Source organism: Hypanus sabinus, chromosome 28 (genome assembly GCF_030144855.1).
Source record: "Hypanus sabinus isolate sHypSab1 chromosome 28, sHypSab1.hap1, whole genome shotgun sequence".
Classification (NCBI taxonomy): Eukaryota; Metazoa; Chordata; class Chondrichthyes; order Myliobatiformes; family Dasyatidae; genus Hypanus; species Hypanus sabinus.
Window position 1 is genome coordinate 10,345,394 of NC_082733.1, and position 72,089 is coordinate 10,417,482.

General features: G+C 41.5%; 2 protein-coding genes across 2 annotated transcripts; one reads left to right on the forward strand and one right to left on the reverse strand.

Annotated features, from left to right (window-relative positions):
* The first annotated feature begins 402 nt into the window (after positions 1-402).
* On the forward strand, positions 403-55,861 carry mthfs (5,10-methenyltetrahydrofolate synthetase (5-formyltetrahydrofolate cyclo-ligase)). The gene is made up of 3 exons (XM_059952601.1): positions 403-570; positions 15,814-16,075; positions 54,488-55,861. Exons 1-3 carry the CDS (start codon positions 442-444, stop codon positions 54,709-54,711), a joined length of 615 nt encoding a protein of 204 aa, XP_059808584.1. The 5' UTR covers positions 403-441; the 3' UTR covers positions 54,712-55,861.
* LOC132382423 (cerebellin-4-like) lies at positions 39,964-51,023 on the reverse strand. Its single transcript, XM_059952602.1, has 4 exons — positions 49,713-51,023; positions 49,554-49,631; positions 42,817-42,949; positions 39,964-40,869 (listed from the first exon to the last, which is right to left on the reverse strand). Exons 1-4 carry the CDS (start codon positions 49,713-49,715, stop codon positions 40,472-40,474), a joined length of 612 nt encoding a protein of 203 aa, XP_059808585.1. The 5' UTR covers positions 49,716-51,023; the 3' UTR covers positions 39,964-40,471.
* Positions 55,862-72,089: the final 16,228 nt, after the last annotated feature.

The following is a 72,089-nucleotide window of genomic DNA, read 5'->3' on the forward strand; positions in this document are numbered from 1 at the left end:
AACATAAATATATCAACTAAAGTTGAAATCTCCTAGGTGACAAAAGGAAACTTAGACCCTTAACTGGTAACTAATTTGGCCACACCACACCATAACTGACAGGAGCATCTTAGTGGACAGGTAGTTTCGGACTGGAGTAAATCTGAGGAAGGACAGTGATACACAGATAAATGGGAGTCTTTGTAAAGAGGGAGATGAGTAAAGGTGTGTGAGACATGGCATTGAAACACTGGCTATCATAATCAACAGCAACAAGACCACAACGTTAAATTGAAACTGGACAATCTGGAAAACATTAAAAGATCCCGGCAAGAGGAAAAACGAGGCGCGCCCCCGAGCCCGTGGCGCGGCGTGGGTCGCGAGGAAGTTGCGCCCGTGCGCGTTCGCGGGGGCGCAAGGGGGCGTGCACACGGGCGCGCGTTGGGCGGGGCCTCGGTGCTGATGGACTGCCATGGGGACATGGCCGCGTTACGGGCCGCCAAGAAGGCCTTACGCCTGGAGATGAAGCGGAGGGTAGCGGCGCTGAGTGACGCCGAGAAGCACAGGCAGTCGGTGGCTGTGAGCCGGCGGGTGAGTATGGCGTCCGGCCAGCCCTTCTGGGCTGGTCTGCTTATTCAGTGGGCCACTCGTGTGTCTTATTTCCCTGTGTCGCCAACCTCAGCGACCTGGGGCTTGTGCACCGACGCTCAAGAGTATGCCTCGTCTTAACAGTCGTTCCTCATACGTTTAGGGATCTGTCACTCCTTGCCCCTTTCACCCACAAAATTATTCCTCACTGAAAATAATGCTCCTTAATGCTAGCGTTTATTAAATATGCAAAATCTAGAAGGACACGGCCCTAACTATGGGTAAATTGGATTAGTGTAGATGGAATGCTCGAGGGACTCCGCAGGTCAGGCATACTGCGAGGTGAATGCCAATGGAGGGAAAAGACCAATCGAGATTCTTCATCAGGACTGAAAGTTTGGCATGATTGTAGTGGGCCGAACAGCTGGCCACCTCTACAACAGCAGCACCAATTCTTGTGTCATTTGCAGTGTTGTCAATCCTACGTCCATCACTCATTCCCATTCTGATTGTTAGTACACATGACAAGCCTTGGCCCTATGCCACCAAATTGTGTGGATTCTGTGGGCTCATTTTTTTGCCTCTGTAAAATTCTTACTGTAGTCCACGTAGAATACATAAACCATGCTATCCTCACGGATGCAATTAATTTCTAAATAATTACAATTGTTTTGTGGCAGTAATAAAAATTGCTCATGTTTATTTCTTCTGTTCAAACTCAATACTGATGACATATTTTCTTTTAAGATCTTAAGATATAGGAGCAGAATTAGGCCGTTTGGTGCATCGAGTCTGCACCACCGTTTCATCACGGTTGTTCCATTGCCCACTCAGCCGCAGTCTCCTGGTTTCTCTTCATAACCTCTCATGCCTTGACTAATCTTTTTTCTTTCTAAATCTTTTTATTAATATTAGTAATATGGACAGAATACAAATGATATATTGATAAAGAAATTGCCAACATACAAATTCCATTACATATGAAAAAAACATACATAATAGTTACAATATAAATGAGTTTACCAAGACATAAGCCATAAAATATATGTATGAACATAGTAAGTCTAAATATTTCATAATGTATGATATAAAGAAAACAGAAAAAAGAAAGAAAAAAAAACAAAAAAAATTTATATAATGCAAAACTAGCTAATCTAATCTAATAACTATAACTAATAAGTAATATAGAAGAAAAAAGAAGCAAAAAAAAAGAGAAAAAAAAGGGGGCTGTTTATAATATCTCACAAAAATAAGTATTCATCAATGCCGTCACTTCCGGTCCTCTCAAAATACATAAGCTAAAAGCTGGGAAATCAAATGAACTTGGCACAGGGTCATATTACATCATATGAAAATGTTGAATAAATGGTCTCCATAACTTTTCAAATTTAATAGAAGTCTCAAAAGTACCACTTCTAATTTTTTCTAAATTTAAACATAACATAGTTTGAGAGAACCAATTAAATACAGTGGGAGGATTAATTTCTTTCCAATTCAACAATATAGATCTTCTAGCCATCAGAGTTAGAAATGCAATCATTCGACGGGCAGAAGAAGATAAATGCAGTGAGTCTAACATTGGTAAACCAAAAATTGCGTTAATAGGATGAGGTAAATCGATATTCAAAACCGCAGAAATAATTTCAAAAATATCTTTCCAATATTTCTCCAAAAATGAACACGACCAAAACATATGAGTTAAAGACGCAAATTCAGAATGACATCTATCACAAATAGGACTAATATGAGAGTAAAAATTAGCTAATTTATCCTTGGACATATGGGCCCTATGTACGACCTTAAATTGTATTAATGAATGTTTGGCACATAACGATGATGTATTAACTAATTGAAGAATTCTGTCCCAATTCTCACTAGAAATACTAAGACTAAGCTCTCTTTCCCAATCCTTTTTAGTCTTATAAAGAGGCTCTGAACGCATCTTCATAATTATATTATAAAGTTTTGAAATAAGCCCTTTTTGAAAAGGGTCTAATTCAAATAAACTCTCCAAAATATCTGAAGGCACAAAATTTGGAAACGTAGAGAGTACAGAACTTAAAAAATGTCTAATCTGTAAATATCTAAAAAAATGAAATCTAGGCAAGTTATATTTGTTGGATAATTGCTCAAAAGACATGAAACAATTGTCTAAAAATAAATCAGAAAATCTTAGTAATCCCTTAGTTTTCCAAGCCGAATAAGCTTGATCTATAATGGAAGGGTGAAAAAAACAATTAGATACAATAGGACTATTTAAAACGAATTGAGTCAACCCAAAAAATCTCCGAAATTGAAACCATATACGCAAAGTATGTTTAACTATCGGGTTGTCAATTCGTTTCAGCAATTTAGAAAGAGCAAAAGGGAGAGAAGTCCCTAAAATAGAACCCAGAGCATAAGCTGATACCGATTTAGTTTTTAAACTCACCCAACAAGGGCCAAAAGATCCACCCCCATCTTTCAACCAACATAACAAATATCTAATATTAACTGCCCAATAGTAAAATCTGAAATTAGGTAATGCTAACCCGCCTTCCTTTTTTGTCTTCTGTAAATATGTTTTACCTAACCTGGGATTTTTATTCTGCCATATATATGAAGAAATTTTAGAGTCAACATTAGTAAAAAAAGGATTTCGGAATAAAAATTGGTATCGCTTGAAAAATATATAAAAACTTAGGTAAAATAACCATCTTAATAGCATTAATCCTACCTATTAGGGATAAAGATAAAGGTGACCACTTAGTAAACAAACCTTTAATCTGATCAATTAAGGGTAAAAAATTAAATCTAAATAAATCTTTATGGTTTTTTGTGATTTTGATCCCTAAATAGAGTCATTAACTAATTTAAAAGGTAAATTTCCGTAAATTGGGACCCGTTTATTCAACGGAAACAATTCACTTTTATTAAGATTTAACTTATACCCAGAAAACTCACTAAATTGAGCCAATAATGATAAAACTGCTGGAATGGATTTCTCCGGGTTAGAAATGAATAGTAATAAATCATCTGCATACAAAGATAACTTATGAATATCTGTCCCACGATTAATACCCAAAATATCCTGTGATTGTCTGATGGCAATTGCCAAAGGTTCTAAGGCAGTGTTAAATAGTAATGGACTAAGAGGACATCCTTGTCTCGAAATAGGTGAAAAAAGGGAGATCTTTGATTATTGGTAAACACTGAGGCTACTGGAGTATGATAAATCAATTTGATCCATGATATAAATATTGGACTAAAATTAAACTTCTCCAACACATTAAATAAATAAGGCCATTCAACTCTATCAAATGCTTTCTCCGCATCTAATGAAATCACGCATTCTGAAGTGTCATGTGAGGGAGTATAAATAATATTCAACAATCTCCTAATGTTAAAAAAAGAATAACGATTTTTAATAAAACCAGTTTGATCATCTGAAATAATTTTGGGTAATACCTTCTCCAATCTAGATGCCAGTAACTTGGAAAAAATCTTGGAGTCTACATTCAATAAAGATATAGGTCTATAAGAAGCACAGTTAGTAGGGTCTTTATCTTTCTTCAATATTAGAGAAATGGAAGCTCTGTAAAAAGATTGTGGCAAATTCCCCAATCTAATGGCTTCCTCAAAAACCTTACCTAACTAAGGGGAAAGAGTAGCGGAAAAAAATTTAAAAAATTCAACTGTATAACCATCTGGACCCGGTGCTTTCCCAGAATTCATTGAGGAAATAGCCCCCTTAATTTCTACATCCGTAATAGGAGTATCCAATATCAAAAGATCATCAGATGATAACCTTGGAAAATTTAATTTCCCAAGAAAATCAGACATGGTATTATGATCTTGAGGAAATTCAGATTGATACAGGGAGGTATAGAAATCTTGAAATGCCTTATTTATCTCATCATGATTAACTGTCAGATTCCCATTCTGCTGACCAATCTTAGTGATTTGATGTTTAACCAAAGCATTCTTCAATTGACTAGCTAACAGTTTACCAGATTTATCACTATGTATATAAAAATCAGATTTAGTTTTCATTAATTGATTTTCAATCGAGGATGTAAGTAATAAACTATGTTCCATTTGAAGTTCAACCCTTTGTTTGTAAAGCTCCTTACTAGGAGCAATCGAATATTTCTTATCAATCTCTTTAATTTTATCAACCAATAAAAGAGTTTCCATCTTAGTACGTTTCCTCAAACCAACAGAATAAGAAATAATCTGCCCACGTATATACGCTTTAAAAGTGTCCCAAAGTGTTCCGCAGGAAATATCATCTGTAGAATTAGTTGAAAAGAAGAAGTCAATCTGCTCCTCCATAAATTTTATGAAGTCAGAGTCTTGCAACAAGGTAGAGTCAAATCGCCATTGTCTAGCATTAGAAGCTGTATCCGTAAATTTCATAGAAAGTAATAATGGAGCATGATCAGAGATAGCTATAATATCATAGTTACAACCGATTACCAATGGAATAAAACAAGAGTCTACAAAAAAATAATCAATTCTCGAATAAGATTGATAAACATGTGAGAAATAAGAAAACTCTTTGTCATTAGGATGCCGGAATCTCCAAATATCAAAAACTCCATTGTCAGTCAAAAAAGAGTTAATACAAGTGGCCGACTTATTAGGTAAGGTCTGAATAGATAAAGATTTATCCATCAGAGGATTTAAACAACAATTAAAGTCACCACCCATTATTAACTTATATTTGTTTAGATTGGGTAAAGAAGTAAATAAAGACTTAAAAAAGTCAGGACAATCCACATTTGGAGCATAAACATTAACCAAAGCAACCTTTTTATTACAAAGTAAACCCGTAATTAACAAAAATCTGCCATTCGATCCGAAAAAATATCATGTTGAATAAATGAAATAGAGGAGTCAATAAAAATTGAAACTCCTTTTACTTTAGCATTTGAATTTGCATGATACTGTTGACCCCGCCAAAATCTAAAAAAACGAAATTTGTCCTCCTTCCTCACATGAGTTTCTTGTACAAAAATGATATGAGCATTAAGTCTTTGGAATACTTTGAAAATCTTCTTTCGTTTAGTTTCGTTTAATTCTTTCGTTAAACCATTAGTATTCCAAGACACAAAATTAATGTTCTGAGCCATAATTCTATAATTAACCCTTTGGTATAGAAAGGGTTAACCAACTTATAAACTCATGCACCCAGAAGAGGAACAAAAGTAATGAGAAGACCCGGAAGTGATGACAACACAGACATATTTGAAGTTCAAAAACAGCCCAACTAAAAAAACTAACACAAACTGGTACAAAAAAAATAGAATTAGAAAACAGACCATCCCCCCACCCCCCAAGAAAAAGAGAAAAAGCCAAAATATGACTTAAAAAGAGAAGAAGTAAGACTAATCCTACCCCCATGTCAGCTGAAGAACACTCCATATATAAAGGATATATATAAAAGAATCACCCCAACTTTAAAAATTAAAATCGCTATAATAAAAACCATATTTCTAAGTATAGTTAGTTGTAAAAAGAATAAAAATATAATCACTAAAAAAAATTATAAATTGGGCTCTAGCCCAGACGAAACAAAAAATATTTAAGCTATGATAAGCAATGCATCGTAGGGAAGAGACGAAAAAAATAAAAACATAACGCCATCTTAAGCAAAACCAAAAATCTTTTTCAAAAAACCATTTTAATCAAAGGAAAATTCACCTTCAAAGAATTAAAAATATACCTTCGAAGGAACAAAGTTAATAGACAAGTATGTAGTTAAATGATTAAAGTGTGTAAGGCAAAACAATTAATATGATGCAAACACACTTTAACTTAAGTATAAAGTATAGGATGAACCTACACCAATAACCAGATTTTAATTCTGGTTTAAGAGATCGAGAACCATCTTACACGATCAGAATCGTTTATTTATTAGAGACTGATGTCTGTAGCAGTAGGGAAGTTCTCCTCCAGATATTTTCTCGCTTCTGAAGTTGAAATGAAAACCTGTTGTGGAGCATTCGACGGAGAAATTCGGAGCTTCGCAGGGTATAGAAGCGCAGGTTTCAGATTTTTCTCATAACATTCAAGCCATCAATGGTTTAAAAAGAAGCCTTCTTTTTAAAAGGTCAGGACTAAAGTCTTCGACCAGGCGGAAGCAGAATTCTTTGAATTTAATCATTCCTGCTCGACGAGCTGCTCTTATAAGTTGTTCTTTGTCATGTACATAATGGAACCGGACAATTACCACCAAAAGTTTGTCTGTAACACTCGGTGATCGACGCCGAATTCTATCTGCCCGATCCAATAAAGGAGGCTTATTCGGGAAAATCGTCGGAAACGCTTCTTTTAAAAGTTGAGCAAAATATTTCTAAGGGTGATCTTTTTCTATGCCGTCAGGAAGACCAAGTATACGTAAGTTCTGTCTTCTGGACCGATTCTCAAAATCGTCACTCTTGGCTTTAAGGGCTTCCATCAGCTTAATGGTCGAAATTAAATCCTGTTGCAGTTTTTCAATAGTCAAATCTCGCTTCCGAGCATCTTCTTGCAGAGACGCGATAAGAGCTTGTTGCTGTTTAATTACTGAATCCGTCTTAACCGTCTTAACCAAAGCCTTTATATCTTCTTTAAAAAATTGTTGTAGTTCAGCAAATTTTTTATCCAAAACCTCCATAAACAATTCAAAAGTTAATTGAGTTTGTTGTGGTGGAGCCTGCTTTTTTCCGTTACCGTTCGGATTGCGTCCGGGATCCCGTCCCTTAGACCTGAGAGACATTTCTGTTTGCATATCTTCAAAAGTTCACAACAAACTCTTGGCAGTAAATCCAAAAAAAAAATTAACAAAGAAACTTTCGGTATAGGTAAAAATAAGCTGAATAAGGGTGATCAAAAGTTAAAAAAAGTAAAGGTTATGGAGCGAATCCAAAACAGTACTCACTCCATGAGCATCTCCAGCTGACCGTGCCTTGACTAATCAATAATCTTTATCAACCTCTGCCTTAAAGCTACCCAATGACTTGGTCTCCACAGCTACCTGTGATAATGAATTCCACAGATTCATTCTCTGACTAAAGATGTTCCTTTCGTCTCTGTTCTAAATGGACATCCCTCTCTTCTGAGACTGTTCTTTCCAAGACACCCCACCATAGGAGACATCCTCTATGCATCCAATCTTATCAAGGCCTTTCAACATTCGATAGGTCTCAATGTGATTCTCCTCCTTCTTCTGAATTCAAGTGAGTACAAGCCCAGAGCCATCAAATGCTCTTCATGCGACAATCCCTGAATTATTTTTGTGAACTTCCTTTGACCATTCTCTAATGTCCAATCCTTTCTTTGATAATAGACTCATAACTGCTCATCAGTGCCTTAGAAAGCCTCAACAGGCCATCCTTAAAAACTAAGTGACCATGTAAGAAGGGGAATAATGAGGGAGGCCACCAAGAGACTTAAGACAACTCTGGAGGTGTTACAAGGTTCAGTGACTGAGTTGGGTGAGACTGCACACACAGTGATTGTTGTCGGAGTGCTTCACCAGTCACAGCTTTATGGGAGAGAGGAAAAGACAAAGCCCCTGTTGGAAAAAAAACTCACTTGAAATAATTTTGTTTACTAGGCAGTCTCAAATGCCATTGGCATGGCACAGTAGTTTTGTGCCACCAAGTCAATCCTATGGCCATTGCAAATGCAGTGTTCTGCCTCCGCTGATTTCTCTGGGTAACCTGCTGTGCTCCTGGATGTAGGTTTCCACTGAGCATTCCATCTGGCCGATTAGTCAGGGAATCCTGTAAATGCCTGCTGACCTTGAGTCCCAAGTCATCTTTGACCTGCATAAGCTGTGACTTGAGCTTCCTTACAGGTTTGTGGATAATATTAATCCAGTATTTCTTCAGGATCCTGGTGATCTTTCCAGAAACCGTGGGAAATATGGAGAAGACAGGCGGTAGACATGGGTTCCTCGTTGCTGGGTTTCCTGGTTTTTCCGTCAGCCCTCTTAAAGGCCCAATGGATTTCCTTCACCTAGTAGCCATTCTGTAGGAATGTTATGTGTAATTCTGTAGAAAATTGTGCGTTATTCTCTCTTTGAGACTCTCTGGGTCCAAAATAGTTTTTGCACATTTAATCAAAATAGAAAGAACTGCTCCACGTTGGGGAGGCATGATGGTGGCTGTTTTACAGAATGGCTACAAGGTGAAGGAAATCAAAACTACTGTGCCATGCCAGTGGCTTTTGTGATCTCCTAGTGAAGGAAGTCATTGAAATAAAAGTGGAAGGAAAGAATTTTAACAAAGATGAACAACTAGAATTCGATTGTAAACAAGGTGGGATGAGGACTAACCGATCAGGAGGGACAGAATACAGGGGTATAAATATCACCTGACAAGACATGCCCAGGCATTATCCTTGAAGATGATGGCAGTGTTTGTCATCAAAACATTGGTTATAATTGTTACCTGTACCTGGCTTGAGGCCTGAGAAGAGTTTGAGTCTTTTTCTGTTGATCAGTGACAAAAAAGCTGAATTAAATCCACTGTAATTCAATGTTGTAAAACATGAAAACTTACAAGGGGAATGAATCCTTTTATAGGCACTGTATAATCATCTTCCAGCTACAACTCAGTGGTGACCATATTGTCATACCTGCCGATCTGTAACTGTGCTACAAGTTCATCAACGTTATTCTGCATACTGTGTGCATTCAAATTTAACACCTTCAGTTCTGTATTCATTACTCTTCTCAATTTTGGCCATCTTTTACATTACAACTCATCCTGTTGACTGCAATTTTGCTCTAGCCTATCTTGCTAGCAGTCTCACTATACACTACCTCTCTGTGTAAACAAACTGCTCCATCCTCAGTCCTATCACTTCAGTTCCCATCCCCTGTCAAATTACCGTAAATTCCGGACTACAGAATGCACCTGATTAAAAGCCGCACGCTCTAATTTTAGAAAGGAAATCAATTTTGTACTTGTACAGGCTGCACCGGATTTTAAGCCGCAGGTGTCCCACGTTGTAATATGAGATACTTACACAGAAAGATATTACACGTGAGGATTTTTTAACTTTTAATTAAATCCATATGGTAACATAAACAAATACATATTGCAAATGCTTTTTTTCGGACAGTGCCTGTAACACAGCTACTTTTAAATATACATACGTATCGGTAACACACAAATTACGTTGCGTATACTTTTTTACTGAACAGTGCACGAACAACATTCCAATATCTCCTAACAACTGGTAAAAAAAATATATATACTGCAGCCTACCAGGAAAAGTTATTGATCGCCTTCTTCATCTTCCTCCTGCGCACTAAAACCATCAAAGTCCTCTTCTTCAGTGTCCGAATTGGACAACCTCGGGATCTCGTCACTCACTTCAGTCTCTTCGTTGTCGCTCTCACTTGAGCGCACGCGGTCCTCTTCATCACGCAGCAGTCCAGCCTTTCGAAACCTGTTGGTGATGGTGGATGTTGTGACACGGCTCCACGCATTTAGGATCCACTGGCAGACTTGAGTTAAAGTTGCTCTTCGCGTGCGGCCTGTTTTGGTAAAAGATTTCTCGCCGCTCGTCATCCAAGCCTCCCACTCAACGCGCAGCGCCACTTTAAATGCCCGGTTCACGCTGATGTCCGGTGGCTGCAAATACTTCGTGGTGCCCCCAGGAATCACAGCTGGAATTGAGTTTGTACTCTTGATGGCAGCTTTCACTGAATCTGTTATATGGCCCCTCATGCTGTCCATAACGAGCAATGCTTTTTTTCTGTGAAAAAATCCCCCTGGTCGCTTGGCGTAGCACTCTCTCAGCCAATCCTTCATTAGACTCTCCATCATCCAACCTTTTTTATTGACTTTCACCATGATTTCTTTTGGGAATTTTTCCTTTGGCATTGTCAGCCACTTAAAAATCACCATCGGTGGAAGCTTTAGTTTGGATGCTGTGCAGCTCAGAACACAAGTAAAATGCGTTCTCTCATGGCCACTTGTTTTCAGTGTGATGGACGAGTCACCTTTTTTATTAACAGTCCGAGTGAGAAGCAAGTCAAACGTCAAAGGTACTTCATCCATATTTATGTTATCATCTGGCCCGATGGAATTCTCCGCTATCTTTGAGTGAATGTGCGGAAGTTAGCAAGTTTTTCCTCGTGGTGTCGGGAGGGAGCTGCTGACACAGAGTCGTGCGTACCCTGATGGACAGGCCTTTTCGTCTCATAAATCTAAAACACCACGATGGCCCACCTCTAAAAGCTTCGATTTTCATTTCGGTGGCGATTGCTTTAGCCTTCAGTCTGATCTGCACGGTGGAAACACCGCGGCCGCCTGCTCTCTGTGTGTTAACCCAGTCTTCAAGAAAGTTTTCAAGTTCGGGCCATCTGCTATGATTACCTCTGAAAGCTTTTGTCGTCTTTTTGCATTGACTCAGTTCTTCACGCTGGCGTCTCCACCGTCTCACCATCGATTCATTTATGCCAAGATTATGTGCAGCAGCTCGATTTCCTTCTTCAACCGCCAGATTGATCACCTTTAACTTAAAAGCTGCATCATATGCTTTTCTTCGAGTGATTTCCATGTTGATGAGGGTGAGTACAAATGACTGATTTACAATAATTTAATTGTGAAAGTGCGCTTGATTTATCGTACAATTTCATTGGACCTCTGTGAACTACTCATCAATTTTATTGGTCTACTGTTACGAGGCAAAATGTTTTTGGAGGTATGAAAAAAAAACATGCATTAGCCGCACCGTAGTATAGGCCGCAGTGTTGCCGCAGTGTTCAAAGTGTGGGAAAAAAGTAGCGGCTTATAGTCCGGAATTTATGGTAGTTTAAACCCTCCTGAATAGCTTTAGCAAACCTGCCTGCAAGGATATTGGTCCCCCTCAGGTTCAGGGGTATCTCGTCCCTTTTGTAGAGGTTGTACTTTCCCCAGAAGAGATCCCAATGATCCAGAAATCTGAAATTCTGCTCCATACACCAGTTCTCAGCCATGCATTTATCTGCCAAATGCAACTATTCTTACCCTCAGAGGCATGTGGCACAGGTAGCAATCCAGAGATTACGACCCTGCAGGTCCTGTTTTTCAGCTTTCTATCTAACTCCTTAAAATCTCCCTTCAGGACCTCCTCACCTTTCCTACTTTTTTCATTGATGCCAGTATGTACCAATATTTCTGGCAGCTCACCCTCCCCCCTTTAGACCGACTTGGGACATTCTTGACCCTGACACCTGGGAAGCAATATACCATCTGCGTGTCTCTATCGCATCCACAGAATCTTTATTGCATTGACTTTCATAAATCAGAGCATTTTGTGCAGGAATTCAAAGGTTTCAAGGTTCCAAAGGTGCATTTAATGTCAGAGAAATGTATACAATATATATCCTGAAATGTTTTTTTCTTTGCAACCATCCACAAAAACAGAGGAGTGCCCCCAAAGAATGAACAAAGTTAAATGTTAGAACCCCAAAGTTTCCCCCAGCTCTCCTCCCTCCTGTGCGTAAGCAGCAGCAAGCAATGATCCCCCTCCTCCCACCAGCAAAGAAAAGCAGTGGTGCCCACCACCGAGCACTCAAGCATACAGCAAAGCAACAGCAGAGACACAGACTTGCAGTACTCCAAAGACTACTCGTTCACCAGGTATTTGACATACCACAGGCTCTCTCTCTCTCTCTCTCATTAATTAGGGAGAAAGAGGTGTCTCTGTTTCACACGTGAGGGGAGACATAACAAACAATTCGCTGGTTCACAATGTTAAAAGTCTGTTGTGTCGCTTTTTCCGAGCTCTGTGCCCAAAGATCTCAGGTCTCTGGACGCATAGCCATAGATCTTCTGACTCACATGACACACTGATCTCCTACCGGGACACCGACTTTTGATCTGCCTATTTGCAGAGCCCCGAGATCTTGGTCCTCTGAAGGTGCGCTGAGCTATTAGGCCGCGCTCTTGGCACTTTGAATAATGGCCAGTTGTGAAACCCCGAGAGCAGGTTCCATTCCTACAAAGAACCGAATGTTATGTTGGGATGTTATGTTGAAGTTGTGTAAAACTTCAGTGAGGCCCAATCTGGAGTACTCTGTCCAGTTCGGAAGTTGGGTGAGAGTACAATTGGGCTCATAGATTAAGGGTGAAAGGTGGAAGGTTTAAGGGGAGCCTGAAGGGAACATCTTCACTCAGGGGGAGCTATGAGTGTGGAATGAGCTGTCAGCAGAAGTGGTGGATGTGGATTTGATCGCAACATTTAAGAGTTGTTTGAATAATGGATGGGATAGGAGGGGGTATGGAGGACTATGGGTTAGGTGCAGGTCCATGATCTAGGTCAGGGATTCTCATCCTGACATCCATGGACTCCTTGGTTAATGATAGGGGATCCATGGCATAAAAATGGCTGGGAACCCCTGATCTAGGCAGAATAACTGTTTGACTCGGAAGGGCCTAATTCTGTGCTGTAGTACTCTATGACTGTAAAGGATGTCTTTACTTATTGCAAGATACAAATGAAATGCTTTCTTTTTATGCCCATGAGCAAACAGATCTTGCGGATTAGGAAGGAAGATATAAGATCCTTTTTGGTCATTGACAAAATGAATGCTAGATTTCCATTCCTGTAAACCGCAATGCCATCTTGATTAACCAAATCTGTGAGTGCCAGCATCAGTTCAAACAATCTTCCTTCAAGCTCCATCTTTGTGACTTTGTACACACAGTACTGTGCAAAAGTCTTGACACCTATATATAGCTGGGGTGCCGAAGACTTTTACACAGTACTGTATTTGTCAAAATCTGGCAGGAGCAAAAGATCTTGGGATGGTGAGGGTGGAGTGCTGTGGGACAGCTGGCAGAGAAGGAGTACCGGAGGGGTTGTGGTACGGGTGCAGACACACCTCGCCCTGAGATACCAGGCAGTGTCATTTGATTCCAAATGTTTGACTTATTAATCATTGCAGAATGTATCTCTGGTACTTCCTGCTCCCTCTCCTCTCTTCCCAAACATGATTCCCCTCGCTCTGCTCCCTTCCCATTCTCTGTCCACAATAGAGACCCATATCAGAATTATCACCACTCACATACGTCATGACATTTGCTTTTTTTGAGGCAGCAGTACAAGGCAAGACAGAAAATTACTACACTACTGTAAAGGTTCCTAAGGTTGTCATAGCCTGGATGGTAGTGGGGATAAGCTCCCACTACCTATGGCATGCATCTCTAACAACCTCTGACAACCACGTTCAACTCTTGGTCTTCACTTGTGGCTTAGCTACTAGGCCAGGCGGCACTGTTTCTTCTTACAAGAGAACGGTCAAAGTTGGACCACTTGCATCTCAAAACCAGTTGCTTTGAGCGGGTGGGGCTCGTCAGCCTTGGATGGCAGCCCACCTAAGAAATGAAAAACTCTGATATTAAACGCTCCGCTGCCTTGCGGCCGTACCTACCCATGGGAAAGGCTTTGGGAGTAAACCCCGAGGAAGAAATTCGGAACTAAGGCAATTTGGTGTTGTTTACAACTTCACTCTGGCAGTCTCTGCAATGACACTGGTGCCAAGCTGTATTGGTACTTGACATTCCTTTGGACTACATCAGTGATGTGGAGAGGGAGAACCCTCTGCATGAGCAACAGCTGGTTCTTCAAATCTTCCCGCCCAGGCTTGACCCTGGAGAGGACATAGTCCACCAGAAGTGCAAACCCATGGCCTCTGGGATTGATGGCTGCCTACCCTACTATACAAGTCTTTGGCACCCTAGCTATATATACGTGCCTAAGACTTACACAGGCACTGTATGATTGAATTCATATTTTCTTTCATGTTTAGAAGAGGAGGGGAATGAAAACAACCATCAGATGGATGGTGATTGAGAAAACTGATCATTCATACAAATGAAAAGAGTGCACAATATGGTGTTGCAGTTACAGAGAAAGTGTAAAAAGAAAGCAAAAGTGTAAGAGAAAGCAAATCAAAAAATAAAGTGCAAAAGCTTTAATATGGTACATCAGAAGATCAAGATTTTATCTTTTACAGTATGAGTCTAATAACAGTGGGATAGAAGCTGTCCTTGATTATGGTGGTATGTGCTCTCAAACTTTTGTTCCTTTTGCCGATTGAGGGGTAGGGGAAGAGGAGAGAGAATGAAGGGGGTCCTCGGTAACATTATCTGCTTTTTGGGGCAGTGGGAAGTGTAGACAAAGTCAGTGGAGGTGAGGCCAGTTAGTGTGATGGACTGGGCCGTGTCTGCTGTTTTTTGCAGTTTTGGGCAGAGCAGCTGTGATGCATCTAGATAGGTTACCTTCTATAAAATATTTCAGAGTGTCTGGAGATGTGCTAAATTTCCTTAGCCTTCTGTGGAAGTAGAAGCTTTGTTGTACTTTCTTGACCAGAGTCCATCTGGATGACTCAAGCCGAAGTATTTGATGAACTTGAAGCTCTCAATTATTTCTACCTTGGCACAATTTACATAGGTGTGTTCTCCACTCCACTTACTGAAGTCATTGTCCAGCTTCTTCATTTTGCTGACACTGAAGTAGGGGTTGTTGTCTGGACACATTGCTGCTGGACTCTGTATTTCCATCTGTTGTTTGGGATCCGGCCCACAATGATGATGTTAGAACAGAATTTGGCAACACATATTTGACTGTGTAGGGAGTAAAGCAAAGAACTGAGGACACAGCTTTACAGGGCACTGGTGGTGTTGGATCTTTAGGTCCCACACCAACAGGTTCAGGAACAGTTATTACCTTTCAACCATCAGGCTCCTGAACCAGCGTGGATGACTTCACTCACCTCAACACTGAACTGATTCCACAAACTATGGACTCACTTTCAAGGACTCCAAAACTCATGTTCTCAGTATTATTTATTTATTTATTTATTTATTATTATTTTATTAGTTCTGCTTTTGCACAGTTTGTCTTCTTTTGCACATTGGTTGTTTGTCTGGCTTTGTGTATAATTTTTTCATTGCTTCTATTATGTTTCCTTGTATCTACTGTGACTGCCTGCAAGAAAATGAATCCCAGAGTCGTATGTGTTGACATATATGTACTTTGATAATAAATTTACTTTGAACTTTGTCTTTACTGATTGCTATATTGCTATATATTTCTTATATAATTGGTCAATTTTCACTTGAAAATTATTATTGAACTTGATTGCACTACCCTTACAAAGCGGTGATTTCAAATCATGACTACGTGTTGTCTCCTTCAACTGTTAGGTTAGTTGATTGATTTAATTAAATCTTCCATGTGACTTTTTATTTTACTTCTGTCTGCTTTTTCTTTCAGTTACTGGCTCATCCCAAATACCAGAACTGCCAAAGAATTGCTGTCTTTTTGAGCATGTCTGATGAAATTCAGACAGAAGATATAATAAAAGATGTTTTCCAGAGTAGCAAAGAGTGCTTCATTCCACGGTACAAGACTGGAAGCAATCACATGGATATGGTAAAGCTTAGCTCAGTTGAAGAAATCTGCAACCTGCCTGTGACATCCTGGAATATTCAGCAGCCTGCTGAAGATGATTTGCTTGAGGATGCTTTAAACACAGGTTTGTTAAACTTGCAATTAATAGCTTTAAGATTTCAAACACTTTAAATCTTCAGTGCTCTGCTTGGCCTGGACATTGGTCTTTGAAACTATGTTCTCCTCACCAAAAAGACATCGGCCTCCTGTATTTTTATATGCCCTTGCACTGACTGAGCACAGGTTCTGGTGAAATCCTCATCTGTGGGTTTATTTCCTCCAGAATTCCTTACTCAATGCTGTCATTGCTGGGCTCCCATCTTCCACCCTTCTTAAACCTGATCCCTCTGTTGGGTGAACATTGTTGACTGCTAAAGCAGCAGCCTCCTGATCTTGATATTTCATCTGTGTTCAAGTAGCGTTTCCTTTTTCTCATGACCTCTTCCAGCCCTACGGCTGTTTTCCTCTGTTCTGACCACTATACTCCCAAGCAAGAAATACCTATTCCTCCAATCACAAGCAAGGAAAAGTCCACAGATGCTGGAAATGCAAGCAATGCACACAAAATGCTGGAGGAACTCAGCAGGCCAGGCAGCACCCAGCTGAAGGTCCCGGCCTGAAACATCAACTGTTTACTCATTTCTATAGGTGCTGTCTGGTTTGCTGAGTTCCTCAAGTATTTTGTGTCTGTTGCCTATTCCTCCAATTCAGTTTTGTTTGCTAAAATGATTCACTTTAAACTATGTGAATTTCACCCATGATTGGTCCACTGTGGTGAAAATCTGGCTTGATTATTAATGAAACAGAAAAGAATGTATGTTTTCAAGAAGTAATTCATGGTTTTCAGCTTCCGTCCGTATTGTTCTGCTGGTTATTTGCTTTGTTACTTTGTTCTATTTTCACCGACATAGAATTTGATTAATATGAACTTCGGTTGCTTCCCAAAACTAATGAACTAAAATCTGTTTGTCTCTGCATCATTAGTGCAACCTCAATTTCTTAGTAACTGTAAGTATTTAAATGGAATTCAATTGTAAACAAGGTGGGACAGTGGAAACCTGATTGGATGAGGACTAACCAACCAGGAGGGACGGATGACGGGGGTATATATACCAGCAGACTAGACATGCCTAAGCATCATCCCTGATGAAGATGGCAGAGTTTGTCATTGAAACGTCGGTTAAAGTTGATACCCATACCTGGTTGGAAGCTGGAGAATAGTTTATTCATCAGATACGCTGGAAAAATACTAGATCCTTTTTATAAAAGTCATAAGAGAAATGATGGCAAAATGTGTGACTGCAATTCAAAGAAAGTAATATTTACAACTCTTTGGGCCAAAGAAAGCTGCTTGTTGGCCTACAGTGTTTCAACTGAAATAGAACTCATTTAGATAAAATTAAACAATGTTGGGGTCTCGTTTTATTTCTAGACAAGGTGACAGAATATTGCCCACAGGTTCCTCAGCAGTGCCCAAATATTGCCTACTTGCTGTGGTTTCAGATTGCTGTTTGATTCACTATATAAAAAAAAGTCTGCCATTTTCTTGTGGATAAAATAAAGCTATGAGATTGAAATAGAAAATTGCTCCATATCATTGGAAATTCAAGCCGACACTTGCTGGCCTGAGTCACATTGTGCATCTAATATGATTTCAGCAGCAGACAGGTATAAAATGACGCACTGCACTTTTCACGTGAAGCACTTCATTGTACACTGGATATACAAAGCTATGCACTGAAAATGGGGAGGTGGGTCTAGTATAAATAGCTTCTTATTCCCAATATTATATTTTCCAGATCTAATTTCACTCTACTGCTCTCTCTAGATATCCTTTAATATCTGACAGCCTAATCAGAGTCTCTCCACGTTCTCTCCAATATTTAACTTGCTCCAAGTCTACTTTTGTATCTGATTCTTATGGCTTTTGGAACTTTTCCTTTTTGAAGACAATTCACTTATTTAAAAAAAAGACCATGAAAAACAGGTTATATTCTCCTTCTGTGTTTATAACTTAATAGGAACCGCGTTGAACTGCTTCTAAGCAATTACATCTCTCCTTAAGCAAGGACACAAAAGTGTAAAGAGTGTATCTAGAGGGTTTCACCGATTTCTTGAATAGTTGCAGCGAGACTTTCTTACTTTGTCATAAAGGCCAATGCACCATTTGTGTTCGTAATTATAAAATATAGGAGGAGAATTAAGCCATTTGACCCATTGAGTGGCTCCGCCATTTTATCATGGCTGATCCATTATTTGTTTTGCCAACTTGTAGACTTTCTATGTTTTTTGAATGGGGGCTGTCAGACCTGTCTTTACCATTCTGTAGTCTCTCTCTGTTTACACAATATTCTGCTTTTCTATTCTTGCAACCAAACTAGATAACTTCTAAAACGCGCTACACTGGGCAATCTTATATAAAACTAAGCCCTAACCTGTAAAATAATTACTTACGACTTTATTTTAACTTTGGTGACTTTTTATTTTTTGTATTTTTTTCTTGTGATAAGATGTTTAAACTTGTCTCTTGATAAGACAGAGCTGAAGTCTTTTGTGTCATATGTTCCTTGATTCAACCCAGTTCAGTTTTCTGATGTTACTTTAAATGACCTGCATATCAAGATCTGCTCTACTTTTGGAAATCTTGACAAGTTAAAGTGTTTTATTTCTATGTTCTTTCTTTCTCAATGTATTACCTCACATTTATCCAGAGTGTCAGTCTGTTTCATTGTGCTATTGGGATTCCTCCTGTAGTATAATATATTCTACCTAATAATTTGTCCTGCCACTGATTTGTGAGAAAATTCTAGTATTAGCCTCTTGCTTCAATAAAGATTCTCTTAATAATAAAATAGTTTATGCATAATTATAACTGAGTAGAGCTTCACGGGTCCTCCTAAGATCATCTAGATTTCTCTTCATTGTGAGGTGCTGTTGTAATACCTCACACTCCTTTGCATTTCCCTAATGACTCTGCATAGTTCTAGGTCGGTACTTCCACTTTTTATAAAAATTAAAGCACTGGCTTTCAGATTACTTAATTTCAAGAGTTAGTGTTTCAAGTGCATTTATTATTAAAGAATGTATATGTTATACAACTTTGAGATCTGCTTGCTTATAGGCAGTTGTAAAGCAAGGAACCCGAAAGAACCCTGTTACGTACTCGTGACACATGATAGTGGTGCCCTTGTCATGTGACTGGGGTTGAAGCTGTACTGGACTTGAGGTGATGGTCTTGTGGTGGTGGAATGACGTCATTTTCCCGCCAGTAGAGGTCATGTGACGTGTTTTTTTTTACAGGTTATAAAAGGTAGACCCCACCCTGTGAGGAGGGGCAGTTCGTGGCTGGATTTGCCAGGTTGACTTCATGCCACTGCGTGTTTTAAGTGATGACACAGTTTAGTTGAAGGATGAAGTTTTTATTTAATGCCTAAAGTTTAAGAGGTCATTGCCAGCAGGTTCTTTATGATTCTGCTAGTTCGAGAAATTAGTGGAGAGTGAAGATTCGAAGTTGGAAGTTAAAGATCGAGGAGAATCGCTTTCTACGGTGAAACGGGGGCCGACCTTTGTTTGATCCTTATTTGGAAGGATTTCGTTGACTATCTTCGTGTTAATCCCTAGGTTTAACTAGAAGGGATTGAAGGTAGTGGAGAAGGAAAGGTCAGTGCCTTTAAGCCGTTCTGTTTCGTAAATTCTTCGTGGGAAGTTCGACGTCGGGGATCGAAGCAAGCGACGTGAAAGAGAACCTAAATCGTCCTATAAAGTCTCTCCTTTTAAATGGACTGTGAGCATATCGAACTTTTGGCAATACCACTTTAAAGAACTGTTTTTGGCAATGCCACTTTTAAGAACTGTTTTTGCAATATCACTTTAAGAACTGTTTGGGCTGCCGCTCAGCAGCTGTTTCCGGTTACGGTAGTGTTTGTTTACTTTTGGGGGGGTTTGTTTTCTGTGTTTAATAAACGTGTTGTTTGTTATAAGAAACCCTTGCCGAACTCATATATTTATTGTTGCCTGAATACGTAACAACCCAATTTAAAAAAAGACCAGCCATCCCTCCCCTGTGCTCATAGAGAAAGAAAACATAAAACAAATCATAGAAACAACAATAGCATTCTGAACCAACTTGTGTCCTTGGAGCAGCCTGGTGCTGGCCCAAAGCCTCAGTGTTAAGTTCATCATTCTAGTCATGCAAATAGCCCCAAAGTTCACAGACATGAAGCGCAGCAGTGGGGGCAGTCTCAGGACCTTAGTGTTGCAGAGAGAGGTGCCCCAGACTATCTGGGCTGGCATTTCAATTGTCTGAACTTCATACTAAGAGCTGGGCCCTGCTGCCGGCGAATTCTCCTGGCCTAGATTTTACTGCTGAAGGAGTTGTTCTTGACCTCTCCAAATTGGCACGGCACCCTGAGCGATCCAACCTCGTCCATCTCTTGACACCCTGCCTTTCCAGTCTATATGGACCGGCATTTAGATTGTCCAAACAGTGGATTGTACTTTGCATTAGGACCCGGGCCTTGCCGCAGTGAGTCGCTCTGGGCTTTCAACACGCTGCCCATCAAATTGCTTTGGACTTGGATTTCACTGCTGAAGAAGCAGTTCTTGCCCTCTCCAATTTGGCTCAACGTTTAGAGTGATCCCCACCCTCCGTACCAAGGTTAGTTGAATGAGCATCGGAACTCCTCTGTCCCATCTTCTCCCCTCTGAACCACTCACTCCAACCTGCAAGGCTTGAACTCTAAATGTGCTGATTTTGCAGCGCAACAGCAGGGCACGTCCTGCAAATTCACTTTGCCTTTGCTTGTTTCTTCATTGTTTGCGGTGATGGTTTGCCACAATTTACTTCAAAAAAAGTGATGATAATGGTTTTTACTGAATTCCTTTGCTTTCAAACTACCAGTGAGCTGTCATATCTTCGGTAGCACCATCTTAAACCGGAAGTGGTTTAGAGTTGAACTAAAATCAAAGTTATTTTATAGAATACATAGAGTTGTATTATGACAGCAGACAATGCAAACAATGCAGTTGTGATGATATTTAATCTTCAGATTAAAAAATTTGAATCCTAATTGCTGAACATATTCCATGGCCAATTTGCTTCCTCTCTTCCCACATCCATTTATTCAATCAAATCTTGACTTAGTTTTTGCTGCAACTGTCAAGACTTATACAAAGTCTGTAAATACCTCTGTGACATCTCTTCCATCCCCAGAACTTATTTTACATTAGTCATCCTCCTAGTTTTGTGCTTTTACAATTATAATTATTCTGTTACCCATTAATCTACATTATTTTAAAGAATGAATAATTTTAAAATCCTAGATTTTGGAAATCTAAGTTAAAGCAGATTAAGACACCGAGCAATAAAATAAGGAAAATTCTAGGAAATGTCTGTTAGTTCCAACAAGATTCCATCACTGGATATGCTTCTGCCTCCCTTTCAGCATTTTATTGGAATTGCTTTCTTTATAATCTCTCAGCTACTCCTCAGCTATCAATGTACTCCTCAGCTATCAATGTACTTTCTGTACATTGTAGGAGGGAGTTGCAACACTCATACTTTCATATCTTCCCTTCTCATTATCTGGGATTCTGGCAGTCTTTTTCAGTGGAGAAGTGTTCCATTTGCACTCCATCCAAACCAACATACACCACTGAGAGTTTGCATTTCTACAGTGGAGAAAACAAGTCTGGATTGTGTGGTGGTTTTTCGCCACCCATCCACTCAGACTGCAAGAGTAAACCTGAGCTTTACTACTATTCTGACCTTACTGTAGTCTGCGGCCTCCTAAAATGCCACAATAAAGTCCTATGCACTCAAGGAATAATACCTCATATTACAGCCTGCAGTACTCAATATAATGTTGTTCAATTTTAGATAATTTCCTCTGTCTTTTTGTATGGAAGTGGTTATTATTGCTTACCTTTTTAAAAATTATATATAGTCTGGCTGCTGGGCTTGTCAAGGTGGGCGAGATTGTATAACTCAGAAACATAGCAAACCTTCAGCACAATACAGGCCCTTTGGCCCACAAGGTTGTGCCGAACATGTCCCTACTCCAGAAATTACTAGGCTTACCTATAGCCCTCTACTTTACTAAGTTCCATGTACTTATCCAAGAGTCTCTTAAAAGACCCTATAGTATCTGCATCCACCAGCTTTGCTGGCAGCCCATTCTACACACTCATCATTCTCTGAGTAAAAAACTTATCCCTGACATCTCCTCTGTACCTACTCGCCAGCACCTTAAACATGTGTCCTCTTCTGGCAACCATCTCAGCCCTGGGAAAAAGCCTCTGACTATCCACACAATCAATGCCTCTCAACACCTTATACACCTCTATCAGGTCACCTCTCATCCTCCGTCGCTCCAAGGAGAAAAGGCCAAGTTCTCTCAACCTATCCTCATAAGACATGCTCCCCAATCCCGGCAATGCCCTTGTAAATCTCTGCACCCTTTCTATGACTTCCACATCCTTCCTGTAGTGAGGCGACCAGAACTGAGCACAGTACTCTAAGTGGTGTCTGACCAGGGTCCTATATAGCTGCAGCATTACCTCTCGGCTTGTAAATTCAATTCCATGATTGATGAAGGGCAATATACTGTACGCCTTCTTAACCATTGAGTCAACCTGTGCAGCTGCTTTGAGCATCATATGGACTTTGACCCCAAGGTCCCTCTGATCCTCCACACTGCCAAGGGTCTTACCATTTATACTATATTCTGCCATCATATTTAACCTTCCAAAATGAACCACTTCACACTTACCTTGGTTGAACTCCATCTGCCACTTCTCAGCCCAGTTTTGCTTCCTGTCAATGTCCAGCTGTAACCTCTGACAGCCTTCCACACTATCCACAACACCTCCAATCTTAGTGTCATCAGCAAATTTACTAACCCATCCCTCCACTTCCTCATCCAGGTCATTTATAAAAATCATGAAGAGTGAGGATCCCAGAACATAAGCCTGAGGTAACCAACCTCCATGCAGAATATGATCTGTCTACAACCACTCTTTGCCTTCTGTGGACAAGCCAGATCTTTATCCACAAAGCAATGTCCCTTGGATCCATGCCTCCTTACTTTCTCAGTAAGCCTTTCATGGGGAACCTTATCAAATGCCTTGCTGAAATCCATATACACTACATCTACTGCTCTTCTTTCATCAATATGTTTCGTCACATCCTCAAAAAACATTAATAACATATTATACATACAAAGACGCTTAATTGGATTTTAAGTGCCATGTAATTTTAACAATAAGAGGAGTTTCCTTTGTTCTACCCATTGTGGTCTCCTACCTTCTCTGATATCTTGACTGACTAACTTTCTTTCTCAGTTCTGCTAAAGGGCCCTTGACCTCAGGCCTTAACTTTTCCTCTTTCCACAAATGTCTGAGCTGCAGAATTTTTCTGCTTTTATTCATGTTCCTGTTAAGGTAAAAGGCAAAGGTGCTGGGAGTAGGAAACCTTGGATATTAAGGGATACCAGACAACCGGGTGACCTGTTGGGGCACCCTTTGAGAGAAAGGCAGTGCAGTCTGATGTGACCAGAATGAATATTAAATTTTCCTGAATGCTATTGCTATCATTTTGCTTTGGAAATTAAAGAAAAACTCTGTTTATTAAAGAAGAACTATGTGTAGCAAGGAAAATATATCTCCTCGTTTAACAAAGTTCACTTGATGTGCACTTCTCTGCTCCTTTGTCTCTTCCTCCCTCCTCCTCCTATGCCTGTTGTTGTCATTCTGGAGACATGCAGCCCTTTCATCCTTCATTTCGTCATCTCTTCTACCATTTGTTCTTTCTCTCTGATCCTGGAGTCGTGTGGCCTTGGCCTCATCCGATTCTTGTTCTCTCCTCCTCTTGTGCCTATTGTCATTACTTTGGAGATGTGGATGCCTCTCCTCCTCTGTCTCTTCTTCTCTCATCTTTTTTGTCCTGACTCTGTGATCCTGGAGTCATGCGGCCCTGGCCTCATCTGATTCTTGTTCTCTTCCCCTCCTTGCCGCTTCCCAACTACTTTTGGCATCATCTCTTGACCATAATGTCCCCCTTCTCTTCCCGTGTGGCATAATTAGGCTGTCCATATTTTTTTATGGAAAGGCGGAATCAGGTCATTGTAGAAAACGGGGCCTGTTGATTGACGAGTGAGCAATTTTATAGGAATATATAACCCTGAACTTTGCATGCATTCTGTAAGTTAGTGCATTTTAAGTCGATTTAGTCAAAAAAAGTGCTGCTGTAATGCACTGTTTGGGCTAATTGGAGGTCACAAACTGAGAATGAGAGTTTTAGTAGTATATAGATTGTAACTCTGCTCAAGAAAAAAGAGGCTTGGGTCAGTTACAGACAGCTGGGATCAAGTGATCCATTGGAAATATAGAGAGGATACTGGAATATATGCAAAAGTGAAATTAAGAGGGCAGTGTTGGGTCATGAGATGGGTTCGCAGAGAAAATTAAGGAGAATCCCAAAAGTTTTTTAAGTATATGAAGGGAAAATAAGGGCCCTTAGCAGAGTTTCCCTATATTTTGTTTTACAACTGCATGGACAAACCATTGCTCTGAGCAGGAATTATTTACACAGCCTGAAAACTGCTTGGCACTTTAAATGAAATTCTTTTTGCAATATGCATACTATGAATGTTTAGAATGAAAATTGAAAAATCATATACTTTTGATTTTACTTACTAACTGAAGAGTATAATGAAATACAGTACAACAAAAATCTTTCACGTTTTGTAAATTTTTTCTTGGCTATCTTTATTACAAATCCAGAGTCTATAAACACTTTTCCTTAAAGTTCTAATAGCTAGGTGTGGTAATGGGGGATATATTATTCATTAACACATGATTACAGGATATTTCACAATTAACGTAGTTTTCAAAATAATATTAACATATAAAATAAAGTTCTAGCTGTGCAGCAACAAAGGCTACGTATGGGAGCATTTCAGTTACTGTGGGGCTGCACATCTGCACAGCTTAGAGGCAACAGTGACCTTCAGAGACCAGAAATCCAAGTCTGGAGCAGCTGGTTAAAGACAGAGTTTTCAGTGATTATTTTTCCTCTGTTTTACCATGAAAGAATGTGAAGACTTGAGAGCCTGACAACGTGAGTGGAGATGTTTTGGGAGCAGTTCATTTTACAGAAGAGCTATGTTATGTGTTAATATTTAGGAAGATATATAAATCTCCAAATCTGGACAACGTATTGTATATCCAAGAACATTATGGGAAGCTAGAGAAGAAATTGTGAGAATGCTCACTGAGATATTTGTAACATCACTATCCTCTGGTGAGAGCTGGAAAACTAGAGGATAGCAAAAGTGCCTTTATTTAAGAAAGACTATACAGTAATTAAAAGTCCTGGTATTTGTTGACCCATTAGCCTAATAATCTGTAGTAGATGAATTGCTGGGAAGCAGTCTGAGGGATAAGATTAATTACATCTGGAAAAGCAAAAATTGATTATGGGTAGCCAGAATGGCTTCATGCATGGGAGATTTTGTGATACAAATTTGATTGAGGTTTTTGATGAAGTGAGGGAAAGATTGACATGAAGGGTATGTAGTTGATGTCTTATGTATGGATTTCAGTAAGTGTTTTGGTAAGGTTTTGTTTGGTTGGCTGCTCTGGAAGGTTAGATTGCAAAGCTAGCAAACTGGATTCAAAATTGGGTGGTAGGAAACAGGATAAAAGTGGAAGGATGCTTCTCGGACTGGAGGACTGAAAGCGTTGGGCCTTTTGCTAATTGCATTCTGTATAATGAATTGGATGAGAATATATGAGGAATAGTTAACATGTTTGCAAATAACACAAAAGTAGATGGTGTCACACAGTGAAGGTGAGTATCAAGATCAACTGGGTGAGTAGGTAGAGGAATGCAAATGGAAATTAATTCAGATGTGTGAAGTGTTATGCTTTATAAAAATAAATCAAGGCAGGATTTTTACATTGAATGTAAGGGTCCTGGGTACAGTTGTAAAATGGGTACAGATTACAGGTACACAGTTCTCTTAAAATGGCATCACAGGTGGACAAGGTGGTGACGATAGCCCCTAGCATGCTGCCTTCATCAGTCAGGGCACTAAATATAGAAGTTGAGAGGTTATGTTGCAGTTGTACAAGATGCTGGTGAGACAACACTTGGAGTGCTGTGTTCAGTTTTGGTCACCATGTTATAGGAAAGACGTAACTAAGTTGGAAAGTGGGATTTGGGCCAAGTGTTACAAATTAGCATTAATTTGAATATACATTTGGTTGACATGGACAAGTATGAGCCAAAGGCCTTATTCCATGCTGTATTATAATTCTCTAACTTGATCATATATTGGGATAGTCGATTGAAGAACTTTGGGAATATATTGCCCTTTTGTTAGTAGCTGCTTGAACACATTTCTCATAGCGTCATAGAATCGTTCAGCATGGAATTAGACTTAGAATTTATTTAAATCTTACATCTATCCCACAACGTGAGGGAAACATCTTTGTGTATTGAATCTATTGCAATATACAGACGTGAATTTAAAAGTGTAGTGGCTTTTAGAAAGAAGCTGTCCTGTAGTCTGTTGGTCATGGTTTTAATGCTGTGGTACTGTTTGCAAGACAGAAGTAGTTGAAGTCGTTTATGGTTGAGGTGACTGGTGTCCCCGATTATCTTCCAGGCCTTCTTTCTGCACCTGTTTCTAGAAATGTCCTCAAATGAGGGAAATTCATATCCGCAGATGCCCATGCTATCCATACCACTCTCTGCAGTGCCCAGCGATCAAGTTTGGTGCAACTCCTGTACCAGGCGGTGTTACAGCCAGTCAGTGTACTCTCAGTGGTGACCCTGTAGAAGGTCTTGAGGATTTGGGGGTCCATGCTGAACTTCTTCAGTCATCTGAGGTGGAAGAGGTGCTGTTGTGCTTTTTCTGCCACACAGCTGGTGCGTTCAGTCCAGGTGAGCTAATCAGTGATGTATATACTGAGGAACTTGAAACTACTCACCCTATCAACTGCAGACCCATCGATGTTGATCGGCCGAGCCTGTCTCCGTTTCTCCCGTAATCCACATTCAGCTCTTTTTTTTGACATTGAGGGAGAGGTTGTTATCCTGGCACCACTGTGTCAGGGTGTCAACCTCTCCTCTGCAGGCTGACTCATTACTGCTAGAAATAAGGCTGATCAAAGTCGTGTCATCTGTGAATTTGTTCAGCAGATTGGAGCTGTATGTGGCAGTACAGTCATGGGTATAAAGGGAGTATAGAAGGGGACTCAGGACACAACCCTGGGGGGCACCTGTGTTGCGGGTCAGAGAGGCAGAAATGAGGGACCTCGTCCTTACCACCTGTCGGTGATCTGATAGGGAGTTTAGGATCCTGCTGCACAAGGTGGGGTGCAGAGTAAGGTCTCTGAGCTTCCTGCCAAGTCTGGAGGGAATTATGATGTTGAATGCTGAACTGTAGTTCAGGAACAGCATTCTAACGTATGTATCCCTCTTCTCCAGGTGAGTGAGGACGGTGTGTAGTGCTGTGGCTGTGGCACCCTTGGTCGACTGATTCCGTCGGTAGGTGAATTGTAGGGGGTCCAGTGTGGGTGGTAGGATGCTGCAGATGTAGTCTTTAACAAGCATCTCAAAGCATTTGCTTAAAATTGAGGTGAGTGCGACAGGGCACTAGTGGTTCAGGAATGCTACCTTGGTTTTTGTGGCAGGCCATTTGGCCCTCCTTGTCCATGCTGACTGGGAGAGCTCTCTATGCTTAAGCTGATTCAAGTGCAATCTGAGGTACTTAAATGTGGTTAGCAACCCATCTTTAAGCAGTGGAGGTAGTTCATTCCAGCTATTCACCTTACTCTGTCCATCTCCACAAAATTCATTTGCATGTGCATGGTCCATGGAGGAGTTTATCTCCGCTCTGTAAGATGCCATCCTCCATGTAACTTAAATGGCATTAGGCTGACCAGGTAATGTGATCTCTCCACTTCTCACCCCCATCATGGATCCTATCTCTGGCTCCACCAACCCCAGCAGCTGGTTGCAATCCTATCTCTATGCATTCTCTGAAACACCTCCCTTTCCTCACACAGTTTCAATTTCATACCTAAATAAAGCTCCTCATGACCCCATGTTGGATCTCATCTCTTACTTAGTATGCCCTTCCCCACATGGAACATTTGTTTACTATCTCTCTCTCCTCCCCCTCTCCCTCTCTCTCTCCATTCAGTTGCTGTTCAGTTTTGGGAACTTGCTTCCCAAGAGGGTGTGGCGACTCAAGTCACTGAACAGAGTTCAGTAGGCTGAGACTGGAAAATCTGTAGATGCTGTAAGTCCAAGCAACACATGCAAAATACTGAAGGAGCTCAACAGGTCAGGCAGCACCTCTGGCAAAGTATAAACAGTCAACATTACGAGTCGACACCCTTCAGCAGGACCTATGAACTTCATCAGTCCTGATGAAGGGTCTCAACCTGAAATGTCAACTGTTTACTCTTTTCCATTGATGCTGTCTGACCTCTGAGTTCCTCCAGCATTTTGCATGTTCCTACTGAATCAAGGGGCATGGATTTCGTGTAGGAATGCAGTGCTGACATGAAATATCTATCAGGTTCTTCTTAAATGGTGGAGCAAACATGAGGGTCAAATGGTTTTTTACTACTCCTGCTTCTATTTGTTATGTTCTTAGTGAAGAGACTTCCTTTGACATTATGCAACGTGATCTTTTACATTGATCTGGAAGAGAAGAGAGGGCTTTAGTTTAATGTGACACCATGACATCCTGCTACTGGATTAGATTGTCAAACAAGATTTTTTTGTATTCAATTCTCAAGCAGATCACTAAACTAAAGACTTTGACTTGGGGACAAGGTTGCTGTTAACTAATCTGCAGTAAAGGGAACCAGCATTAGGGCGTCACTAGTCCCTTGTGGACTGGAGAAGGTATTGTGAGAGGCATACCAAAACAACGTTATATCCAACTTGCGGCTAATTCAATAAAAGAACTTGGATCTGTGTGTGTTAAGTATATTGCAGAACAATTCAATGTGATTTCACTTCTGGGCAGAGCTCCATCAGAATGCTCAATTCCTGTTTTTCTGCATAGGAAAACTTAAATAGCTTTTTTTAATAGTTGATAACTTTATAAGTAATTATCACTTATGTATATTCTGATTTATTTACCTTCTCCATTGTTGACATATATATCGTAGTCATTGAAAATTCTAAATGGTTTCCAGCAGATGGCAGTGCACTACAGGTTGTTGTGAACTGCTCTTGGTACATGGAGTAGTCTGCTTTTGCTGATAGCTTACCTCTGTTTCTTTGTGGAAGTTCCGATTTTGAACAGAGACGTGCTTGTAAGCTGTTGTTTAAGATTTTTGAGCTGGCTGTTTCTGTGCTATGACATTGAATTCTGTGAGGTAGTGCAGCTATTCTGCTGCGTGACAACTGTGTTTTAAGCAATTCATGGTGGTGCAGGCTGAACCGTTGTAACAGTGTTTATATCAGTGAAAGTGTCAGAAAGCTAACAGTGCAGTCCATCTTTGAATATATGCACCTTTTGGAGTTCTAGTATCAGAGGTGATTTTATGTAGTGAGTCTAAATCAAGGTGAAGCTGCATATAAGTCAAATGTCAGGGTATAAGATGACTTCAGTTAAATCAAAAGTTAATTTGGCCTTGCAACGGAATATAATGGACTCTCACTTTTTAGGCATCATTCAGCCTAAAAAGCTGCTTGAATCAACAGTTAATTAAAGGCCAATCAGTTCTTCAGTGTTTACTGTGAAAACTACTGAGAACTTGTATCTAAAAGAAAGTGAAGTCAGCTGACTAGGCTAATGCTGTTTGAATTTTTGAAGTGAGAGGCTGAGAAACCACAGCTTGTACACAACAGTCGCCAGTGTGAACTGAAGTGAATGAAGCGGCCTTGGTGAGGGTGGGGTGATTCAACTTTTTCATTAAAACTTTGGCTGGAAGCAAGATTTCTAATGTCTTGTATGACTTGCAGCCTATGGGAATTCTGAAGCATTCATTATGGTCACATCTGTAGTGAATGCTACTGGTTTGACCGGCTTGATCTCTGATTTCTGAAGGCATAACAGTGCTAAGACTTAAGCTCAAAGCTTAAGGAACAAGGACAGGGAGGGAATGACTGACCACCAGGCAGAGGAAGAAAGCCAGGCACTCTGGGAATACGTGTCATTCTAGAGCACTATTTCCCTGCTTGAGAGCATTTTACAGGTAGTGACCACAACTCTGTTGGTATTAAAATTGCTAACAAAAGGAACAAAGTCCTATCGTACAGGAAAGCTGATTTCTAAATGATAAGACAAAATCTGGGAAAAATGAAACAGTTGTAGCTGCCTGCAGGAAACTCTACATGCAACCAGTGAGAGTCATTCAACAATTAAAACATGAAACTTCTTCATATAGGGGTCATTGTTAGGGCCAGCAGACCCAAAGAAGCTGATATGTCAAATAATATTTGGTGACTGAATAAAGAAAAATAAAGTGGGTAATGGTAGGTGTAGAAATCTGAATTAAGTGAAGGCTGTTCAGGAATATAAGGATTGTGGGAGGGGGCTGTGGAGGAACAAAGAAAAGATAGGAGGACAGCAAGTGGAGATAAAATAGTGCTGGTGGATAAGATCAAGTGAGTCCCATTGAAAACCATGGGGCCTATCTGGTAATCTGTGCCTGGAGCCAGATGATGTATTTTCATTTGTATTTGTATTAGAGAAGGACTTTGTAGTTACAGATTTCAGGGATAGTTAAGGTTGATGAAATTCTGGAGCAAATTGTCATGGGAAAGGAGGAAATATTAGATATCTTGGTGGATAAATATCCAAAGTCTCCAGGCTTCTTCAAATCCAGTGTTATGAAATGTAACTTTTTAGAAATGAGCCAGCAGCAATAGATTACACGTGGAGTCTGGTTTTGATGTTAAAACTACGATCTTTATTGGTAACTACTTATGATATAGTAACTCAACCAAGATAAACAAAAGTTAACATTTTTATGTCTGTAAATATAACTCCCAAACTATTGAGCTTGGGGGAACAAGGCTTAAGAGTCTTGAGATGGAAAAGTAGGAAAGTTCAGTAATCCACGAAATAAATGATGGGAGAGAGATATTTGTACTCCAAGGTGAAACGTAGAGAAAAGGGAAGTACAAAGTATCCATAGGTTCCACGCTGGTGAAACGAGATAACAGTCGCTGTAGATCTTGTCCATTGTGATGTTCCAAACCCACAAACGAGTTATCACCAAAAGTGACCTGTCACAGGAATATCGTCTCACTGGTTACCACACAACATACCCAGGCAAGGGCTACCCAAGTGGTCCCACAAGATATCCCCAAAAGTCCACTTCTGTGGATTATACAAAGTGACAGTCCCACATTCGTTGTGCACCGTGTGCCGATGTTTAACCCAATCTTTTGGGCATCGAAGAGTTCCAAACCATTGCAGTGACAAGCTGAAGTTTCAGCTTGCCACTCCAGTGTGTGTGTGTGTGTGTCCGTCCCTCTCCCTTACCCTCCCTCTCTCCCCTCTCCCCTTTCTCTCTCTCCCCTCTCCTGGTAAATAGAGAATGCTGTAAACACTTAGCAGGTCAAGCAGCATCAGTAGAAAGGGAGTTACTATGACCATCAAATGCGAGGAAAAGGGAAATCAAATTAGTTTCAAATTGGAAATGGGGAAAGTTGGATAGGAAGCATTTTTGACAGGTTGGGACCTGACAAACTGCTGGAAAATCTCAATGGGTCAAGCAGCAGTTGCAAGGGAAAGATCTGTTGATGCTTCTGAAAGAAAATTAAGAATTGGCTTTATTTGTCATATGTACATCAAAACATGCAGTGAAATGTGTCGTTTTGCGTCAAATCAAATCAGTGAAGGTTGTGTTGGACATCCTGCAAATGTTGCCATGCTTAAAGCACCAACATAGCATGTTTGCAATTCAACTGAAAGTCTTTGGAATGTGGGAGGAAACTGGAGCACCCAGAGGTCACAGGGAGACGTATAAACCCTTATAGACAGTGGTGTGAATCGAACCTCAGTCTTACAGCTGGTTGTGCTAACCATTGCACTACTGTGCTGCCTTGAACTCATGATGCAGCATGAAATGTTGATAATTCCTTTATCCCTATGGATGCTGCTCTATCTGCTAAGTTCTGTTTTGCTCCAAATTACAGTACCGACGGTCACTTGTCCCTCTTTTGACAGTGGGTGGTTAGTATTGCCACAATGATAAGCTATGGATGAAGCCAATAAGTTGTTAGGTTAGTGAGGAAAGTTAGAAAGAAAATAAAGGAACATGTAAAAGCTATGAGATGCAGTTAACATTGAGCAGGTGTTTTTGGAGAAAATTAATGTCACACATACAGTGGAACTGATCACTGGTTTTAAAAACAGTGAGTAAATTGCCTGAAATTGTTGAATTTGATATTTACTCTGGAAGGCTGGCTTCTCCGCAGAAGAAAGATGGGGTACTGAAGTGTTCTATCGCCCTGTTACAGAATTCTCTAGAATCCTGATATTCTCTGCTATACAAACCTATTTATCATTGTAAATGGAAATTACCTTGTATATTTTATCCTTCCCAACGACCACTGGCACAGGTCTGATATTTCAGAGGAGGCTAGGGGTCGATTTTAGATTACTAGCATTTTATTAGAAAATCTGAAGTTGGGTGGATTTAATGTTACTCTGTACTGAATGGGTACAGAAGTTGGACTGGAAAATTTTGGTAAGGAGCAGTGAGGAGCATAGTTTGCAGTGCTCCTCTAAAGCTCATTTTCCTGTGATGCACCAGCCTGATGTGAACTAAAAATTTTAATTTTATGCAGATGAAATTGATACCTCCTCCAGAGGACGGCTGGGGTGAGAGCAAGTGAGTATTAGTGGGAGAGAATTGGTTCAGTAAGATAGGGATACTGAGGTAATATCAGCAGGAAAAATGGGACCTCTCACTGCTTCCCCCACCATTAACCAAATCAGAATTCATTTTTATATCAGGCAACTTTCCACTGCCCTCAAGATCTTATCTTGCAGGATATTAGGGATTGTTATAATTTAAGGAGTATCTTCCACTACATCAACACACTAAAAATGCTGGAGGAGCTCAGCAGGCCAGGCAGCATCTACGGAAAAGAGTAACCAGTGGATGTTTAGGGCCGAGACCCTTCATTAGGACTGGAAAAAAAGGGGAGGTCAGAGTAAGAATGGGGGATGAGGGGAGGAAGAAGTGCAAAGTAGTAGGTGATTGGTGAAACCAGGAGAGGGGGATGGGTGAAGTAAAAAGTTAGGAAGTTGATTGGTGGAAGAGATAAAGAGGGAGAAGGGAGAATCTGATCATAGAAGACCATGGAAGAAAGGAAGGAGGAGGAACACCAGAGGGGGTGATTGGCAAGAGGGAGGTGATTGGGGGTGATTGGATGAGGTGAGAGAGGGAAACAGAAGTGGGGAATGGGGAAGGAGGTGAGAAAGAAATTACCGGAAGTTTGAGATATCATTGTTCAAGTCATCAGGTTGGAGGTTATATAGACGGAATATAAGGTGTTGCTCTTCCAACCTGAGTGTGGCCTCATCGTTTCTGTTGAGGAGGCCATGGACTGACTTGTCAGAATGGGAAGTGGAATTAAAATGGGTGGCTACTGGGAGATCTTCCTTTTATGCTGTATGGAACGTAGGTGCTCGGTGAAGCGGTCTCCTAATCTGCATCAGGTCTCACCAATACATAGGAGGCCACACCATGAGCACTGGGTACAGTAGGTGACTCCAACAGACTCACAGGAGAAGTGTTGCCTCACCTGGAAGGTCACACTAGGTAGTGACAGAGGAGGTGTAGGGGCGGTGTGGCACTTGTTCTGCTTGCAAGGATAAGCACCAGGAGGGAGATCAGGGGGAGGGATGAGCAGACAAGGGAGTCGTGTAGGGAGCGATCCGTGTGGAATGTGAAAAGTGGGATGGAGGGAAGATGTGCTTGGTTATCCTTGTTAAGTTATGTTTGTTCTTGATAAAGACAAACAGAATTGGTAAATCTTGCTCTTAACTTTGAGAATCTTGTAATCTTCCATGGCCAACCGATTCACCTGGGCTCTGGTGTCAAGATGAATGGAATTACTCACATTCACAGTCACTGGAGCAATCCAAACAAGAGAAAATCTACAGATGTTGGAAATCCAAGCAACACACGCAAAATGCTGGAGGAATTCAGCAGGCCAGGCAGCATCTATGGAAAAGAGTATAGTCAATGTTTCAGGCTGAGATCTTTCATCAAGACTGAAGAAACGAAAGATGAAGAGTCAGAGTTAGCAGGTGGGGGGAGGGGAGGAAGAACCACAAGGTAGTAGATGAAACCAGGGAATGGACTGGGGAGGGTTGAAGTAAAGAGCTGGGGAGTTGATTGGTGAAAGAGATACAGGACTGGAGAAGGGAAAGTGAACATCGATTTCTTTAACTTCCAGTAATAACCCCCCCCCCCACCCGCCAACTTCACCACTCCCTTTTCCCTCTCACCTTTTCTCCTTACCTGCCCATCACTTCCCTCTGGTGTTCTGTCCTCTTTTCTTTCTTCCATGGCCTTCTGTCCTTCCCTATTAGATTTCCCCTTCTCCAGCTCTATCTCTTTCACCAATCAACTTTCCCTAGATGCTACCTGGTCTGCTGAGTTCCTCCAGCATTTTGTGTGTGTTGACTGGACCAATCCATTCTGTTCATCTCATGTTTGTCTTCTATGACATCTTTTGGAATCATATTGTATTTAGATAACTACTTCAAAGTGCCTTGTAAAAGCAATCAGCCGTCTGATCACATAAGTGAGTGTTACAACCAGGGATTTTGATCAATTTAACTGAGAATTTTATTTGTGTATCACATGCTTTTTTCACAGTAGACCAAAAAAAAACAGCGAAAATTGTAAAGCATGAAAATCTAAAAAATCAAAAACTAAAATGATAGCAGTTCAAAAGTATTCATTCCCCTTTGCTCAGTACTTGGTTGAACTACCCCTCACAGTGACTGCAGTCAGCTGTCTTTTTGGATAAGCCTGTATTAGTTTTGCACAACATGAAGGACCAAAATTTACCCATTCCTCCCTATCCATAGCTTAAGTACTTTGGGAGTGATGATGGACTGCAGTCTTGAGGTCTTGCCAGATTTGATTGGGTTAAGGGCAAAATCCTTCTCTCGCTCCCTCTCCCCCTCCCTCTCCCTTCCTGTGGTGAACTACATAGACCTGTCTGGACACAACCCCTCCTGCTAACTGCTCCTGTGGCTCCTCTCACAGACCCCTGTAAAAGGCGATTGGAGGCGCTGCTCCTCCTTCAGTCTCCAGGATATCGTATGGTGCTCTCTTGCTGCTGACTGCTCTCTTCCAGCGAATAAAAGCCTATATCTCGCCTCACGTCTCCGAGAGTTATTGATGGTGCATCAATTTTATTCGCTGGAATTTTAAAACATGGAGAGTATTTTACTTCCGGAAAAATTGGACTTGGACTCTCAAGCTCCAGAAGCAGCTCTTGCCTTTGAACTCTGGCTTGCATACTTCCAATCATACTTGGAAGAGATTCCCTTGACTGAGCCTGCCACAATGCATAAAATCCTCCTTTCCAGAGTCAGTCCGAGGGTATTCTCCCTTATCAGAAACCTGCCGACCTACCAAGGGGCACTGGACGCCCTCAAAAGACAGTACCTGCGGCCGGTGAGCACCATCTATGCAAGACATCGCTTAGCGACGCGGCGGCAGCAGACCGGACAGTTGAGCGCTAAGTTTGTCCGGGCCCTACAGACACTCGTGCGGGCCTGCGACTGCAAGGGACTGACGGCAGAACAGCATGCGGAGCTCCTGGTACGAGACGCCTTCGTTACGGGGATCAGGTCAGCGTACGTGCACCAGCAGCTGCTGGAAAACACAGATCTTACCTTACGCTCGGCGATCGAGCTGGCCGACACACTGGAGGCTGCTCTGCACAATGCTGACACTGTCCAGCCGCGCGAGCTCCCGCCAGTCCCATGAACGCTGCAGACCCCGCCACCCGCCAGCGAATCGACCTCAGCTGCTGCCACTCGCGAGTCCATGAACTCCCCGCAATTGACCACGGCTGCTGCCAGTCACAAGTCTGCGCAGTGTTACTTCTGCGGACTCGAAAAACACCCCCGAAAACGCTGCCCGGCCCGAGAAGCTACCTGCTCCAGCTGCGGAAAGAAGGGCCAATTTGCCAAGGTCTGTAAATCTGAACCACGAGCGGGGTCAAGCAGCGCCATGTGTGAGGCATGGAGGCCGCCATCTTGCCTGCCCGCCTCGTGCGAGGCATGGGGGTGGCCATCTTGGTCGCCGCCATCTTGCCTGCCTGCCTCGTGCGAGGCATGGGGGTGGCCATCTTTGTCAGCGCCACCTCGCCCCACCTCCGATCCACGGGTGCTTAGCGGGCACCAAGACGGCGATTCAACTCTGGCCTCCGTGACCCTCGACCAAAGCGCCCCACACCAGCTTGCAAAGTTAATGATGGACATCCTGGTGGAGGGCACAGGACTAGCTGCCTGTTTGACACGGGCAACTCTGAGAGTTTTATTTACCTGGACACGGTGCAACGCTGCGGACTCGTGACACAGCCGGTAAGCCAGAGGGTCACTATGGCTTCTGGGTCGCATTCCACAGACATCCGGGGGGGGTTGTGTAGCGACATTAGTGGTGCAGGGCACAGAATATCAGGACTTTGTGCTACTGGTTATGCCTCAACTGTGTGCGCCTGTGCTATTGGGGCTGGACTTCCAGAGCCACCTAAAAAGTGTGACAATGGCGTATGACGGGCCCCTCCCACCACTCACTGTCAGGAATCCTCAGTTTTGTGGGACTTCGTCATATACCCCGCTACTGACCACACACACACACACCGACCCGCACATCCCACCCAGCACCATGCCGACAGCTGCGCTACTGACACCACTTGCAACCTCTCCACCCTCAAGATCCCTCCCCCACCGCTGTTCGCCAACCTGACCCCCCCGACTGTAAACCTGTGGCAACTAAAAGCAGGAGGTACAGCGCGGGGGACAGGGCCTTCATTAAGTCGGAGGTTCAGCGGCTGCTCAGGGAAGGGATCATTGAGCCAAGCACAAGTCCTTTGAGGGCCCAGGTGGGTGTTGTTCGGACCGGGCAGAAAAATAGGATGGTCGTGGACTATAGCCAGACCATCAATAGGCTCACGCAGCTTGACGCGTACCCCCTACCCCGCATCCCGGATATGATCAATCAGATAGCTCAGTACAAGGTGTACTCAACCATAGATCTGAAATCTGCTTACCACCAGCTCCCCATCCGCCCAGAGGACCGCCCCTACACCGCCTTCGAGGTGGGCGGCAGGCACGAATGGTGTATCTGTCTTCCAGAGGGAAATGGACCGGATGGTGGACCAGCACCAACTGAAGGCCACATTTCCATATCTGGACAAGATCACCATCTGTGGTCACGACTAGCTGGATCACAACACCAACTTCTATCAATTTTTCCAAGTGGCCAAAGCCCTAAACCTTACTTATAACAGGGACAAGTGTGTGTTCGGAACCACCTGACTTGCTATGCTTGGGTATGTTGTGGAGAATGGGGTTATTGGCCCTGATCCCGACCGTATGCACCCCCTGTTAGAACTCCCTCTTCCCACCACCCTCAAAGCCCTCAGACGGTGCCTGGGCTTCTTTTCCTATTACGCCCAATGGGTCCCTCTTTACGCAGACGAGGCCCACCCCCGGTCAAGTCCACCACATTTCCCCTCTCTGCCAAAGCCCGCGTGGCCTTCAGCCGCATTAAAGGGGACATTGCCAAAGCAATGATGCATGTGGTGGACGAAACCATTCCCTTCGAAGTAGAGAGTGATGCCTCCGACTTCGCGCTGGCTGCTACCCTCAATCAGGCAGGCAGGCCAGTAACATTCTTCTCTCGTACCCTTCAAGGCTCTGAAATCCAGCACTCCGCGGTGGAGAAAGAAGCCCAGGCCATAGTGGAAGCTATTAGGCACTGGAGGCACTATCTCGCCAGCAAAAGGTTCACCTTGCTGACCGACCAGCGCTCAGTTGCGTTCATGTTCAGCAACCAACAGCGGGGCAAAATCAAAAATGATAAAATTTTGCGGTGGAGAATAGAACTCTCCACCTACAACTATGATATCCTGTGCCGGCCTGGAAGGCTCAATGAGCCCCCTGATGCCCTATCCTGGGGAGCGTGTGCCAGCGCACAGCTCGATCAGCTATATGCCCTCCACGCAGATCTTTGCCACCCGGGGCTCACCCGATTTTACCATTTCGTGAAAGCCCAGAACCTTCCTTACTCCTTTGAGGACATCAGGACGATGACCAGGGACTGCCAAGTCTGCGCTGAGTGCAAACTGCACTTCTACCATCCTGACAAGGCGCAACTTATCAAGGCCACCTGCCCCTTTGAGTGACTGAGTGTTGACTTTAAGGGCCCCCTTCCCTCCACCAACCACAATGTCTACTTTTTCATCATTATTGACGAGTACTCGTGGTTCCCCTTTGCCATCCCCTGCCCTGACACCACTGCCACGTCTGTCGTAAAAGCCCTGCGCCAGCTCTTCACTCTGTTCAGATATCTCTGCTATATCCACAGTGATAGAGGGTCCTCCTTTATGAGTGTCGAGCTGCACCAGTACCTGCTGGCTAGGGGCATTGCTACTAGTAGGACCACGAGCTATAATCCCTGGGGAAATGGACCGGTGAAGAGGGAGAATGCCACAGTGTGGAAGGCCACACTTTTAGCCCTTAAGTCAAAGGGGTTGCCGGACTCTCGATGGCAGGAGGTTCTCCCCGAGGCACTCCACTCTATCTGCTCTCTGTTATGTACGTCCACCAATGCCACCCCTCATAAGCGCCTCTTTTCTTTTCCCAGGAAGTCTGCCACTGGGGCCACCCTACCGGCTTGGCTGACATCCCCAGGACCAGTGCTGCTCCGGAAACATGCGCAGAGCAATAAATACTCCCCGCTAGTGGAGAGGGTTCACCTACTACATGCGAACCCCCAGTATGCCTACGTGGTCTTACCTGATGGGTGGGAGGACACGGTCTCCATCCGTGACCTGGCGCCCGCAGGAGCAGCAGACCACTACCCCGAACAATCCACGGTAACTATGAACCCTGTACCCACCGAGGTGTATACCCACCTGATACCGCGCACACCAAGCCCTACACAGACTCCTCACGACACTCCCATACCGGGCGCCTCGCACACGCATGAGGGATCACTGATGCCTAATGGGCCGACACTTCAAGTCAGGCCGGAACCAGCATAACCACCATCTCCGGTGCAATCACTGTCAGTGCTACGTAGATCGCAGCGACAGATTTGACCACCTGATAGACTTAACCTGTAAATATACTTGTAAGAAACTTTGCCCCATGTGGACTCTCTCTTTTAAAACAAAAGGGGCTTGAATGTGGTGAACTACATATACCTGTCTGGACACAACCCCCCCTGCTGACTGCTGCTGTGGCTCCTCCCACAGACCCCTGGCGATTGGAGGCACTACTCCTCCCTGTCTCCAGGATGTCGTATAGTGATCTCTTGCTGCTGACTGCTCTCTTCCAGCGAATAAAAGCCTAAATCTTGCCTCGGGTCTCCGAGAGTTATTGATGGTGCATCACTCCCTCCCCTCCCCCATCCTCCAAAGATTTCCCATTCCAACTTTCTTCCCAACTCTGCCTCCAGACTCTCCTCACATCCCCCACCCCAACCTGCCTTCCTGTCACTCCTCAGTGGCTGCTTACTCCCTGATGTTGTTTGGCTCAATCCATGAAAAAGTTTCTAATCATAGTCCAATCCTATCATTACCTCCCATTCTAAAATAATTGGTTTAATATGGAGTTCTGAAAGCTAAGTGCAATACTTATAACCTTACATTATTTTGGTGACATTTTAGTTAAAATCAGAAGTCATTTTATGTTTTGTGAAAGTTGTACGCAAACTCCAGTGCTAGTGCTTTGGTTTTTATTGATAAATTTGCAAACAGCAAAAGCTACTGATTACATTGTTAAAAATACAGTTTGTGTGCATCATTTTTGTATCTTGAAGGTGGAATTATTGTGTATCTCGGCTGAGCAGGTCATAATTTAACTTCTACTTGCAGTTTTCAGTGGTTCGTGCCTTTGCTTCCCCCTTTTGGTTATTCTGTGTAATTAGCTTCTTGTTTTGCCTCTAACTCAGCCACTATCTGTGAACTAGATCAATGTTTCAAGCACATACTGCAAAAGCACAAAATATTAAGCATTTTTAAAGCACAACCCCACTTGAAATCATCTGTGATTGTCAGGGACAGCCTACTTTCTTTTTCAGTGTGGTGAGACAAATTCCTTGCATGTAATGTTAGGCTTGCTATTTTCTGACTACAGAAATAATATTCAGCGGCTTGCTTGAAAAGTTGGCTTCTAGTCTATCAAGCTTTTGTGTTGCAGCAATAAGCATGGCCCTGACATTTTCAGCTGGCTACTTAGCACAAGGGAGTCAGTAGGAATCCCTGGAAACTAATTGATCCGTCATTGCTCCAGAGTTTCCCTTTTTCAAGGTGGACCCACACATGATCTCCTCTTCTGAGTTTCAATATTGCATTCTTGCTAGCAAGCTGGCTGGTACTTCTTGCAAGAACACTGTGGATCCTACTGATTTTCCGTCCATTCTTCATCAGGACCACATCAGTATGCAGCCCTCTGAATGGCAGTGAAGTATAACTGAAGAAGTATATGCCAAACCTAGGAGCCATAAACATCCCAGAACTCCTACTGTATGCCCTGCCCAGATTGACATTGACCAGATTAAAAACTATGGCTCTTCCGGGATTCACCATATGATTCATTATAGAGGTTTCCACATCAAATACCACACGGGAGCCTGTGAAAATAAAAATTGTAGAGTAGAATTCAATGACAATACAACTAATTCCACTTTCTGCCCTAATTGAGGATGCAATAATTTATGTGTGGAGCCCCTACCACCTGATTTATAGGCAGACAATATCTAAGTATATTTGGAGTTGTCAACAAATGCTGACATTGACAGAGAAGTCTGCATTCAGTCACTGTATGAATAGAATTTGGAGGGTTATAATTTCTTTCACCATCTGAACTTTTTGCAGTTTCTCACTTTTATACTGATGTGCTGAAGAGGGACTCTGTCAACTTGTTTTCTTGCAGTTTCCCCCCAATCTCTCAGCACAGTCTCTTTCTGGGATACAGTTGTCTGTATGTTCATACTAATATATTGCCTGAACTGGGATGCAAGAGTCAGAGAGTGTTGCATATCCTCTATAAAGGGTGCTTATTTTCTATTATTCATTGTTTTTTCTTTGAAGCAGTTTTCAAATTAAACACTTTTGTTCCAGAGTGCTGTTTGCCTCCTTTCGTTTCCAATCCAAATGTCATGATGTAAATAATATACAGTACACCACATTTTATGTTTGTGTACTTATGATCTTGATCTTGAATACCATTTATGGGTGCATTCATGTGGCAAAAGGACATGTTAATCAAAGCTGGAGCTTCCTGAGTAACTACAGGGATGTGAGTAAGGTAAATCAGAAGGGGGGGGGGGGTGGGGATGTAATGCAGATGTTGGATTAATATGTAATACAACCAGATTGCATATGAAATCATTAGAGGGGAAATGAAAAGGCAGAATAGAAGTGCACAAGCAGTCAATATAAGTGAAGCAGGGACTTCTGTACCTAGATGTAGTAAATTTTAAAAAATTACCATTGGTTGAAGTGTCACGATACAGACAGAATTTTAGTTATTGTAAAAAGAATGAAAGAAGACATGAAAGAACTCTTTCATTCAGAAATTATGTATGATCCAACACTGGGTATTGATAGTGAATGATCAGCCATGATCTCAGAATGGCGGTGCAGACTCGAGGGGCCGAATGGTCTACTTCTGCACCTATTGTCTATTGTCTATTGATCCGTAATGTACTATCATTGATAAGGTGATAAAGGGAGAGATTCAGTCGTGGTTCTCAATAAAGAGTTGGAGAACTACTGTATCTAAAGGAAAAACACTTCCTAAGCTATGAGAAAGGAGCTAATGAATCAGGCTATCTTAAGTGCTGTCAGAGAATGTTGACATTGATTTGTTGAATTAATTAGCCTTTTTAAAGACTAAAATGATTTGCTGATTTTCTTTGAGTTTATGGATTTGACAGGCTCCTCCTTCACTCTGTACAACTATCAGCATGTTTCTCAACTTCATGAGAGCATCCTCTCTACTTACTCTAGTGTTAAATTCATTCAATTTGACAGCATCAGCCCTTAGCTCTTTTGGATTAGTGTTGCCAGTTTGGTGCTGTGGTTCTTAGGAATGGATTGAAACCAGCCAAAAGTTACTTCCTAAGCACGGTAAGCTGCAGATGCTGGAAATCTTGAGCGACACACGTAAGATGCTGGAGGAACTCAGCAAGTCAGGCAGCGTCTATGGAGGGGAAAAGCGGTTGACGTTTCAGGACGAGAAATTTCATCAGGATATCACATCCTAGCACTCCAGGTCCTATCAGTTTGAGGTTGAATTAAACACAGAAGTGACAAAAATGTGTGCTTCACAGTAATATCTAGTTCCCTAATTGGATGTTAATATTCAACTTTGCAAATCAGTAAACCAGGCTCTAAACTGACTTTATTCCACAGCTGTTCCATCTGTGGAGGATTCACTGTTTAGTGCCTTTGTTAAAATTGACATTAGATGTGAATATTTCAATAGATCACTTATTGTGCATCAGTTGGGATTCATGACAAGCAATTATTTGTTACACCTATGAACTATCTTCTTGCAAATAAAAAAGACTCACCATGCCAGTAACCGCAATGTCTTCCCCTTCTGTCTTCTGCCTCAAGGATCATTTTCAGTGGTTTTATGTCCATTTCTTCATTGGTTGTGTCCACTTCTTCATTGGTTGTGTCCACTTCTTCATCGGTTGTGTCCTGGAACCATTTTAAAAATTGGAAGAAAACATTTCCTGTCAGAAAATTTAGATAGGCCTCCAAACTGTGTTGAATTCTTGTCTACCAAACCAAGATTTTAACACTTCGAGGCATTACACAAAGGAATAGGGTATGTTAAATACACTTTGAATACACTGTATGAGCTACTCTACAGAGAATACCTACCACCAAAGCAATTTTTCATACTCCTGTCTGGATTTTCACTTGCATTAGTTTCTACATAATATTGACCATGTGCATTATATAACTGCACCCAGTTTTTTTTTAAACCCAGATTTAAACATAGAAAACCTACAGCACAATAGAGGCCCTTCAACCCACAAAGCTGTGCCAAACATGTCTTTGCCTTAGAACTACCTAGGCTTTACCCATGGCCCTCTATTTTTCTAAGCTCCATGTATCAATCTAGGAGTCTCTTAAAACACCCCATTGTTCTATCCTGATATTAGTCCCTTTTGTGATAAGTGTAAAGGGGGCGAGGCTTCTCTTATTCATATGTATTGGGCCTGTCCTAGTTTGGAGAAATTTTGGAGAGATTTTTTAAAACTTTATCCCATATTCTTAATTGACATTTAGAACCTAACCCTTTGATTTCTCTTTTGGCACCTTGGGTGAAGTTGACATGCATTTGAATCTGACTAAACATCGAATATTATCTTTTGCATCTCTTTTAGCTTGACGATTAGTTCTTCTTAGGTGGAGAGATGTTGCCCCACCCACTCATGCTCAATGGCTTAAAGATATTATGTCCTGTTTAGACCTTGAAAAGGTTCATTATTCACTTCTTAATTTGGACATAAAGTTTCATAAGGTGTGGGGAACTTTTCTTGAATGTTTTCATAATTCTTCTTTAGATTAATGGTTTATCAGTTTTTTTTGTGTACTGCAATCCCTTTCAGCTTTTTTTTCTGATTAAGTTTTACGTTTTTTTTGTTGTGAAATACATTATAGTTTAGATAGTAGGCATTATACTTTTTTAAAATATTTACAGCTCTGGTGACGAAAGCTGTGATTAACTTTACATTGTAATGGTTGGCTTGGAGTTTTGTAGTGGGAGGGAGGGGAGGATACTAAATGATTTCATTTTGGTGCTTTTTCTGTATTGTTATGAATTGTACATTAGACATGTTTGTCTAGCACTGTATAAATCTCCAGTTTGTCGGGTTTTTTTCTGTTGTAGTGTAGAAACTTCTTTAAAAAAAAGACCCCATCGTTTCCGCCGCTGCCGGTAGCCCATTCCATGTGCTGAGCACTCTCTGTGTAAAAAAAAACTTACCTCTGACATCTCCTCTGCACCTACTTCCATGCACCTTAAAACTCTGCCCTCTCGTGCTAGCTATTTCAGCCGTGGAAAAAAGCCTCTGACTATCCACATGATCAATGTCTCTCATTATCTTGCACATCTCTCTCAGGTCACCTGTCATTCTCCATCATTCCAAGGAGAAAAGGCAGAGTTCACTCAACCTGTTCCCCTGAGGCATGCTCTCCAATCCAGGCAACATCCTTGTAAATCTCCTCTGCACCCTTTCTATGGTTTCCACGTCATTCCTGTAGTGAGGTGACCAGAATTGAGCACAGCACAGATTGATGAATGCCAGTGCACCATATGCCTTCTTAACCACAGAGTCAACCTGTGTAGCAGCTTTGAGTGTCCTATGGACTCGGTCCCCAAGATCCCTCTGATCCTCCACACTGCCAAGAGTCTTGCCATTAATGCTATATTCTGCCATCATAATTGACCTACCAAAATGAACCACCTCGCACTTATCTGGGTTGAATTCCATCTGCCACTTCTCAGTCCAGCTTTGCATCCTATCAATGTCCCACTGTAACCTCTGACAGCCCTCCACACTATCCACAACACCCCCAACCTTTGTGTCATCAGCAAATTTACTAACCCATCCCTCCACTTACTCATCCAGGTCATTTATAAAAATCACAAAGAGTAGGGGTCCCAGTACAGATCTCTGAGTCAAACTACTGGTCACTGGCCTCCATGAAGAATTTGACCTGTGTACAACCACTCTTTGCCTTCTGTGGGCAAGCCAGTTCTGGATCCACAAAGCAATGTCCCTTGGATCCTATGCCTCCTTACTTCTCAATAAGTATTGCATGGTGTTTCTTATCAAATGCCTTGCTGAAATCCATATATTCTACATCTATGGCTCTATCTTCATCAATATGTTTAGACATATCCTCAAAAAATTCTATCAGGCTCATAAGGCATGACCTGCCTTTGACAAAGCCATGCTGGCTATTCCTAATCATATTATGCCTCTCCAAATGTTCATAAATCCTGCCTCTCTAGATCTTTTCCATCAACTTACCAATCACTGAAGTAAGACTCATTGGTCTGTAATTTCCTGGGCTATCCCTACTCCCTTTCTTGAATAAGGGAACAACATCCACAATCCTCCAATCCTCCGGAACTTCTCCCGTCCTCATTGATGATGCAAAGATCATCGCCAGAGGCTCAGCAATCTCTTCCCTTGCTTCCCACAGTAGCCTGGGGTACATCCTGTCTGGTTCTGGTTCTGGTGACTTATCCAACTTGATGCTTTCCAAAAGCTCCAGCACGTATTCTTTCTTAATATCTACATGCTCAAGCTTTTCAGTCTGCTGCAAGTCAACCCTACAATCACCAAGATCCTTTTCCATAGCGAATACTGAAGTAAAGTATTCATTAAGTACCTCTGTCAACCCCTCCGGTTCCATACACACTTTTCCACTGTCAGACTTGATTGGTCCTATTCTCTCACTTCTTATCCTCTTGTGCTTCACATACTTGCAGAATGCCTTGGGTTTTCCTTAATCCTGTCCGCCAAGGCCTTCTCACGGCCCCTTCTGTCTCTCCTAATTTCATTCTTAAGCTCCTTCCTGCTAGCCTTATAATCTAGATCTCTATCATTACCTTTTTTTTAACCTTTCATAAGCTCTTCTTTTCTTCTTGAATAGATTTACTACAGCCTTTGTACACCACAGTTCCTGTACCCTACCATCCTTTCCCTGTCTCATTGGAATGTATCTACGCAGAACCCCCCACAAATATCCCCTGAACATTTGCCACATTTCTTCTGTACATTTCCCTGAGAACATATGTTCCTAATTTATGCTTCCAAGTTCCTGCCTGATAGCCTCATTTTTCCCCTTACTCCAATTAAATGTTTCTCTAACTTGTCTGTTCCTATCCCTCTCCAGCGCTATGATAAAGGAGATAGAATTGTGATCACTATCTCCAAATTGCTCTCCCACTGAGCGATCTGACACCTGACCAGGTTAATTTCCCAATACCAGATCAAGTACAGCCTCTCCCCTTGCAGGCTTATCTACATATTGTGTCAGGAAACCTTCCTGAACACACCTAACAAACTCCACCCCATTTAAACCCTTCACTCTAGGGAGATGCCGATCAATATTTGGGAAATTAAAATCTCCCTCCACAACAACCCCGATATTACTCTTTTCCAGAATCTGTCTCCCAGCAGAGTTATTCCTAACTTCCACCCACAGAGACTCCGTAGACAACCCCTCCATTACTTCCTCCTTTTCTGCCACCGTGACACTATCTTTGATCAACAGTGCCATGCCCCCATCTCTTTTGCCTCCCTCCCTGTCCTTTCTGAAACATCTAAAGCAGGCATGGGCAAACTACGGCCCGCGGGCCATATGCGGCCCGTTAAGCTTTTTAATCCGGCCTGCAGAACTTGATGAAATTATATTAATAAACCTTGTTAACGTTTTTTCCCCACAATTCTGGCGTTTTCCCAATAGATGACGCACTCTATATACATTTGTGGTGACCCATTTCCTGGCACATCCAAACTGGCTCACAATTAGCCAGCGTTCCGGCTAAGGGAGATAGCCTGCGGGGAATTGCGAGCACAGAGCTTTGGAGCCTCTGTGCCACGGGGGAGGGGCAGGTTGAGGGAGGCTTAAAAGTAAGGCTGGGGATTTCAAATAAAGTTTTTTTCTTCGACTGCAGTTACCGACTCCGTGTCGTAATTTTAGCGCTGCATGTAGCACACCGCTACACATTGACCTTTCTTGAGGTGCAGCGTATTACTCCACATTTGCGCTTTACTCTTTGTTCGGCTCGACCTATTTGTGTGAACAGGCGTTCAGCGTCATGAACATCAACAAAGCCAGCCACAGATCCAAAGTTAACTGACTAACACCTCAGATCCATCCTGAGAATCGCCACAACAAAACTAAATCCAGACTTTGATGCGCTGGCTAAAAAGGGAGACCAACAACACTGTTCCCACTGAAATTAAAAATAAGTTTCTTCGTTGTGTTATGTAAAAAATGCATTTGAAAATATTTTTTTCAATAAGCCTTACATGTTACATGTCATTTCTGTTAAGTGATGGACATGAGTAGTGCGCAGGTGCACGTACGTTCTCAAAATAAAAAATGCGCTCTAGATCAAATAACGGGCTCCGCATACTGGCGCGCTCTCACTGTTCTGTCATTGTGCGGGTCATTGTTGAGTTTTGGCACAGGGGACAATTGAATAAGAAGGAGCAGGACAAGTAGACCTGCATCTCCTACCGTTTTTGAAGTAAAGACAGTCAGGAGGAGAGTGATGATGATAATATCTTGAAGGATAACAGAATTTTCAGTGCTTTAAAATAATAACTGTTACTATTAAAAAAAGCTATTTTATTCATTTAATTTTTAGTGTTTTAAAAGTCATTTCAATAAATAGCTAAATACCATGGGACTTCAAAGACAGATATTTTGTTGTAATGCATTTGTTCATTTTCAATTGAAATTAAAGCACATGTTTTCTACATATCCCATGATATTTTATTTTCTCTTATGAGGTGTATTACCAAAACACTCCGTCCTTCTGCTCCTGGTCCGGTCCCCCTGTCAAATTTTAGAACCCTTTGTGGCCCTCAAGTCAAAAAGTTTGCCACCCCTGATCTAAAGCCTGGTACTTGAAGTAGCCATTCCTGCCCCTGCAATATCCAAGTCTCTGTAATGGCCACAATATCATAGCTCCAAGTGCTGATCCACGCTCTAAGGTCATCTGTTTGATTCATTATACTCCTTGCATTAAAATAGACACATCTCAAACCATTAGTCTGAGTCTGTCCCTTCTCTATCACCTGGCTATTCTTCCTTTTGCACTGTCTTCGAGCTTTCTCTATTTGTGAGCCAACCTCCCTTTCCTCCGCCACTTCAGTTCGGTTCCCACCCCGCAGCAATTCTAGTTTAAACTCTCCCCATAGTCTTTGCAAACCTCCCCGCCAGGATATTGGTCTCCCTCTCTGTCCTATGTTCTTTATATTTAAACAATTTCAAGATCAGCTCAAACTTACTGGGTTGGCACTTAAGAAATCTTCCATCCTGCATCACAAAAGTACTATAGTTTAGAAGGAAGCAACACACACAAAATGCTAGAGGAACTCAGCAGGTTAGGCAGCATGAATGGAAAAGAGTCAACAGTCAATGTTTCAGGCTGCAACTCTTCATCAGGACTGCAAAGGTAGGGGAAGAAGTCAGATGCTGTATGGCCTGCTTAGTTCTTAGAGCATTTTGTGTGTGTTCCTTTGGTTTTACAGCATCTGCGGATTTTCTTGTGTTATAGATTGGAAGGGGACCATTTGACCATCATTTTACAATGCCTCATTGTGACGACAGTGTAGCTGATCCCACTTCCCGGCACTTTCTATTTTCTTCTGCAGAATATCTCCTTTCAGATATTTATCCATTTCTGTTTTGATTAGTACAAATTGAATCTTCTTTTATTACTTTCTGTGCAGTCCATTCCAGGTACTAATTACTCCTTGTGTAAAAAGTTACCCTTTTCACCTTTTGTCTTTTTTAACCAATCTCACTCAGTCTTTGTACCAAGTTCTTAACTAACTTGTCAATGGGAACAATTTCTCTCCTGATGCTAGCTGTAATTTTGAAGGCTTTTGATGCCTGTTCACAATTCCCTCTTCTCCAAACAGAGAACCTGAGCTTTGCCTAATTGATGGATTAAGAAAGTACTCTTATTTCTTAAACTTCATATTGCCATGAAGTTTAAAGTACAAAATTACTTTTAGCTGCTGCCCCAGGATATGTCTGTCTTGCTTCTGTCATGGGTTATGTAGAACAATTTTTCCAGGGGAAATTGCATGGTTAGGAAGGGACATAGTCAAGAACAAATTCAAATAATAGGATGAGAGTTTTATATTGGCCATGCTGGGATTCCAAAACAAGGATAAAATTGGCTAAGGTACAGGTTACAGGATATCTAGGGAACCGCTAAAAAGGGAGTCAGAGAGAAAGAAAAAATAAGGTGAAAAAAGAATAAACATAGACGAGAGAAAGAACATAGGACTAGAAGAAAGAGAAAAGAAGGGGAAATACAGCCCCAGGTAGAGGCAAGCTAGTGAGTTACAGAAAGCTGATGCCAAATCAAAGATAATTGTAGAGAGAGTCAAAAAATGATACCAACAGAAAGGTGAAGGAAAAAAGTGAAAATAGACAAAGATTATGACAGGAAGGAAAGCAGACAGAGAAGGAAATAACTAGAGTAAACAAGCTGAATGTAAGAAAATGCAAGCAATTACTTTTCTGTCCTTACCAGAAAATCTTCAATATCATTCTCCAGAGTGCTGGATTGACAGATACAGTGAAAGAGGATCAAATACAGCAGGTTTCTCTGAAATAAAATAAAGCACATATTCTAAGTTATCCATAAAGAAGCACATTCTTAAAATATTGCTGCTGCAACTTCACATACCATTTTCAGCGGAGCAATGTTCTCTCCACTTCTTTTTCAACTTGTGTGCTAGGTCTTCAGGTTTGGTCTGTAGTTTCTAATTCTTCCTTGATCTCATTTTTAAAGCATTGTAAGATGAGATCTTGATAAGATCTTAACCCTCCCTCCCAAGGTATAAGTCCCACCTCCTTGGTAGCAATTTTATATTGATAAATATGCCCAAACTGTTTAGGTACAGGTTTCAGAGTCTGCCAGAATGTGACACTGTTGCTAAACAAAATGTAGGCTGCACAGTCATCTGAGAAGGACAGTGCTATTGTCACCTCACATACGCACAAACATAATAACCTTAACATCTTTATCTTGTGATCCTCTCAAGCTAGCTTCCATTTCTTCTTCCCCAAAGCATTTTTATTAGGGGAGTTTTTGATTCCCCCTAACCCTCTTCTAAGTTACATAACAAACTGGAGCAGGGGCAAATTCCACTGTTGTTTGAAGATCAGAATCAGGTTTATTATCACTGACGTGTTAAAAATTTGTTGTTTTGCAGTAACAGTACAGTGCAGTACATAAAACTTTCTATAAGTTACAATGAGGAATATATATAAAAATGTAGTGCAGAAAGAAAGAAAAATAGTGTTCACGTATTCAGTAACTGTTCAGAAACCTGATGGTGGAGGGGAATATGCTGTTCCTAAAATGTTGAGTGTGTGTCATCAGGCTCTTGTACCTCCTCACTGATGTTAATAATGAGAAGAGGACATGTCCTGGATGACAAAGGTCTTTAATGATGAATGCTGCATTCTTGATGCATCGCCCATGATGGAGCTGACTAAGTTTACAACCCTCTGTAGCATTTTCTGATTCTGTACTTTGGTGCCCGCGTACCAGATGGTCATGCAACCAGTCAGAATGCTCACCACAATTTGTTAGAGACCTTGGTGATATACCAAATCTACTCCAACATCTAATGAAATATACAATTGTAAGAAATAGTTTGCCAACACTTTGCAATTGCCTGGTTTTCTGCATTAATTACTCATAAAATGTGGTCTGATCTTCGCCTAAGTCAAGGTATATTAGACAAACACAATCTGCCTAAACTAAAAACACACAAACAATTATACTTTTCATGTTGTTGCGACCCACTTTCTGCGCAGGCGAACCAGCTCACAAATAGTCAGCGCGCGGGGGAGACTTTTGTAATGCACCTCTGACGTCATTTCAGCCCGGAGAGGGCAGGCGCTAGGGATTAAATGCCAGCGCTGTGAAGTTTGAATAAACTAGTCCCGAAACGACTTACCGACTGCGTGTCGTTGTCTCTAGCTCTGTATGTAGTACATCGCTACAATGTCTTTATTGAACGCATTGTTTCATCATTTACAGCCTAGACAGGAAAAAGTATGTGACACCTTGTATTTAATAATTAGTAGAACAGTTACGTGGCAGTAACCTTTACCAAATTTATCCGGTAGCTGCTGATCAAACTTGCACAATGACAAGGAGGAATTTTAGACCATTTTTCCAAACAAGATTGTTTCAGTTCATCAATATTTCTGGGAGAGCTCTTTTCGGGACATGTCACAACATCTTAATTGGTTAAGGCCTGGACTCTGACTTGGCCACTTCAAAACATGAATTTTCTTCTTTTTAAACCATTCTGTTGTTGGTTTGTTCTTGTGTTTTGGATAATTGTTTTGTTGCATCATCCAACTTTTATTAGGCTTCAGATGATGGAGCACTGTCCTGTCTTTCTCCTGTAAAATGTCTTGATACAATTTTGAATTTATTGTTCCTTCAACAACTGCAAACTGTCCAGGCGCTGAGGCAGCAAAGCAACCCTAAACCATGATTCTCCTTCTACTGTGCCTCACAGAGGGATGAGGTTTTAGTGTTGATGTGTAGTGCTGTTTTTCCTCCAAACATAGTGGTATGCACTTCTGCCAAAAATTTCAACTTTTGTCTCAGCTGTCCGCAGAACATTGTCCCAGCAGTGTTGTGGAACATCCAGGTGGTCTCTTGCAAACATGAGACCTGCAGCAATGTTTTTGTTGGAGAGCAGTGGGTTCATCCATGGTGTCCTTCTACGAACAATATTCTTGTTCAGTGTTTTTCTTATAGTGGACAGATTTCTGCACGTCTTTTGCTGTTACCCTTGGGTTCTTTTTCATCTCCTTCAGCATTGAACATTGTGGTCTTGGTGTGATCTTGCAGGATGTCCACTCCTAGGAAGAGTAACGACAGTACTGAGCTTCTTCCATTTGTAGACTATTTCTCTTACTGTGGACTGAACACTCTGATCTTTCGAAATGCTTTTGTAACTTTTTCCAGCTTGATCTATCTCTACAATTCTAAGGTCCTCTGAAAGTTGTTTTGATCGAGGAATGGTGTACATAAGGAAATCTTTTTTTGAGAAGAACAGGCCCTTAGTAACCTGAGTTCGTGTGTCTTTTTTATAGGGCAGGGCACCTCTACAACTCACACCTCCCATGTCATCTCATTGATTGGAACACCGGACTCCAAATAGCATTTGAAGAAGACATTATCCCCTGAGGTTCAGCTACTTTTTTTTTGAACTTAGACTTTAATTGTTTAAATGGTGTGGTCAGTATTGATGAAGAAGTACAATTGTTTGTGTGCAATTAGTTTAGGTAGATTGTGTTTGTCTATTATTATGACTCAGATGAAGATCAGACCGCATTTTGAGTAATTAATGCAGAAAAGCAGGTAATTGCAAAGGGTTCGCAAACTTTTTCCTGCAACTGTGGCTGCTGGCATGCCCCTTTCATAATTGTATCAATATGTTGGGCCCAGGATTGACATCTGGAACTTGAAGCTGCTCAACCTTTTCATTGCTGATTCCTCGATGAAGACTTTCATGTGTTCTTGGGGCTTTCTCTTCCTGAAGCCCACAGTCAGTTTCCTGATCTGACTGATGCTGAGTGCAAGCTTTCTGAAATTCTGCCAGCAACAAGATAATGGCTGGTACAGGTTTCCCCCGCTATCTGAAAGTAGAGCGTTCCTATAAAACTTTTCGTTAGCCGAAATGGCGTAAAGCGAAGAACAATTACCATTAATTTATATGTGAAAATTTTTTGAGTGTTCCCAGAACTAAAAAGTAACCTACCAAATCATACCAAAATAGCACATAAAACCTAAAATAACACTAACATATAGTAAAATCAGGAATGATATAATAAATACACAACCTATATAAAGTAGAAGTAATGTATTTTCACTTACCAGAATCGGGAAGATTTAGCCAAAACCGATTTGTAGAAAAGAATTGACACATACATGTGTGTGCATGTATTTGAATGCGCACACACCTGCCTGTGCAAGTCTTCACAGTCATGGTAGTTTTTCTCAGGGTAAACACAAGTTTAAAGTGGGCACCTTTTTTCATAAAAGCGAAAATCCTCCGGATTTATTTTGGTTAGCGAAAACAGGTACTAATGTAGGTCTTTCATAAAAGCGAAGTGGCATAAAGTGAACCTTCGTAAAGCGGGGACTCCTGTATACTCTATTATCCTAATATCCATTAATGTTCAGAAACCTGTTCATCTGATGCAAGTAAGCAACTGTAAAAAAATGTTAAAATACCATGAAAAAGATGACAATGACATTTTTACAAACCTGTTAACAGTAACCTTTATATTTTCTTAACCTTTCACATTTTCTCAAACTAATAATAGTGTCACTTATTTCTTGTCTTAAAATAGTTTATATTTATTTCTAATGAAAGGTCATTGGCCTAAAAAAACGTGAGTATTTTCTGTTTTTACTGCAATTTTCCAGCATCTGCAAAATTTTTACCAGTAGAATACCAGGGTCTTGTTGTATTATTTCTTAAAAGTTGTGCAGAGCTTTTTCTAGAATGTCATGTCCAGCATTCCCACGTCATAATCATTGTCTAAATAGTCTAATACTTCCACGTCAACAGAGATATGTTAGACAAGGAGTTGACTGTAATTTTGTTGGCCCAACAGATATCCCAAGGGCAACAATGACGACTTGCATTATTATTAATTAAAATCCTGAGGTATTTCACAGTAGCTTTATTAAACTTTACTAAACCCTTATATTGTTCTTTTATACTATCTTTTTCTACTGTATTGAATAAAAATTACAAGCCGTAGTACAGAATGTTTTGACAGCAGCCCATGCAACACATGAAAAAGAAAAACAGGATGTACACTCAGTGGCCACTTTATTTGGTACACCCGCACACCTGCTCATTGTATGTAAATATCTGATCAGTCAACTCAAAGCATAAAAACATATAGATGTGGTCAAGAGGTTCAGTTGCTGTTCAGACCAAACATCAGAATGGGGAAGAAATGTGATGTAAGTGACTTTGGTGTCAGATGGGGTGGTTTGAGTATTCAGAAACTGCTGATCCCCTGGGATGTAAATGCATAACAGTCTCTAGAGTTTCCAGAGAATGGTGTGAAAAACAAACAAAAAAAAATCCACTGAGTTCTGTGGGTGAAAATGCCTTGTTAATGAGAGGGATCAGAGGGGAATGACCAGACTGGTTTAAGCTGACAAGAAGGTGACAGTCAAATAACTATGTGTTACAACAGTGGTGTGCAGCAGAACATCTCAGAATGCACAACATTTTAAACCTTGAAGTGGATGGGCTTACAACAGCAGAAGACCCCAAACATGTACTCATTGTGTGTATTTCTGCAAGTCCCTTAGCTAGCAACTCTCTTCTGACATACAGTTATAGCAGAGTGCTTTTTTAACCTTAGCATTGTTATATCATTAATATTATTTTCTCTTTCAAACAGGAGGCCTTGATCTAATCCTAATGCCTGGTCTTGGTTTCGACAAACATGGTAACAGATTGGGAAGAGGGAAAGGTTACTATGACACTTACCTGGAGCGTTGTCTGACGCAGCCAAAGGGCAGACCCTACACTATTGCCTTGGCCTTCAAGGAGCAGATATGTGATCTAGTGCCTGTAACTGAAAGTGATAAACCAATTAATGAAGTATTGTACGAGATGCCATAGGTGAGTTCATCAGAGCCTGTGGATTAGACAGGAAGCTCATTTTAAATAAAGGACAGCAATTATCTGTGAATGTTGAAAAGAATAATCACTTATTGCAAAAACAATTTAATGTTAATAGGAAAAGAATCTCAATTTCTGCTGATCTGTTGTGAAAAACATTGATGGCACAGATGATAAGAAATAAAGTACAACTTACGAATTGCTTCATAAAACTGGAAAAATACAGAGGATTCTGATTAATTGGGCCATTGGTTAATGGATGCAGCTGCTTATTTGGGACAACTTAAAGACCAGAATCTAGCTGTGATTCCCTTTCTTTATTTGGGACACTATAGCATTTAATTGGGTAGGAGACTGTTGCTGAACAATTTCTAAATAGCATCAAACACCTGTTGCACCGTGCCTAGAGCGAACAGTTTTTAAATTGTGTCAGTTTGTGTGATTGTATTCAAAAAGCAGTGATTTTGTCACTGATAGTTGGCGAAAAGTAAGCAGTAAGGCAACGCAAAATTGCTTTGCTTACTGTGATTTCAAGCATTCAGGGTTGGAGATGCCAGAAACGGTGGGAGTCAAAATGAAAGGATTTCATTATTTCAACAAGTCAGGAATTATGAAGAATTTGAAGGTACAATCATCTTGAATATTACAATGAAGATGAAGATTTGGAGGCTGCAATCATCGACAGCATTGTTGAAGGGAGTCCATTATCTACATGAGCTAATTTTGTTTATTTGCAGTCAGTCAAAAGAACATGGCAATGTACGTGGAATTCCTCCATCAATAATTATTAGGAACTAATAATACAGTTATTATAGTACTGTGGTAGTATTGATAGTGTTCTGGTTTGTTCTGTATTTCACCTAAGTAATATGTTAATCAGTTAAAGGCTACTCTGTATACCTTTTATACCTTTTTAATCAGTTCAACGAAACTTTGGCTAATAAGGGCAGCCGCTTAAATAGGCCAAAATGTACTTTTCCCGATGTGTCCCAATTAAATGGAATCAATTCTGTATTTACAGTGAAGGGCCGGAAGGGCCTACTCGGTGCTGCATGTTGATAAATAAATAAATACATTTATATATTTTTAAATGAAGAAAATAAAATACATCTTTAATTAACATTTTAAATTAATAAAAAGATTTGCTATAGCAACTTGTTCAATTATTTCTTTGTTCTTGTAAAACAAGAAAACTCATTCTTTTTTGTCCTGTGAAATTACACATCATGATGTTGTATGTCTGGTTCTGGCCTCGACTTTCTGTTCCTGCACTGTTTAACACCAGTTCTACATGACAACCATATCAAGGTCCATAATGCAGACGTACTTATCAGTGGACTTGTTGGCAATGGCATTCTGATCTGCTGCAATCCACACCATACTTGGACCTTATGAGAGGATAGTGCCAAAATTACAGAGGCCCTTGGATAGATAGGTAAAACAATCTTAGCCACAGATGAGGTGACTGAGGACTGGAGGATAACTAATGTTGCTTGGTTGTTCAAGAAAGTCTACTTGATTTTTGTAAGGCTTTTGATAAGGTCCCTCATGATAGACTGGTTCAGAATGTTAAGGCACAAAGAAAACATACTTTATTGATCCTAAAGGAAATTACACTGTCTCAATAGCATCACAATTGCACAGATACACAAATATTAGAAGAGAAGTAAGAAAGAATAAAAAAAAGTTAACTGAAGCTGCCTAACAGGAGCGGGTAATCACTTCCCTGACTATCATCATCATGTGCCATGCTCTGCCAGAGCCTTGGCAACCTCTTTCTTCCACTGTGATCTGTCGGCAGTCAAACCTCTTGCATCTCTGGCGGTGAAGCTGGTCCACTTCTTGATATTGGCGATCTAGGTTGTCCTCTGTCTGCCTCGGGAGCAGCTTCCTTCTACTCTACCTTCAAGCACAGTGCATTCCAGTGTGTCATCAGTTCTTGAGATGTGTCCAAAGTAGCGAAGTTTCCTTTGGATAACAGTTTCCAGAAGTATTGGTTTCATGTCAATCTTTTCTAGGATGAAATTGTTGGATCTCCTTTCAGTGTATGATACTCTGAGGATTTGTCTGTATGTCCGCATCTCAAATGCTGTCAACTTCTTTTCATCAGCTGCTTTTAGGGTCAATGTTTCAAAGTCATATAGGGTTACTGGCCAGACGAGACTCTTGAGGAGGCATATCTTGGTGTCATTGCTCACAGATCTAGCTTTCCAGATGTTCCAGAGTTTGGTAGTGCTTGTGTGGGCCATTGCTAGCCTTTGCCTTATTTCCTTGCTGCATTCGTTTGTGTCATTTAGTTCTGCACCAAGGTATACAAAGGAGGACACTTGTTCGATCTTACTGTTTCCGATGTAGATATCAGCTTGAATTGCAGTTTTGCTTATCACCATAACTTTGGTCTTTTTGCCATTTATCAGCAATCCAAATGCAGCAGAGCTATTCAGCAGCTGACTATAGCTTGACTCATTATAGAGCTTAATGGCCAAGGGTAAGAATGAAATCATATAGTGCTCTTTGGAGCAGCACAGTTGTCTTAGACTATTACTAAAAGTGCTCCTCTGTTCAGCCAAGGTGGCATGCAGAGAGCGAGAAATATTGTCCAGAATTACCAGGGTTTTCCATGGGGTCCTTTGTTCCACCACAGCCTCCAGTGTGTCCAGATTGATTTGTATAACAGAGCCAGCCTTTCTAATCAGTTTATTGAGCCTGTTGGCATCACTTGTGTTGATGCCTTTGCACCAGCACACCACCGTATAGAAGATTGTACTGGTGACAACAGACTGGTAGATCAAATGAGGGAGAGGCCTGCATACTCCACAGGACCTCAGTCTCCCCAGGAACTGGAGGTGGGTCTGGCCTTTCTTGTTTACAGCCTCTGTGTTGCTGCTCCACTCAAGCCTGTCATCCAGGTGTATCCCCAGGTACTTGTAGGTCCTCACCACATCCATGTCCTTACCGTCAATAGTAACAGGGAGCAATGAAGGCTTAGTCTTCCTAAAGTCCGTCACCATCTTCTTTGTCTTACTGATGTTGAGCTGCAGATACTTCAGCTTGCACCATTTGACAAAGTCCTCCACTCATCCTTCCATCCTCCCTTTATAAATCAACTATTGCTGAGTCATTAGAGAATTTCTGCAGATGACATGACTCAGTGTTATATGTAAAGTCCAAGTTATACTGGAAAGGGGCCAGTACAGTCCCCTGTGGGACCACAGTGCTGCTTATAGCAGCTCCGAAGCCACACAAACTGATCTACCAATCAGGTAGTCTATTATCCAGGATACAATGGAAGTGCCTATCTACACTGAATGGAGCTTTTCCACCAGCAATGAGGGATATAGGGTGTTTTGGCATACTGAATCCAAAATCAGTTTGGTGACAGGAGGCAGAGAGTTTAATAAGTTATTTATTTAGAGATACAGCACAGAAAAGGTCTGCACTGTCCAGCAACCCATCTATTGAAGCCTAGTTTATTTCTGGACAATTAACAATGGTCAATTAACCTATTAACCAGTATGTCTTTGGACTGTGGGAGGAAACTGGAACACCCAGAGGAAAACAATACCGAAGGAACATAGAAACTTCTTACAGACAGCATTGGAATTGAACTCCGAACCATGACACCCCGAGCTGTAACAACATTGCATTGGGCGTGGAGGGTGTTTTACTGACTGGAAATCTGAAACAAGAGGTGTATCTTAGGGATCAGTGCAATGAGCATTCATTGTTCATATACATGAATGGTTGAGAATGTAGGATAAGGTGAGCGAGTTTGCAGGTAACGCAAAAATTGGTGGAGTCACAGAGAAGATAGTCAACTAAGGACACAGAGGGACGTGGACCATCTGAGCAGTTGAGTGGAGCAATAGCAGATTGAATTTAATCCAGACAAATTTGAAGTAATGCACCTTGGGGGGGGGGGGGGTGGGAAGGGTCACATTCTGGTAGGACACAGAGTAAATGGCAGGGACTTTAAGAGAGTTGATAAACAGAGAAATCTTGGGTCCATGGCTTCCCAAAGGTGGTGACACACGAACAGAGCAGTAAAAAAGTCTTTTGGAATACTTGCCTTTGAAGGCTGATGCATTGAGCATGAGTTGTTGCCCTATAGTAGCACAGTTCTGGTCACCACACTAGAGGAAGGCTGTAGTTGCAACAGAGAGAGTGCAGGAGAGACTCCCCAGCATGTGGCCTGGATTGGGGGACTGTTATAGGGAGGGATTAGATAGGTTGTTTCATTAACAGTAGAACACTGGAAGCTGACATTATAGATGTTTATAAAATAATAAGGAGCATAGTAAGGTAGTTTTACCAAGGCTGGAGAGTAGGGCACAGGCTTCAGGTGAGAGTGGAAAAATTTAAAGAGGATTTCAGGGGTAAATTTTTCACACAGAGTGGTGATTATCTGGAACCATCTACCCGACTAGATAGTGGGTTCAGAGGCAATTAGATTGTTTATATGGCGTTTGGACAGGTACTTAGATAAGAAAGGGGTATGGTTCTTAAAGTGAAAAATGGGATTAGTGTAGGTGGATATGGTCAGCGTGGATGAGCTGTGCTGATAAGTTCTGCTTCTGTGATTTCCGGCTGTGGCTTCCACCTTGGCCTCATCAAACACCTGGAGCCCATAACCCGAGAGTGTAAGCTTGTCCTCCTGCCGGCTGAGAAGATGGAGATTGCTGAGGCAGTGGTGGGATGAACCTAGAAATGAGGAAAAACAACAGTGTGAGAGAGAGAGAGAGAGAGAAGCACTTTTAGGGCTTTGTTTTAATGGCAATCCATCACTTTGTTTCTGTTTGTCATGGCTTTTGTGTGCATATGTCTGCAACCTGCAGTTGCCAAGCAGCCAGGAATAAAGGTTCTCACAGCTCTCAACTGGGTGCTCATTGAGATAGGGCATGTGGCTACACAAACAGGCTGATTGTTGAAGGGGAGAGACAATTTGTTTTCTGGTCTGCAACTGATAAAATGTCCTGTACGTGAAGTAGTTTAGGTCTCTTCCATGTGAATGACATCTAGATGTGCATTGTTGTTAAGAAGAAATGCTGGAATTTAAACTGTTTTTCTACCCCTTTTTACCTAACTGCTCATTTGCTGTAACTGTAAAATATTTAGTTAGAAGTGTAAATAGGAGTGTGACAGTGGCACATCACACCAGTACTTTAGTTCCTGCATGAAGGATACTGACCACCAGCAGTATCATACACATTGAATGCCTTAGGATCCAGCCACCACATTAGAATTGGGCTTCAGCTGGAATCAAAAAAGTTTCCTGCTGAGCCAGTCATGCTGAGGACAAAAATGGCTTGGGAGTAGAAGGGGAAGGATTTTAAAGGTCCTGCTGTCACCGTGCTACTGTGTGTATGTAATTTTAGTTGAACACCCTCTGAGTTACATTTGGCGAACTTTTGTCAATTGCATACATTCCAATAACCAAAAACTTAAGTTCCTTCCTCAATTCATCAGCAAGCTGTCTGGTTAACAAGCTATTTTCAATTCAGCACAATTTTGTATAATTTATTATTCTTTCTAACTTATCTACATATCATAGACATGTACACATCACATACACAGCATAAGTTCTTTACAATATTACTCTGCTCCTATTTAACATTCATAAAGGGGCTGCAGCAGAATAGTCATTGATCCAGATTTTCTCTCATTGTGTTCCCTATACTCCTCAGGGTATGACGCTAATGCTTTACAACAGCATGCCAACGCAGCATGAATTTTAATTTCCTCCTTTAGCAGTGCAGCAGGCACTTACAGAACACTGAATGGGACTGAAGGATGGCTCGTTGCAACTGAACATTGTACACACAGGATAGTAGAGAGGAACTGCAACACAGTACACTGAGCACGATATTGAACTTCGTAAAGTGTACACCATGTACCGAATGAGAGCTAAACCTGTCCCATCCATTCTACCACCCATATTTGATCACCTATGCACTAGAGGTGATTTACAGTGACTAATTAATCTACCAAGAGGGCGCACATATTTGATGCAGTTCCCTTCATTTCCCTTGGAGTCACATTGTAATGACCATGTTTCTACATGGGCAGAATCCATGTTGTGACCTGGGGAACAGATGTCTGTGGGGGTCCCTGGCAGGTAGAAATTGTAATCAAGTGGAGGCTGCTCTGTCTGCTTGAAAGCTCTCCAGACACGGCTGTCTCACTGTGTTTGCTTACACAGCAGGCTGAAAGCTTCTCCCATCAGATAGTCCAAACTGCAAATGCTAGTGAATGAAAATTGATTGAGGCTGGGACCAAAAGCCCAACTATTTTAGAGGAGATCCTGAGGTTGGACAGGCTCAATAGGATAAACTTGCTCTGACTGTGGATGTTGATCAAGTTGTTCTTAAGGAACTGAAAGGAAAAAGAAAATATGCATATACTGTAAATATAATACATTGTCTGCTTGTTCCCATTTCTGCAATCGAGCTACTGTAAACTATGCCCACTGTGGGTGTTCTATGTTCTATGACTGTATCCCGGTGTTGATCAATGAAAAACCTATCTTCATCAGTACTACAAAGAATGAGCTCACCCTGGAATTTTTCAAAATCTTTGACATAATTAGTGTCCGGTCCAAGTGAAGCTGATGGGGATTCCAGTCCTCGGGGAAATCCCTGGATCCTGCAAATTCACCAACCAATAGGTTCCACAAACTTCAAAAACCCTTAACCAAGGGTGCCCACTCAACAAAAATAAATCTAGCTTACTGCTGAAAATTCCTATTACCAACCAGTATCTTACATCCCCCCCATCATACCTGATCACTGTACCCTATGTAATAAGCTCTCATCCTTCCTCCTTCTCCACAAACCACAAGCCAGCCCATCCCACATACAGCATTCCTTCCATATAGCCCCGAAGTTTCTTATTCTCCACCACAGCATATTCTCAGCCATCCCTTCGTTACCCTTCCATCCTACATTCCCACAGCTGGAGCTTCCTGCAGATGTTTGTTCCAAGTTTCTCTAAATCCATCATAGACAGTCCTTTTCATACAGGAAAGTCAGATTACTCGTCAGCCTCCTCCACTCAAAGGAACACATCACATTTATTTACCCTGTCATCATAATTTACCACTTTAACCTTATTTAGTATTCTGGTGAATCTGCAGAGCATTCTCTGCAAGGCCAAAATAGGTTTCCTGATGTAGGTTCCTAGAACAGTATACAGATCTCCAGAGAAAATAGTTCTGGAAACAGCCAACAGATCAAGTAATAACTGTAGGAAAATGAACAGTGATTAAATTTCAGGTTGATGACATTTTATGAGGCTTTCAAGGAACAAACAAGGCTCCAGAGGTGGACTGATAAAAGACGCCACACATTTGCACTGTGAATTCCTCCCTCTTGCATTCCAGCCCACTTGAGGTAAAAACCAACAGTTTGCTAACCTTCCGCTTTCTTCAACTGTCTGTTAGTTTTAATGATTTGTATTATGGTCTCATACAGTTGGACAGTTTGGAAACAGACTCTTCAGCCCAAATGGTTCATGTCGATCAAGATTCCCATCTAAGCTTGTCGCATTTGTCTTTCTTGGCTCATATCCCTCTAAACCTTTCCTATCTGTGTACCTGTCCAAGTTCTAAACATTAATGTGTCTGCCTTAAGCATTTCTTGTGGCAGCTCTTTCCATATATAGACCACCTTCCCAGTGAAAAAGTTACACCTCATGTTCCTAATAAATTTTTCCACCTTCCCCAATTCCCAATTGTTTCACTGATTGACAATACTTGCTTTCTCTGCATGTTCAAGACGGAAGTAAGGATAATGCTGAGTCAGTTGTGCCAGAACCCTTTGCCACTTCTGTGGCCACACTTTCTGCTTCATAGATTCAGGGATTGTCATGGAATCGCTTCTGTAGACCAGGCACAAATGGCATCTTAGTCTAAGGTGGCTGATCTTGAGACCTTGCTCGAAATCGCTCAGATACCTTTTTCACAAACATGAGAAGACTTGCAGATGCAGAAAATCCAAAATGCTGGAGGAGCTCAGTAGTCCAGGCAGCGCCTATGGAAAAGAGTCAATGTTGACATTTCAGGACAAGACCCTTCATCTGGACTGGAAAAAAAGAGAAGTCAGTGTGAGAAGGTGGAGAGAGAGGAGGAAGAAGTACAAGGTGGTAGGTGATTTGTGAAACTGGAAGAGAGGGAGGAGATGAAGTAAAAGAGCTGGGGAGTTGATTGGTGAAAGAGATAAAGGGCTGGAGAAGGGGGACTCTAATAGAAGAGGACAGAAGGCCATGGAAATAAGGGAAGGGGTGGAGCACCAGAGGGACATGATAAGGGATAAGGAGATAAGGTGAGAGAAGGAAATGGGATTGGAGAATGGTAAGGGAGGGGGGGGGGGGGAATTACAGGAAGTTCAAGAAATCGATGTTCATGTCATCAGGTTGGAGGCTACCCAGATGGAATATAATGTGTTGTTCCTCCAACCCAAGTGTGGCCTCATTGCAGCAGAAGAAGAGGCCATGGACTGACATGTTGGAATGGGAATGGGAAGTAGATTTGAAATCAGTGGCTATCAGGAGATGCTGGTGGATGGAAAAAGATACCTTTTCGTCAGGTCACCAAGGAATGTCTAACTTTTCACGTTTCTTACAATCAAGAGGCATTTAAAACAGTTGAAATAGATTTAAGTAAAGAAAAAATGAAGACCATATTAAAAATGAAATAAAATACAATTAGGCTACTTTGGTGCCTAAAGCAAGAGGGAATAGGTTTAAGATGACAAGTAAGAGGTTCACAGGGGCATTTGAGAAAGAATCTTTTCACCTAGAGTGTGTTTGCAGTCTGGAGCGCACTGCTTGAGAAGTTGGAGGCAGGTACTCCCACACATTTAAAAAATGTCTGGATCAACAGAGGCAGAACATAGAACATAGAATAGTACAGCACATTACAAGCCCTTCGGCCCACAATGTTGTGCTGACCCTCAAACCCTGCCTCCCATATAACCTTCCACCTTAAATTCCTCCATATACCTGTCTAGTAGTCTCTTAAACTTCACTAGTGTATCTGTCAGGCAGTGCATTCCCCGCCCCAACCACTCTCTGAGTAAAAAACCTTTCTCTAATATCTCCCTTGAACTTCCCTTCCCTTACCTTAAAGCTATGTCCTCTTGTACTGAGCAGTGGTGCCCTGGGGTAGAGGCGCTGGCTATCCACTCTATCTGTTCCTCTTAATATCTTGTACACCTCTATCATGTCTCCTCTCATTCTCCTTCTCTCCAAAGAGTAAAGCCTTAATCTCTGATCATAATCCATACTCTAAACCAGGCAGCATCCTGATAAATCTCCTCTGTACCATTTCCAAAGCTTTCATATCCTTCCTTTAGTGAGGTGACCAGAACTGGACACAGTACTCCAAGTGTGGCCTAACCAGAGTTTTATAGAGTTGCATCATTACATTGCGACTCTTAAACTCTATCCCTCGAATTATGAAAGCTAACACCCCATAAACTTTCTTAACTACCATATCTGCCTGTGAGGCAACTTTCAGGGATCTGTGGACATGTACCCTCAGATCCCTCTGCTCCTTCACACTACCAAGTACTCTGCTTTGGAGTTCTTCCTTCCAAAGTGTACCACCTCACACTTCTCTGGGGTTGAACTTCATCTACCACTTCTCAGCCCACTTCTGCACCCTATCAATGTCTCTCTGCAATCTTCAACAACACCACCAACCTTTGTGTTGTCTGCAAATATACCAACCCACCCTTCTACCCCCACATCCAGGTTGTTAATAAAAATCACGAAAAGTAGAGGTCCCAGAACAGATCCTTGTGGGACACCACTAGTCACAACCCTCCAATCTGAATGTACTCCCTCCACCATGACCCTCTGCTTTCTGCAGGCAAGCCAATTCTGAATCCACCTGGCCAAACTTCCCTGAATCCCATGCCTTCTGACTTTCTGACTTATCCCAGAGTTAGAGATATTATTGTTTTTAAAATTGTGTTGCCCTGACAATGCCAGCCCATTTTTCCATTTCCCAGGATCACCACATGGATTTGCAAGTTTGAGTCTACCTCCCTCCTAGTGCCCAAACTCCATTTTGAATTCTTCATGGAGCACTTCTTCTCCCATTCTTCTGGAACTTCTCAATCTTTTTCAAAATTTCAAGGTTCTTTAATCGTTTAATAGTATAAATGTTGGCCTCGCCTGCCATCACTACCAGGCTTTTAATAATCAGGTCTTCGCGAGTTTGTAATATCAGCAAACATATTGCAACATCTCATCAACGCTCCTTAGACAGCACCTTCCAAAGCCTCTACTAGTTAGAAGGACAAGGGCAGCAAATAATGGGAACCTGGAAGCTTCCCTTTAGATATGCATCATCCTGTCTTGGAGATTCACTATCACTGGGTCAAAATTCTGGAGGTTTATCCTTAACACCTTAAGGAATACAGTGGTTCTCCAGCACCTTCTCAAAGCCAATTAAGATGGACAATTAAATGCTTATCCTATGAAGCCCACATCTCTTGAATAATTATAAAGAGGATTTGAATTGCCAAGGCATAGAAGGCTGTGGATAAAATCCTGGTAAATGGAAATGGTATAGACAGAAACTTGAAGGCCAGCTTGGACATGGTTGGCTGCAGAGCCTATTTCCATGTTGCTTCATTCGATGCTCCATAAGTATGTGTTTACATGATAGAAATTAATTAAAAACATGAAGATTAAGTAAAATAAGAAAAACCCTAAGAACATACAACTTATTTACAGTTGCCTATGACCCTATTTCTCATGAGTGGGTGACGTGGCTGAGGTAGGGTGAGGGGTGGAATGTTATTTGTCTCTTACCACATCTGAGTCCCTCCTCCCCACCAAATGTCAATCATCCTGGCAGACTGAGCAGTCAAATTTGCCAGCACCTGACCTCCTGACATCTGAGCTGTAATCAAAGCGGAAGAAGTTGTCAACCAGCCAGCTCGTGCACTGCAATTGTTAGCTGAAAAGCAGCACTATCAGTATTCTTGAAGGGACAAGGACTTACACCTGGTTGGAGCCTTTGCTAACCCAGGATGATCTAAAGCTTGTCATATACTGTACACCCAGAGGCCTTTTTATTAGGTACGTCTGTACACCTGCTCGTTAATGGAAATATCTAATCAGCCAATCATGTGGCAGCAACTCAATGCATGAAAACATGCACACATGGTCTAGAGGTTCAGTTGTCGTTCAGACCAAATGTCAGAATAGGGTAGAAATGTGATCTTAGTGACTTTGACCGTGGAATGACTGTTGGTGCCAGGTGGGGTTGTTGGAGTATATCAGAAATTATTGATCTGGGATTTTCACACACAACAGTCTTTAGAGTTTACAGAAAATGGTAGGGAAGACAAAAAAACCCTCAATGAGCAGCAGTTCTGTGGGCGAAAATGCGTATTAATGAGAGAGATCATTGATTTAATCTTACAGAAAGGCAACATTAACACAAATAATCACATGTTATGACAGCGGTGTGCAGAAGAGCATCTCTAAATGCATAACACTTTGAACCTTGAAGTGGATGGGCTACAGCAGCAGAAGACCACAGAACTTCCAGAAATACACCCTGTGGCCACTTTATTAGGCACCCCCTGTACTTAATGAAGTGACCATGGAGTGTAGTTCTTCAAGAGAAATCACTGAGAATTTCGGAATAGTCTGTGTGTATACATCTATTCCTCATCACAGGCCATTAGTTTACTCCTGTATGAATCTTGTTCATACATTCTGCATGTAAACCACTATAGACAATGCAACAATGCACAAAACTGTTAGCACAATTTATAAACACAAGAAAATCTGCAGATGCTGTAAATCCACAGCAACACACACAAAATGCTGGAGGAACTCTGCAGGCCAGGCAGCATCTATGGAAAAGAGTAAACAGTTGACATTTTAAGCTAGAGAAAGGTCAACAGTTGGACAGTGAGAATCTGACAGGAGAGGAGAGTGGACAATAGGAGAAAGGGAAGGAAGATGGGAACCAGGAAAATTAATAGGTGAGAAGAAGTGGAAGGTCAGAGTTTGGAATAGACAAGGGGTGGGGTGAAATTGTTCACCAGAAGGAGAAATCAATATTCATGCCATCAGGTTGGAGGCTACTCAGACAGAATATAAGGTGTTGCTTCTCCAACCTGAGGGTGGCTTCTCCTTGGCACAGGAAGAGGCCATGGGCTGACATGACAGAATGGGAATCAAAATTAAAATTCTTGGCCGCCAGGAAGTCCTGCTTGTGGTGGATGATATGGAGGTGCTCTACGAAGCGGTCCCCCAATTTACAATGGGTCTCACGAATATAAAGCAGACCACTTCGGGAGCACTGGACACAACAGACAACCCCAAATGATATGGAGGTGAAGTGTTGGTGCTTTCTTTCAGAGGCATGTGTTCCTATTCTTCCTAGTGGCTGACACAGGCTCCATGGAGAGAGGAGTACTCTCTGCTGCACCATTTCGTGTTTCTACATATTGACTTGTGTGAAGGTGAGATTTTCATGGTGACAGCTGTACAATTGATGGGTTTGGGAAGAACGAGACATTTTGCAATAGGCATTTATCAACCCTTTCTTAATGATCAAATGAGACCTGGCCCCAACCAGCTCACATTCTGCATCAGTTTCATCATGACAAACAACTGTTGGTTATTCCTTCACTTAGGAATTACATGGGTCAATTTCTAGTATTGATTATCCCATTTGTGTAGTTGAAATTTAGAGTTATAGGAAACTGCAGTCTACGAAATCAAAGGGGAATTGACAATCAATTTATTATACATGTACTGTATTCTGTGACAATGTTAGTGAAGGTAATTTAGCTGCCATTTTGTAGTCACAGGCATAAAAACGAAACCAACCAGGCATCATTGTTATGGGATCATTGTCCCAAATGATCTCTCATAGTACAATTACACATTATTATGGTTAATTTGCTTTGGCTCTGTCCACAGCAGAGGCCCAAGATACTGACAATCCCATCAGTTACATGCACTGCCAGGGTAGCACAGTAACAGAGCAGGTACCTCACAGGTCCTTTGACTTGGCTTTGATCCTGACCCCAGTGCTGCTGGCGTGGAGTTTGCATGTTCTCCCCATGACCATATGGGTTACCTCTGTGTGCTTTCATTTCTTCCCACATCTCCATTGGCCACTGTAGGTTTTCCCTGGTGAAAGTGGATGGCAGGAAGATCATTGGCGAGTTCATGGGCATGTGACAGAGCATAGGTTACATGGACATGAGGTAGGAATTGGGATTGATGGGTTGCTATAGTGTTCCTATAGATCTAATGGGCCAAATGGCCTTCTATATTACATGGGACTATGAAATCCAGCTGGAAGACACATCCATGTCCAACTGTACCCCATGCATTCTCTCTGCTTATCCATCCTTTGTGTCCCATCAACTTTCAATTGAGGGTTTCTGTGACGATACAAGTTTGTGTGTAAGAAATGCTGAGCTATATATATAGCTGCACTGATATCACTGGAAGGAATGTGCCAATTAGCCACATAGCCCGTGTGGCTGCGTTGGTGCTAGGGTTGTGTCTTTAACTTTGGGCTTCAGTGGACTGAGCATTAGGTTGAACACCTCACGGGTTCTTTTCTTCCTCACTTTTCTTGCTTTATTAGGGTTTTGTTTTCTTCTCTTTTTTTATGTCATCATATTTTCCAATCCTTAATATCTTTCTTTCCCTTTGAGACATTGTAAGTGTTACTTACTTCGATGTACTCTTGTTATTTTGGATAATAATAATAATAAAAAGATTTGAAGAGAAAGAAAGGAAGTCATGTTCTGGAGAGGGAGCAATGAAATGAGGCCTTTGCCAGTGATATTAGTTTGTTATTTTGCAGTGAGGTTTTCTCATTTTAATCTTAAAAAAATTAAACTTTGTAGTTTAATTTATCAAATTTATTTTTTAAGCCTTCTTTGAGTTATCCAATTTTTTTTTATTTTGGAAAAATAAAGGTATTAATTATTTTTTTGGATCTATTTAAAAAAGATAGACTGATGTCTTTTGAACAATTAGTTAATAAATACTCTCAAATTCACACCTTATAATGCCTTCAAGTTAGACATTTTTCACAAAAATATTTAAGTAATTTTCCTTGGATATTAGAGGCCGACCTTTTAGATACTATTCTGAGTATGAACCCTTTGATGAAGGGTTCGATTGGAAGAATTTATGATTTATTATTACAATGAGATAAGCGTCCTTAAAGGTTAAACAAGATTAGGAAAAGGAACTTAATTTGACTTTTATAACGGAGGACTGGATGCGGATCTTGAAGTTGGTTAACTCTTCCTCAATTTGTGCTAGCCATTCATTGATTCAATTTAAAATTGGACATCGTTATTATTTGACGAAGGAGAGATCGTCTAAAATCTGTCCTAATGTTGATAGTTATTGTGATAGATGTAAAACTGAGACAGCTACACTGATACACATGTTTTAGTCCTGTTCTATACTGGAACAGTTTTGGAAGTCTGTTTTTTTCTACAATTTCTAAAACACTTAAAATTAATCTACAACATAACAAATTAACTGTGCTCTTTGGAATAATTCCTCAAAATATCCGTGGTATTTCTTTGTCTGACCAACATGTTGTTGCGCTTGTTACATTGATAGCTAGGAGGGCCATTCTGTTGAAGTGAAAGGATTCGTTAGCTCCCACTCTGTCACAATGGTTCTCTCAAGTGATGTTATGTCTTAGTTTGGAGAAAATTAGAAGTCGAATCTTCGAACCTATGTTTGATTTTGAGAAAAGATGGGGTTCATTTGCTTGTTACTACCATTTGAGTTAATTGATAGATTTCCTGCAGGATCTAATTGTAAATTTTGGTATAATTTTTTTTGCTGGCGGTTTGATGTTTATCTTTGTATGACGCACGGCTCCGGGGTTCAACACCTCATGGGTTCTTCTTTTTCTCACTTTTTTTCTTGCTTTAGTAGGGTTGTTTTACTTTTCTTCTCTTTTTTTTGTGTCACTATATTTTTCAATCCTTAATATTGTTTTTTTTTCCCTTTGAGACATTGTAAGTGTTATTTACTTCGATGTACTCTTGTTATTTTGGATAATAATAATAATAAAAAGATTTGAAGAGAAAGAAAAAAATCATGTTCTGGAGAGGGAGCAATGAAATGAGGCCTTTGCCAGTGATACTAGTTTGTTATTTTGCAGTGAGGTTTTCTCTTCTAAGGATTGACATGTATCCACAAGCACATCAGTTTAATTCATGCATAAATAATGTGTACTATAACTCAAAAGGATTTTTTATTTTGAAACTTATATAATTAATTTTATTTTCAAAACATAATTCTGTATCACATCAAGCTTGGTTTTTGCAAATATGTGGATACACGTGGATTCAAGCAACCAGAATGAAAAATCGAAGCATCAGAAAGTTGTGAGAAGCCTGTTTCTCAGTTCCCAATCTATTCATCTGGTAAGGTGAAAATTGAGCGACTTCAGCAACGCTTGATAGAGAAGAAAACCAACAGTTTTAGAGCCTAACCTTACAGTTTGCCATTGCTATATTAAGCCAATTTGTGTGTGCTCATTTTGCTGGAATGACTTAGTTGTCAACAGTATTGGTGGAAAAAAGTGTCACATATTGCTGTAGTTTCCTTCTCAAATTCGATTGATTTACTTGGCCACATTTTAAGCAGTTATGTTTGCCATGGAAAGTCTGTGTGCCTCACTGATGGTCTGTTAGACCAACTTTAAACCTTTCATCTATGAAGCTTCCCCTTCTCCTAGTAATTCATACTTTCTTTGAAGAGTTTCCAGGAATACCTGGGACACTTACTGGAAAGCGGCCAGTGAGTGAGTGGGCCAGTGAAGGAGTGGGGATTTGAGGCTTTGACTCAAGAGATTCTGGCAGTTTTGCAGTTGGACTGTGCAATCAAGTCAATCAAGATTTGAATAGCTCAGCAGAAAGCCGTTGATTAGACAATCAAGATTTGAATAGCTCAGACTCAGCAGAAAGCAGCTGATTGGGCAATTGAGGTCAGGTGACCAAACATTTTGAAAAGCTCAAACAAATAAGTAGAGGGTTACCTCAAGTGGAGTGGCCTGTGGAAAGCGGCCAGTAAGTGAGTGGGCCAGTGAAGGAGTGGAGATTTGAGGCTTTGACATGAAGAGGCGGAGGACGAGCTTCACTCCAAGTGAGGTAAGGCCGGGTAAGTTCCTTTCAAAGGAGAAAGTTTCAAAAGTTGAGGCAAGTATTGGGTAGGTCATGGCAGCTGAAATCGGCCCTGTGCTTTATTCATCCTGCAGCGTGGAAAATCAGGGATACTTCCAATGTCCCTGACGACTACGTGTGCAGGAAGTGTGTCCAATTGCAGCTTCTGGCAGACCGCATTGAGAGTCTGGAGCTGCGATTGGATTCATACTGGAGCATCTGCAATGCTGAGAAAGTCGTGAATAGCACGTTCAGTGAGTTGGCCACACCGCAGGTAAAGGCTACACAGGCAGAAAGGGAAGGGGTGGCCACTAGACAGCGTAGCAGTAGGCAGGTAGTGCAGGAGTCCCCCGAGGTCATCTCCCTCCTAAACAGATATACTGTTTTGGATACTGTTGGGGGAGATGTCCCATCAGGGGAAGACAGCAGCAGCTGAGTTCATTGCACCATGGGTGGCTCTGCGGCACAGGAGGGAAGGAAAAGGAGTGGGAGAGCTATAGTGATAGGGGATTCGACTGTAAGGGGAATAGATAGGTGTTTCTGCGGCAGCAAACGAGACTCTAGGATGGTATGTTGCCTCCCTGGTGCAAGGGTCAAGGATGTCTCTGAGCGGCTGCAGGACATTCTGAAATGGGAGGGTGAACACCAGTGGACGTGGTGCACGTAGGTACCAACGACATAGGTAAAAAACAGGATGAGGTCCTACAAGGTGAATTTAGGGAGTTAGGAGATAAACTAAAAAGTAGGACCACAAAGGTAATAATCTCTGGATTACTACAGGTGCCATGTGCTAGTCAGAGTAGAAATAGGAGGATATTTCAGATGAATACGTGGCTTGAAAAATGGTGCAAGGGGGAGGGATTCACATTTCTGGGGCATTGGAACCAGTTCTGGGGGAGGTGGGACTGGTATAAGCAGGACGGCCTGCACCTGGGCTGGACTGGAACCAACCCTAGGGGGAGTGTTCGCTACTGCTGTTCAGGAGGCTTTAAATTTATGTGGCAGGGGGATGGGAACAAGTGCAGAGAGACAGAGGGGTGTAAAATGAGGGTAGAAGCAAAAAGTAGTAAGGTGAAAAGTAAAAGTGGCAGGCAGGCAAATCCAGGGCAAAAAGCAAAAAGAGCGACTTTTCAACTTAGGTGGATGAATTGAATGTGCAGATAGTTATTAATGAATATGATATAGTTGGGATCA

Excerpts from the sequence above, each read along its gene's own strand:
- mthfs (XM_059952601.1), top strand. The coding sequence starts at position 442 with ATGGACTGCCATGGGGACATGGCCGCGTTACGGGCCGCCAAGAAGGCC. Across the intron at positions 571-15,813 it reads CGGTGGCTGTGAGCCGGCGG|TTACTGGCTCATCCCAAATA; the intron begins GTGAGTATGGCG and ends TTTTTCTTTCAG. Across the intron at positions 16,076-54,487 it reads TGAGGATGCTTTAAACACAG|GAGGCCTTGATCTAATCCTA; the intron begins GTTTGTTAAACT and ends TCTTTCAAACAG.
- LOC132382423 (XM_059952602.1), bottom strand. Across the intron at positions 42,950-49,553 it reads ATGATATTGAAGATTTTCTG|GACACAACCGATGAAGAAGT; the intron begins GTAAGGACAGAA and ends AAATGGTTCCAG. Across the intron at positions 40,870-42,816 it reads ACATTGCGGTTACTGGCATG|GCTCCCGTGTGGTATTTGAT; the intron begins GTGAGTCTTTTT and ends TTATTTTCACAG.